Source organism: Haemaphysalis longicornis, unplaced genomic scaffold, assembly GCF_048455015.1.
Source record: "Haemaphysalis longicornis isolate Haplotype H1 unplaced genomic scaffold, Haemaphysalis longicornis Haplotype H1 scaffold_8, whole genome shotgun sequence".
Lineage (NCBI taxonomy): Eukaryota > Metazoa > Arthropoda > Arachnida > Ixodida > Ixodidae > Haemaphysalis > Haemaphysalis longicornis.
In genome coordinates, this window is record NW_027526445.1 from 69,813,237 (window position 1) to 69,885,325 (window position 72,089).

Below are 72,089 nucleotides of genomic sequence, written 5' to 3' on the forward strand. Positions count from 1 at the left end.
TGCATAGTCATCATCAACAACCACAGCTCAGTCGGTCCACTGCCGAAAGGAGGCCTCTCCCAATGACCTCGAACCACTTCTGTATGGCGCTCTTCGAGTCCATTCTTAGCCAGCGATTTTTTTGTTCTGTTCATCAAGTTATTGGCCTTCCCCTTCTCTTAGGCCCGTCTTTCGGTGTCAACTATTACCCGGGTGGTCCAGGGGTTCTAATTTCGCATAAAGACAAGGTCAGCATGAGTCGAATTCTTTCTTTTTTATTTGAGCTATGGATTTAGCTAGTCTAGTTTTTGTTCTCTGGTACGGCAAGCGAGTTTTCTCTCCCTTAAAGGGCACTGAAGCGAATTTGTTAAATTCCTGTGTCTGTTTGCATTGCATAGAGTGGCTCGAATAAACACACTTTTCCATGTTTACACGGTCGATAAAGCAATATTTAATTGATAAAGCTTGAAAGAAGAAAAAATACCAGTCAACTATACGCCTTCTGGTTGGCGATTGCTGCGCCACCTGCCGCCGCGTCACCGCAGCGTTTACGGTATGAGGGCTGCGTGGTCGATATGGGCTGATGCAGTGTTTCCTTTTTATTTCACGTCTTTTTGCCTTACCGCGCCATCAACAACTGGCAATGGCGTTGTCTGTAAGCAAATAGCACGTTTAGAGAATTTCAAAAAACAGCTGCGGCTTGGTGGAGTGCTCGCACGCCAACAAAAGCTATCCAGCTGTTCCTTGTGTCCCAGATCCAGCAAGTAGTCCACTTCGTTCCGTTTCTCAAGCACCGGAAACGGCCACTTCCAGCGGAGCAGCAGTTTGTTGTGGCTTGTAGGCACAAGTAAGAGCGCCTTGTCACAAACCTTGAGCTGCTGACTTGAAGATCGCATGTCATAGTGCCTCTTTTAATCCTTCTATGCTTCCCTCAGTCTTTCATGGGTGAGCTTCGTCGTCGCTTCCAGGCGTTCTCGCAACTCGAGGATGTACTGGTAGGTTGTCTTGACTTCACTGCTGCTTTCTGCCTTTGTCCAGAGCTCTTTCATCAGCGTGAGTGGTCCTCGTACGGGCCTACCACATATAAGCTCGAACGGTGAAAATCCCAGACTTTACTGCGGGCCTTCACGATAGGCGAACAGGGGAACCAGATAGGCGTCCCAGTACTTAGCCTTCTCTTGGCACATCTTCTGCAGCATCTGCCTTAAATTTTCATTGAAGCGCTCTGCGAACCCATTGCACATCATGTGGTAAGGTGTTGTATGTAGCTCTAACCGGCAGCAGATGGTTCCCATCCCTCATGAGGTCCGATGTAAGTGCTGAGCTTCGGTCCCAGAGAATCTCTCTTTGGAATCCGACCCTTGAAAACATCTCCAAGAGCCCTTCCGCAAGAGATGCCCAGTCAATTGTTTTTAATGAGACAGCGTCAGGGTATCGGGTGGCGAAGTCTACCAATGTCAGAATGACAGAATGTACCGCTTGATGGAAGTGGACGGGGGTGACAGATGACCTACGAGGTCGACTGCGACCCGTTCGAATGTTTCGTCTGTAATAGGCATCGTGCCCATGGCGAGCCGCTGTGTCCACCCCTTCGGTATGGTACGTTGGCATTTGTCGCACGAACTTACGTACCGACGAACGTCTGCCTGAATACCAGGCCAATAAAAGGATTCAAGAATTGTATCAGTGATTCTCTTCGTGCCCTGATGTCCCGATAGCAGTCGTTCGTGTGCGGAGCTTAAAATTCTTGGAGTCAGGGGAGCCGGGGCAACCACTTGCTTATATTCTCTTCCAGACGCCCAAACGTATCGCCTGCACAGTATTTCCTTGGACAGGTAGAATCCCCACGTCTTACCCTTGCTATGGAATTCTTGACCGATTTTCTTGGAACATCGTTTAAGCGTCGGGTATTCGACTTGAGGGTTATTCAGAGTTTCTTTGCTCATTTCGAGTTTTCTTGTGCCTTTGGGAGCGGATTCATTCTGGCGCACGGATTTCACGACTGCAACAATCTCCGTTTTATGCGGGTCAAACGTCTTGGAGGCATCTGTATTTTCCCTGTGAAAGTATGGAGGGTTTGGGTCTCGTACTCCCAAAACCTGTCCGAGAAGAGCCTCGTGTATGGGTGAGCCCATGCATTTGGCCAAAATCGTTCCCGACAAATACTGTGATGAGATGGTAACAGCGCCTCCAGGAGAGTAAATGAACCACCATTGAGCAGAGTAATGGTACTCTGCCCTCCTGTGTGCCAGGTGTAGAAGAAGGTCCCTTCGCACGACTGTGTTGCACAGAGTATCCCGAAGTACATTGACCACTTCTCCATTCAGAATGCGGGTCACGATATTCATGTTAATGTTTGTACTAAGCCCGCGAGTGGCTTCGTTCATGGCGCTGATCACATGGCTCTCTATTGCCTCGGGGTCTGTGGACGGTTCGAGAGTTGACTCTCCTTACCTGTCGGGCTCTCCGCGTAGACAAGACACCTGACCGGCAGATGGAATTCTCCTTAAGCACGACTTCGTGCCATGTCCGTTTGAACGGAATTTCTGGTAAAAAATTGGCTTAGTTCTTGTTCGGAAATCAGATGTAATGTTCCCTTCTCGCCCACCCACGTAGCATTTGTTTCCAGTAGCAGGAGTGGATTCCTTCTTCAAGCTGAGCTTAGATATTGTGGATGCGGTAGCCTCCTTAGGGTATTCTCGGACCCTTAACAGAATAGCCTGGTTCTGGCCTCCATAAAGTTAACCGCTGCCGTAGTGGTCGCCGAAAGCGTCTTGCACTGTCGTGCTCGGATAAAAATAGCCACCTTCTTGTGGCAATTGGCAATTCCCAGCGACGACCAAGTCTGGGAGATCCTCAAAGGTCCTCTTTATGGTTGCAAGCTCGATCCACCTTTCGAAGTACCTTTTAAACCGGTGGCGTACTGCTTTGCCGTCTCTTCGTTGTCGGTCTTCGATACGCGAAAGCGCTCTCTGTAGGGCAGCTCTGGCTCTGCGCTACACATTCGAACCATTCAAGGTTCGCGTCCAGGTCGTCGCGAGCATCATCAAACGGGGGCAAAATTTGTGAGCGCTGTAGCTTTGCGGGGTGGCAGCCTGAACTTGACCAGCCGTTTCCTTTTCACCATCCGTTCTTGGCCTTGTTCTTCGCGCGAAACTAAGTTCCGCCGAGCGAATCCGTAGCTGTAAATTGCGTTATTCTGTTTCTCTGCGCGCCCTCTCTTGCTCGGCCTTCATCCTGTCTTGCTGGGCTCTCACCCGCTCTTGCTCGGCTCGCTCAGCTAAGCTTTCGGCTTGCGCGCATTCTCTTCGCGGTGTAGCTCTCTTTCGTCGCGCAAATGTGTCTGCTCCACGTGGACCTACTTCCTCAATTCCTAGCCACTCAAGCCCAAGCACTCGCCCATGGGTATGAGCTCCCGTGTGTCCAATGTGGGTTTTATGGGTATTATAAAACGAACTGGTTTTGTGCAGCCCTGGAGGCCAATTATTGTCAGGTTCTTAGACAAAGCAATATAATTGCGAGAAACACTATGGATAAGACACTTAGTTTATCTACCGTTAAACCCACTACAGATACACGGAACAAAAACACGTATAACAAAATGCGGATAGCTTAGCAATCCGGTAAAGACTACGACAAAAGTTCGACTACCCGAGATAACACAGCGCTGGGCTTACATTTTCACGAGTCGCGTCACACCTTCAGGTCGTTTAAGGCGTGGCGGCATAGGAATGGGCCAGTCGCGCCATGGCTTCGTTGCTGGGGGCCCGATCAAGCATAAAAATCCCCCGTGGTGCACCGTGTTCCGGGCTCTCGCAGTTGCAGGAAACGCGAACCTCGCGGACGCACGGTCGACCCCTCCGGATGCTTACGTTGATCGCCTGCTGACGGTACGTGCGGATGTTATCCGTAGATGACCGCTGCTACATGCTCCGGTCCGAACGCTCGATGGATATGTGTCACCGCAGCATTCTACACACGCCCCGTTATCGCATCCCTCCGTCATTGCTGGCATCTTTCCACTGGACGCTTGGCTCGTGAGAGTGGGGTAGCTAATCTCGCAAGATGACGATGATGATGGTGCCTTCGCGGTGTTCGGAGCATACCCTTTCGAGCGCGTCTTAGTTTTCGTTTTTATTTCACCTGATGACAGCTGAACACATGGAGCGCAGGACATACTCGGATAACGGCCTTAGTCACGCCGAAAAGGAAGTTCCTAATCAAGTCTGTGCCATGGGATCTCCGTAAGCCGCTTCAGCAGTAATATTCCACGTGAAACATGAGAATACAACAAAGACAAGGCCGTCTTTATGCACAGCACACGCACGACACAAGTGTTATCTTTAGCCCAACATCACGGCATATGAACGAAGTTTTCATGTTTCGCAAAGAGCACTCAAACAACTTTTGTTGCGATTCGTCCTGGCGTTCTTGGCGTCCCTTTCTCAAGACCGTAAGGTCCGAGACAGGTCAGGCCAGAAACCTCCCGCTACATGAGACGGGCATCGGCCTCACCGTGCGGAAGAGGAAGCAGCGGTCATGGATGAAACTGGCAGCGGTGACCGTTTTCGCGCATGCGCGCCACCAGTAGCGTCGTGATGAAGCGGAGAGAAAAGAATGAGACGACTGTTTCCCAGGGCCGCTACCTCTACAAGCGCAGTAATAGAACCGGAACTACAAAAAGTAACATTAGCCTGGCCAAATAAAGTCTCCCGATGCGTTCTCATTGTTCGTGCGGTCAGCTCCTGAGTAGGTAAATTGGAGCAAAAGTCCAAGCTTTCTGCAAAAGCTACGCCGGGCGTAGTTACATGAGGGGCATTTCCAAGTAAGCTCCTGTAATAACAGTCCGCAGTTCGTGAAGGTATCAAATAATTCATGTTCAGTGCGATGTAACAGCCACGCTGTCACACCTAGGTATGCAGGATATACCTGCGACACTGGTTCTGAATGTGAAGCTTGCATTGCCCATCGCGACCAGCGCTCTTTCTGTCTACTGTGCGGCGTTTCGCTTCACGTTGTCAGGCATAGATGTTTTGTATTGGTTATATCGTGGTAAATACCTTTTGGTAGATGTATCGGGTAATACGTTTAATGACCCTGCAACATTTGTTAATTATTCTTGTGTCTTTGTGCGATCATGCTAAACTAGATTTTAACAGTCGGCAACCTGTGCACCATTTTTTTTTCTCAGAAGCACTAACGAAGCCGGAACTGAGCCGTGACGATTGATTTCATTTCGAAAGCCGGATTTCTAATGCGCGATAGCCTCTTTAACTAGGAAATGCGGAAGATAAAAGGATTTTATTATTAAACCTCATAGGTTATCGCCGTGACAAGAGCCGTAGGTTTGTGTGGCAATGACAGTTGTAGGTGGCACCCGTCATGCTTGTTGAATTTAAATAGCGTCGCTTCGCCAAGCCCTCATTCACCCATTTTTGTAAGCTTGCATTCAGTTTTAATTACCTGGGACTAAACTAAATATAAATAAATCTAAAGTTGTGAATAATAACCATGGCGAAATCGCCCTATTCGGCGTATGTAACGGAACGCTTCAACAAGTAAAAGAATATAACTAAATCGTAGAGGTGCTCAGTGCAGACCCGACTACGAAAGAAGTCCGTCGCAAAATAGCTATGGGCTGGGGTGCACGCGGGAAGCACTCCAACATAGAAAAGTGCCCTAGCTGAATCACTCAAAAGAAGAACATAAAGCGAAAGCATTCTCCCGATGTTGACATATAGAGATGAAAATTGGCGGTTTACTAAACAACGTTAAAGCAAACTTAAGTCGGCTAAGCGGGCCGTGGAAACAACAATGAGAGGAGTAACGTCGAGGGAGAGGAAGCGAGCTCCTTGGATCGGAGAACAAGCCAAAGCAGATGATTTTGTAGCTGGAATAAATAAAAGTTTACGGACTTGGGCCGGTTATGTAGACAGAAGAAATGTAAACCGGTGGGCGACCACAACAACAGAGTAGATACCAAGAAACGAGTATAGATTAAGGGAAACGAGAATTGCGCGATGAAGGGATGAAACAATAAAATTCAGGGGCAAAGAATGGACTCGAGCAGCACAGGACAGGAGCAGGTAGATGTCAATGAGACAGCCCTTCGTTGTGCAGGGAACTCGAGTAGGCTGCTGGTGACGGTGATGATGATTATTTTATGCTCTATCTATCTGGTTATGCGTGGGCAAGCTACGTGTTTTTACCAGTTATACGAGCACCGTCCTACAGCGACGCACTGCCAATCGACCACGGCACAGCGGAGCAAATGACCAGTATGCGGCTTCAGCGGCTTAGATTATGCGTAATAGTTTTAATGACCATAACGCTCTCCGGGCGGTAATCAATGAGCGTACCTGTCTGTTCTCAGCGGAACTGAAACGCCAGTTGGGCCGATGTGGGGCAGCAGTTCGTGCGCGCTTTTTAGTGTTGCGTGCGCAAATTACAGACACGACTTAATTTTATTGTGTTTTGAACTAGCAAGTGGCCGTTGTTTTCTTTTTTTGTGAAAGGGCAAGTTTTCTGTTCCAGAACTGCGCGGTTTTAACTTTTAAATGAACAAGGGCACAGCGTTGTGCACCTTAATGAGCGTTTTTTTATCAGAATGTTTTTTGGCCAGACTTATTGTATTATTTGCACTAAATTGTGCCTCCAAATAGCCGAGGTACAATTTTAAGTTACGGTGGCGTTAAGACGAGCGCCAAAGAAATGTTTTCTACCCAGTTCTTTATTTGGAATGTTCTATTTTGTGTGCGTTATTGTGTGCTGCACTTCTTCACCTTACTTTTTCTCTAAAAAATGTTTGATTAGCACGAGTTTCAGCTTTATTTTCGAATGCATGCAGCAAACCAACTGCATTCCAATACGAAATTAGAAGCTTCACTTCAGTTTCCTTCGGAAAGGAGGCAGAACGAAAAAAAAACCAAACCTTGTAAAAAGCTTTCTTCACAAGCCTATCTTTAGACCAGAAGGTTGCTGACATCTTCTTACCATTTATAATAAGAAACATAAAGCCGTACTACCCTACTTATACGACTCCTGTAATATCCCACCTTCAGACAGTAGTTTGGAACACGCTTTTGAAAGGGTGAATAACTTTTCTAGAAATGTTAGCACACGCTGGACATTAGGCACGATGTAAAACCTATCTCAAAACGCTCGGGTCAGTAATACAAATGCCGGTGTTGTTTACAAGTCGTTGCTCTCGTCCTGAAAAGTCAGAACGAGACGTTTTGGGCTAGCTGGGAGATAGGTTCGGCCAGTGGCATTCGCAATAGGTCACACTACAGCGCCTGCTTCTGTGGCAGGCCATTTTGTGGTCGCATTCATTGAACTTTATAAAGACATCAAAGTGGCTGTTCAAGGTGTTTTTTGTGACCAAGCACATCAAATGTAAGCCCCAATTATGCGTGTCCGCTAAAAAGTCTTTCTTTGAGCTCCGCAGCAAGGTTAAATTTTATCTTTGACGTACTTAATCTAATCAAAACCACAATAAACAATGTCGCGGATCTGAAATTGTGCATTGGAGACAACGCATTCGTTTGGGAACACATTAGTAAACTACAAATCTCCTGATAAATTATGGCTCTCATTGGCTCTAAAATTGACAGAGTGGCACGTCTTCCAAAACATCTTCTGACAATGAAGGTTAGTATGAGTCACATGCGTACCTAGTGCCTGAGTTTGCGTGGTAGAAATGACAATTTCCTTAGTAAATGAGCTTCCTGCTGATGCGACCGTAAGAGCGAATTGCTGTTATTGAATGAGTACGTGCTCCGATGCCCTGAAGGGCTCAATCCTTAACTCAAACTTCACAGTAGTGTCCACGTGCACTTTGATAACTTTAGCCCGAATTTGTTGTTTCTTTACGATTTGGTTCCATGAACCAAGTATTTTAAGTCTGATGGCTGACAACCGTTGCAAACCATTGCTGCATGAGAGATAATTGTTCGAGCCATTCTTGAAATCGTAGAATATATCAGCACAAACTACACATATTCTCGTTGCTAATGTGCTGGCTGCAAGCAGGATTCTCTCGAGGATGAATTCGGCCATGATAGGCCGAGCAATGCCTGTAACGCAAACTTTAATGTCACTTAGTATTTCACGACTAAAAGACACCAGTGTTTGAAAATTGTTCAAGCGGTCACAAAACAGTGTAATGTAACAATACCAGGCCCGAGCTACTCCAGGGATTGCCACCATTCTCCCGAAATACCTCTTATCTGACCGACATTTTAGACCGTGAAGAGCCTGACGAAATTATATTTTTATATGACAATCCCGTTCTGTTTCGAGACGCGCTCGCCCAACATTTATGTGTCAGCTTGCTGCCATATGCAGGTGACGTTTAAAACTGGTTCTAGTAAGGACTGTGACAAACGTATGGCGTTCCGGTATGCTAAAAATTCAAAAGTGACCTTTCTCAGTTGTTCGCAATGCTAAAAGCACATTATGTGCCAAAAAAGCTGTATGGAAATTTACGTGGGTCATCGGAAAAGGATATCGTTTTCTCAAAGCACTTGAGGTACGCATTCCTGCTATTATTGAACCCAGCGCGGGTTTTGCCCGGGCAGGTGATGTCTTATTCTGTTACCTTTTGCATTTGTTCTTTGAAGTACTGTACGTTGAAGGACGGCAGAGGCTTGTCCAGATGCTTTGCCGGGAGAGTTTGGGCTGACATGTGCGTGTTACCAAGGTAAACATATTTAAAATTTAGTTTCAGTCCATACGGGACATTTATCGTGACAAATTTAAAGGTTACAAGTGGAAAGCTTGGCTTAGTGCTGCCAGAAAGTAGAATGCACGAGTTCTTGAATTGTAATCCTGCCAAAAATATTTGCTTTTGTCTGAAGGGCGTAAACATGAGTAAATATTTTTTTCATTTTAGATTACTTAACACTGGTCAAATAGAGCCCCGTGTTTCATTTAACCTAAAAGGTTTATTACGCGAACAGGTTTGGACTGGCCAGAAATGGCTGAAAACTGCTGTGCACAGCAATATAAAAGAGACAATCGATTTCACTGCCATGTTGCATTTCCTTAGCCCTATACGTATAGGCTGTTCCTTAGGTGGAGAAAACCCTGGTCGTTGTTGCTCGTCCTACATAAGCCTCGTGCAAAAGCTGATTGTTGCTGCCCAGATTCGGCAGGAAAGAGTTGGTGATGGGTCTTCAAGAGTGCTTACGTAGTTCTAGCATTATTGTACTTTGCTAAGTGAGGCGTTTACAACATCCGGGCATTTCTTGCAGTTTTTTATGTCCATTGCTAATGCCTTGAAACAGAATTTGACGCCCGTTTTGAAAAATAAGCGTGTTTTCCTGTGGACAAATTTTAGCGGGTATAGTGCCGGCTGGTACAGCACTGTTGTACAGGGAGCCATACTTAGAATGGATGATGATTCTTTAGAAATTTGCAGAAGGAAGCACAATGATGCGGGCTTCTGTTCACTTGCCAGTTTATAAATCGCTTGCGTGTAGCATGCTTCACTTATACAGTTACTTGTATCAGCTTCTGTACTGCGCTATTTGTTATGCACACTACTCGGGTTGTTCAGCACATGTACTGGCGCCCTTATTTTTTCCGGGCTTGCATCTGTCCTGCACAGTGTGTCTACTTCAACAGGGTGCTCTAGCTTCGGTAATAGGGCGTGGTCCGTGAGCATTATTCAAACATCTCACAGCACATTTTATCTTTTTCGCGGTATAAAATGGCGGTTTTGCCGAATGCAACCACACAACTATACGTGGCACAGCGTGAGGCAATATTTCCTACTTGTATTACCTGTGGGCAAGCATGACTGTGGGGCTGTGGGCAGGTATACAACGGCCTGATTGTCGTATGTAACGACGGTCGCAGGACGAACGTATATTGTGCAAGACTTCGTGAACGTAATGCACACATTTCGCAAGGGCCGCAGATTGCTCGTTGCTTTAGAGGCGCCCTTTTCGTCTCTTGTCTCTTTAGCCTCGCAAAGCCAATGGAATTTTAAAGGTGCGGTAAAAACAGCGTGTAGGTTATGTTTGCCCCGACTTTCTTTATTCTGTGGGAGATGGCACGAACATAATGAAATACGACGGTCACCGGCTTTCGTTTGTTTTTTTCTTCTCCTGCAACACTTCGTCTGGCAATTGTGTAAGGACTTTTTCCGCAACCGATACTAACAAACAACCATGGTGACCCATTTTATTTCGTCGTTTGACCCGGACGCTCAGGCTTTCTGTGATACGGTGGGGTCACGTTTTCGTGACCGCGTGCGAAAGACATGAATACACAGTGCCACGCTTGGTTAACTTGGAATTGGCAGAATCGAAAGAGAGTAAGTCCTTCGCCTACGTGGTACGCTAACACGAGCAAGTGTGTCCAGAGTTTCTCTTGATGCTGAGGTCTAAAAATTACAACGAATTGTTCACAGGCGCTTAAAAATGTAAACGGAAGACCACAGTTGGCCATCTTAAACATTTCCAAGATACATTTAAAAGTGACATCCATGTTACTATGGAAAGAAGGCACGCTAAAAAATCGTCGGAATATAGAAAGCGTTTGGACACCTAAAACGCTTCCAAATTTCTTGCAGTGTACTTGCACCTTTTTGGCTCATTTGCCCTGATTTCGAGGCGTGAGGAAAAATGTGTGACCACTCCATCTATGACTCTCACCAAGCGTGAAATTCCGTTTTTAGAAAAATCTTTCAAGCTACAGCACATGAACGGGCGTTCGCCACCGCTATGTTCACATTTATTCTTTCTAACTCCCCATTCCCCTCCCTTGAGGCTGTTGTTTCGTTGTGGTTCCAGTATACCTTTTCCCCTCGTTTAGAAAAAAATCAGTTGTGTGTGCGCCGCCTCCACGCGAAAGACTACCTTTTTTCCGTCGGTCTGTGTGAGCAATACCCAGCGACTGTTCCCTTCAAAAGCTCTTCTAGGTATTGTAGAGCAGGTACCTTCACCGCGGATGGGTCGGCGATTTTTCATAACCAGGGGAATAGAAATATTATCCTATTGCAATTTTTTATTTCAAAGTATGCAAGATCACAAATTGTCCATCTGATAAGGAAAGCCTAGTTATTTCTTAGTCAGTATTGGTGAACGCTTTACCTGTTAAGCATTGTTAATGAGATCGGTACATGGGTCTGAACCTCGCGGGCCTTTGCTATCCCAGCTCTATCCTTCTCTACGACAACGCTCTGGACACGCAGTGTAAATTGTTTAGGAACTTCTTCCGCTCCGCAGTCGAAGCTTTGGCGTTTGGTGTTTCTTGCGGTGGCAGTGCGAAGATCTAGAATTTCTCTATTGCGCATGGCAGTTCGCAGTACTCGTGGCATAGATCAGCTAAATGAAGAACTCCCTAAAGTGCTTCTTTGTGCCTTATATATCCTCCTGCTGTCGAGATGGTGAGGTCGTCCTCCTGATGTGTGCATAAAATATATCCCATCTCTTTAATATTGCCTAGCACCGGGACGTTCAATGTAACACTCACGTATTATCAAAAATGCAACTGAAACACTGCGGTTAGTGAAAAACGGTATTTAACTCCTCATTTAAAAGGCCAGTAAAGCAACTGAAAATATCCACGCTCACAGATATACCCACGAATCACTCACTGGTTCGAGTGACTGTAAAACTGCGCGGCATATCCACCACAAGCCGTTACCAAGTAGGATACAGAATTGGAAGTCGTGCTTAAAGGCCCGTAGTTGGGGACCTTGTGATTGTTTGACCTTTAGCGGTAATTACTTGTAGGAGGGCTTAATGTGGAAAAGCGTCATGTTGTGATTACGTTGTCAAGTGCTCTCATTACATCCTCAGCAACGATGGCTGTCGGCCGCGTCATAGAAGCTCGTTGGTACCTGGTGTAACAGTACTCCAAAAAGCAAAATCTTTGGCGTGTTTTGCAAAAGCTATGCACACATTGCGGTAAATAAATGCACCTATAGAAAATGCAGTGTATGCTCGATGTGCTTTATGGTGCTTGTTTCCTTTTCTCTAAATTTTTCGTAACGAATCCCAGTTAATAAAAAACAAAATACGACTCTTAAAAACAAAATGCACTGTAATTATCAATCATATTTAACTTATATAGAAACTATATTACAATGTTATATGCACATGAGCTCCGTAATCCATAAGAGGGAATGAACATTTTCAGTTTTACTGTGGCACGGGGTGTGATGTTGAACTACGCTGTAGCAATTGCTGGATGTTACGTGTTTGCGCTATAATGTCAGTATGCATCAATGCGCGCTTCAATGTGGGCTCAAATGTGTGTTCCAAAATGTAAAATTATGGCTTGTGGCCCTGAAACGTCTGCGGTAGTTTGTGCGAATATATAGTTTGCGCCATTTTCTTATACACAAAAACATCAACTGCAAACCTGTTCTTAGCAAGTAGAGGGCTGGGGAAGGCATGTATCTTTGTGGAAGGTATGTTTTTGTGGTGCTTCTCACCCACCTGTTAAAGGTAGGTACATTAGAATCTCCCGCCCTCGCCCTTCTACTTTACAGGAAATACTGCGTTCTTGGAAGTTAACCCTGTTAAATGGAGAATTGTACCCATGCCAGGGGCCGATTTCAAATTGACCATTTTTAATTGTCCAATTTTAGTTGAACAATGGTCAATTAAAATTGACCATTGACCAACGGTGCTGCTGTTACTCCTCCGCACAAATGTAATTTGTGTTCAGCAATTAGCACTACAGATTAGTAGTTGCATAAGGACATTTCCACTCATCGAAAGCCTTATTAGGCCCGACTTTTTATATGGAAGCCTGTTTGGTAAAAAAAAGACGCGTCACTTTGTTCTTTCGCACGTGAACTGCAGAAATTGTCAGAATAAACAAATGTCTACCTCAAAAACCCCGGTCATAAGTCCTGACGATTACTTGTTTATTGGCGTTTAGCCTAATCAGCTCTTAAGTATATATTTCCTTTGAAACATTTCTTTCTGTGTGTTTTTCTTTATTATTTGGATCCTTTAAATTACAAACAAAAATTAAGCTTGTGGTGCAAGTAATTAGCGATTTACAAGGATGACATTGAATTAAGTAACCATGCAATTATGTTAATTTTACAGCACAAAATTCTTTTGCTTGGTTTCATAAATTTTGGAAAGCACTGAGCCAACGTACAAAAATAAAGATGGTAGTGCAAGTATTTTTAGATTTACACTGTTTTCATCAAACTAGAATTTCGTTCACTAGGGTTACCCTGACGTCAGTTTGGTCCTCACTTAAATGCCTTCCTCTTTATTCAGCTTCAGCGAAAAACGAACAACGGTGATATCTATGGAAAGAGGCATCCTTGAAGAGCTCTTTGAAGAACTCCTAAAAACTACCTGTAGTCTCAACTAGAAAAATTTTTGGGAAATGCCCTAATGCACCAGGACCGAAATGGTTAAATATTTTGTATGACCACAGCTGTCTATACAGTGTTAAGATGCTCTTGGTTCGAATACCACTAAAGATAACTGATTATTTCAGATTATCTCCTTTCCGTTCACTACGGCGAAAAAGTTTGTTATGTGGTTATAGCAGCATTGCGCCTGGCCACATGTGCTTTTCCTCTGAGTATTATGTATTGTGATGCGTTGCTGGTGGGTTATAGTTGTCAGTGTTCGTGCTCTTGTAGCGTGCAATGGATGGGTTAATGTGACTTTGTTGTTGCATTGTATACTGGGAAACAATTTTTTTCTTTGTTGATGACGAGTCTCTTAATTTAACGGACAATAAAATCGCAAGTCCTTCGTCACCTACAACCGTATCGGAAAAGCAATGTGAGCTGTAAAAAAAAACCTTTTGTAGTCCTTAAAAGGGTGCTTTCAACTCACTGGGAATATGCATTGGAATGCAGGCTATAACAAATGCATACTAAATGAAATACCCTTTCGATGCCTGTGGTAGCACGCAACGTATTCTTGCCATTCAAACTGCCGGCGCAAACCGGTATCGACGACGTCAAGACCGGAACTTCGGAGTTCGTGCTACACCCACTTCGGCAACTGTGTTTTTTGGGAGCGTTTTCTTTACCTGTACGCAGACTTTATCTGTACGCTGATGCGGTATGAAGCAGTCCATAAGCTTGCTGTTTTGAAATTCGGCGGGTGCCTACACTCTAGAGGTGCCTCCACTTCATATATAAATTGCGCTTAAACTGTGGTCCAGCCGAAAAGGTAATCCTTCAAAAGTGTGTGTCCCTCTGAAAAAAGACCTAGGAGGCCAAGGACGCGCTTTTCAAATAATACACGAGGTTGGGTGAACCCAACATTATTACGTTGTTTCGTTGCCTATTTTTTCACACCACAAAGTCCCATAATTCCCTGTGTGTAGCATATTCATCTATTTTTCGAGCACGTGTAGACCCTAAACGCGTTAACGAAAACTTTAAGCGAGAAAAGATATAGCACAGAAAGCGGTTGAGGCATGGAGCGAAATTCGTTTAAAAAAAATAAATACCGGTACCCCAGTTTTGAAGAAACTGCGGAATTTATGCTAAAGAAACAGCAGCGCTGAAGTATATTAGTCTGCAGAGAGGTGGACAGAACGATCCCGCGCCGTTTGTTCACACGTAGTCCCGGAGGACATATAGGCGGTTTTGCCTTCCTTAGCTTCTAACCTTTTCAGAGGCGGAAATTTATTCAATAGCCAACCTCAGAATGTCACTACTGATGTGGTTGTACATTGACCAATTTCTCGTCATGCAATGGCCTTCCTCTACAGCAAACTGTTCTTTTTTGTGTTAAGGTCCCTCGTAGCCACCTTTGGTTTGTAATTTCCATTTTTGTCGTTCCATTCAGCAGTATGACGCTACACATGGTGCATTTACAAGAGTACTGGAGAAAATGCTACACGCATGAGACATATGAGAGAGATTTGGCCAACAATCGCTGAAACTGATCATGACCCTAAAACAGTGATTTATGGTTAAATAGGCTGTAGTTGGAACATGCCGTTTCAAACAGGGCCTTTAAATGACCTAAGAACAAAAATTTAGTGTCTCTTTATGCACTTGCTGTTGGCATTATCTCTTCCGGTGCTACAAGTAGTTTAAAAATTACTGCAGTATAATTAGGTGCTTTCCACTTGTAATGTAACGAGATAGCGTGATGATAAATGTATTTTAACGGCAGTGTTTTCGAGACCACAGTGATGCATAATGTTTCAACAGGAATGCCGTTTTAACATAACAAGAAACGAAAAGCGAGTACTGCGGCGCATATTGTAATCCCCATTGTGTTCTGGTTCCCCAATATTTTTCCTTATTGTAGTTTTCATACGTTGTCCAGCTTGTGGGCACAGAGACAAAATAAGTCTCACGATTACTCTGTGGTCAAAATGACGTCCTTTTTTCACGAAATCTCAAGATAAAGGTTTGTAAAAAATATATTTGTGAGCTGCTCGGGCAGTGTGAATATATCGATGTGGCATATACAGTGCTGTTCGCAAACCCGAGGTTTTTCCTGGGTGCGTCGAACTAGGCCTTGCATTGTTTCCACGGAGCGCTCTTTCGAAGGTACGATTTAGGATCCATTTTCGCTGTTTAAATATTTGTTTTTGCATAAATAGAATTTAGTAAAGAAACAAAAAATTGGCTAAGCTCGTACTAAGTCGCACAAGGCTCCAACCATCTCGAAGCTGGATCATTTTCTTCTATAGAAGCACTAAAAGACACACCACCATGCATTACATTAGGTTTGAAATTGCTGATCTACATGTTCCGTCGTCGATTTTAACTGTGGTAATAGTAGTCATTACCATATCTGCCTGTACCGTCATCTTCCTCATGCATGACTGGCGGGCCAGGGTTGTTTCGCCCCCAGGCTTCGGAATTTCTCTCAAAGTGAAATGCCTCAGCACGCGCTAGAAGCAGTAGCAACCGGCTTCGTGAATTGGGCGTCTGTCGAGCGAGCTGTATTGTGCTCCAGCCTTGAGGCGCGGACGCGCGTGAACTGCTTGCTTGGTATTTTTGTATTTTTTCAAGCGTCACTTGCATGCCTGGACGAAACCGGCTGCTCCTCGTGAGGCGCGTGCTCACGTAGTCAAACGCGTGGTAAACGGCGGGAGTAACTATTACCTCATGCTTTCTAGGGACGCCCCAGACATTGAGCCCAGCCACAACAACTCCGCTGTCAAAAAGCGTTTAACTAAAGCTTCCGCCTTAACGGAACGCACACGGCGGCAGATGCAAAGTATTTTGTTACCAGATATTAGTAAATGAGCCGGTATTCAACCAAACCTTCCTCTCAGTTCTCTAGGTTCCAAATGCGGTTCATATTCTCCACTGTTATCTCCTGATTCTAACGGAAATGGAACGAAAAAGGCGTAGAAACCACTTTTTAAAGTAAAGCTGCCCGTGGTTAAGAGCAGCAGATTGCTTCAGGCGACGGACCGAGCTAGACGAGCGATTTTTAGCGCATGGAAAAAACTCGTAAAAATAGGGGCCCTGGCGCCTCTATATTTTATTATGACAGCTTAAATTCCGCCTGGAAAAGTGACTTCCCAGGAATAAACGTGCGTGTAGAGTTGAACCTGTCTTTAAGAAATTAGTGTAGGTATAAATAATATTCAAGGACTTCAAACATTCCGGAAGAAGACTCTCCGTGCTATTTGTAACGTTAAATATGATGCTTCGACTGCTCTTTATACAAACAACGTAAAAGTATCCTCTCAAACAACATGCTTGACTGCAAGCTGGCAAATTCTTCAAACAAAACAATAGAAAGAAGAGATCAGTTTCTTAATAAAATTACTTTGCTTGTCCCCTACAAAACACCGTATGCGATCAGGCGACCACTACTTTTAGCCTTCCGCAATTCAGAACGAACAACGGCCTTGCTATGTTACAATACATTTTGCCGAAACCCCTTAATAGTCCATTACACGAGTACGAGGAACCTAATCTTATTTCTTTCGCTGCCCTCTGAAAAAAAATTTAATTTAGGCTCTTGTGTGTATATCTTTTTGTGTACCTTTTGTAGATGTATGCTTTGTATATGAACGTTTTCCCCTGTATATAAATTTTCTATTGTGCCACATCATTTTCAATTGTACATAGGAGTGTCGCTTTTCATTTATGTGAGTAAATTGCTGTTATTTTGTTTTCCTGCTTGTTGTACAGTGCCACTGGCTTGTGCGTTGCAGGGGTGGCGAGGCTAGTCAAGCGGTCGTTTGGACTTCTTTTTTCTTGTCACGCTCAGTTATTTTAACCTGTACCAAAACAACTGGAATCAAGGATGATTGACTTATTGATTCATCGCATTTGTATGCTGGCTTTGTAAGCTGTCAGGTATTTGTAAGCTCGCTTTCCCACATTGTCTTCCTCACAGTGCAAAATTTCCATCTACGAAGAAAGTATGGCTACAGTTACACTTTATGCTCCTTTCTACCACTGCGGCCTCTTTTCCAAGTCGTGTACACTCCTGGCAATACGCGGCGACTCTCTCTTCCCTTACATTGCTCAATGCCACGCGCTCTTCGCTCTTCGGCAGCCACCTGTGCGACGCTTTAGAGACGTCATTGCCTGTACCCTCCAATTGTGCGACCGCGCAACTCTGTGACTTAGCGACCACGCCACTTTCTCCATAATTCAAAATACAAGACGCCCAATATAGGTTAACCCCGACATAGCGAACTCTCCCAGAGCGACAGCTTCGCTAGGCTTCTTCACGGTAGCAGGGCTCTGATTTTTTATATTTTTTGTTCTCTTGAGTGACCGTTTAGTTTATAAAATGAACCAAAGTCTGTGATATAAGCTAAAACATGGAGCACGAATAATGAACCCACATGGAGCATGAAAACCTGGCCTGTATTCCCTCTTGCTGTCAACAGCCTTCTGGCCGGCTACGTGCTTACCGTCTTCAAAGGTTTTGCGGGGAAAATCTAAAACCCCCACCAATTGCAGCTCCACGTAGAAACTGGCGTTTTATTTAGAAAGGGCCGATGTTGATCCAAAGGAGTCCTACGGCATTAGGCCAGCTTTTCTTATCTCAGTTATGACATATAAACGTGTTCTGCTCGAGTTAGTGTGCGAAGGTTATGACATCATTCTTTACTGGCTTCCTCGTCACTCCGGCATACAAGGCAATATTAAATCCGACGCAGCCGCCAGCGCAGGCCACTTGCTGAAAAACAGGACATAGCTTCTTTTCTCCCGAGAGGTCAGCAACGCCCTCATCCTCGCAAGTGGAAGGACAGCAGAGATGTCGGAGTGGTGGGTAGGACCCTCACTGCACGTATCCACCATTGCAGGCTACTGATCGGCACTGTGACTTAATCTTTCCACGCGCCCTCAACAAGCGGTGCGAAGGAGTGCTACACCGACTGCGCCTGAACGTATCATTTACTCGGAGTTTTAGGTTTAAAATAGGATGGGACGATTCCCCTTGTGCCGGATTTGCGCCGTGCGCGAGGCTGCATATCACTTGTTGTGCGCCTGCCCTCGATTCGCTGCTTGTCTTGTGTACGTCTTAGAGGAAGGCTCGAACTTTGTCATTTTCTTGGACCATGGGCTAATAGGGCTGGTAGTACATTGGACAGAGAAGTTCTGCTCCAGTTCCTGCAAGTCTGAACTGGACAAATCTCTCTAGATCACGGATAGCGCAAGTGTCTCTCTCTCCCTCTCCAGTTAGGACGTAAGCTTGGTTCTCTTTTTTTTTACGGGCGAAGCCCCTTAGGGTATAGGGCTGTTGGCGTCACTTGTAGTCGTCGTCGTCGTAATCATCGTCTCATGTAGTCATGGTACTAAAACACCGGGAATCTCGTTTACACCTGTAGCTAGAACGGAACGCGTACAAAAAAAACACCAGGACGCGCTGGAGCTCTTCGTAACGCGTATTAAAAAACACATGGAAACTCGTTTATGCCTCGCGCTACAGAGCTTCGTGCTTCAAAGACAAGATACTTCTACTGAAAAGCTGATACCTCGGCCCCCAACGGTTTCATCTCCGCTGGCAAAAATGCCAAGGCGCTAAGAATGCACTTGTACACTATGATTCGCTCCTCCCAAGGCTTCACGTTACTGGAGATGGCCCGGAATTTTTTCGGTGACCCGCATGGCTCGTCATTCTCAATCGGGCCCTAGCAGGGCAAAGGGTTCGGTGGGCCAACAAGGAAGCCTCGCGAACCGAGTAGAGTGTACTCAATGATTGAAGGTGTCCCGTATTCTCTGTAGTGGTGATACAGCAGAGGACGATGGCAGGTTCTGTTAATGTCCTGTGGCCGGGTGTTGTTGTACTGGATTTAAGGAGCTGCCTTTACCGCAACCACGGAAGAATGTGCGCGTCCAGTGTTCCTACGTTCGTCAAGGTGACCACAATTTACTAAACTATAAAACTCGGCCACGTCTACAGTCGAGATTCAGATGCTTAAAAAACCACATGGAGCTGGTGGTTCTCCTAAGCTTCAATTTAACTTTTCTTAGACCTGCCGCTTGTGGATAACAAACATGGTTAAAAAGGGCAGATTTTTCCGTGCTAACTGGGTTAAACGAAAGTTCCCAATTTACTGCCTAAAGTCAGAAACCTAACTTGGAAAGCAGCGAAACTCAAAAGACACCGCCCGAGCGACGAACACAAGAGAAATGCTGTGGGCCCCGAATGCGACGATAGCACGTTCGGATACACGCTGGTATATCGTGAGAGTCCGCTTCGATTCCGATTATGGGACCACATATATGAAGACGTGTTCGCGTTTATCCGGTTTCTTATTTCACTATCCGCCCTGCCTTTGAATTGCTAACGGATTTATTACAGCCTCGTTGCTAGAACTTTTCATACCTTTGCCGTACACTTCAAATATCACGCTGTTAAGCACTTCTATCGGCCTTTCAGCACATATATATATATATATATATATATATATATATATATATATATATATATATATATATATATATATATATATATATATATATATATATATTTATATATATATATATATATATATATATATATATATATATATATATATATATATATATATATATATTTATATATATATATATATATATATATATATATATATATATATATATATATATATATATATATATATATATATATATATATATATATATATATAAATATATATATATATATATATATATATATATATATATATATATATATATATATATATATATATATATATAAGGTTTGGAAATGAGGGGCTCGTTAGGAAATACAGAAAGAAATGCCGGCAGTCTACAAGGCCAAAGAAGGCATAGGGGAATGGTTACACAATTTTTTACCGTTAGTGACGTTACATTAATATTTTTTTAATACGTGAGAAAGAAAGAAAGAAAAACACGCGCCCAGAGCGGGGACCGAACCCACGCCTTTCGATTAGATTAGGTAAATATAAATACCCCAGAAAGTGACGGAGAACACAGTCGCCCAGATAGCCGAATTGGTAAGGCATTCGAGATCTAATCGAAAGGCGTGGGTTCGGTCCCCACTCTGGGCGCGTGTTTTTCTTTCTTTCTTTCTCACGTATTAAAAAAATAATATTAATGTAACGTCACTAACGGTAAAAAATTGTCTAACCATTCCCCTATGCCTTCTTTGGCCTTGTAGAGTGCCGGCATTTCTTTCTGTATGTATATATATATAGCAGTTCGGATATGCCAATTGCTAACCCCGACCTCCAACCACGTTCTACGTGGCGGCCGCTGGGAAAGAAGACGTTCTACGTCTCCCGCGGTAGTCGAGGGGCGGCGCTAGTTGACCAGCCTCAGAGCTCTTGTAAATATAAACCCCCGCTTTAAAGTCGAGAGAGAAGCCGCTGTGGGGATAGCGTAATGGTGAACGCACCGCACCGGTTATGCGGAGATGTGGGTTCGAGTCCCGCTCCCGGAAAACGGCGGATTTTTTCTCGACTTATATTTTCGCTTATTTATCAATGAATCAAAGAAACGTGACAAGCACACGTCATTCGGCCCTATTAAATATTTCGAAAAAAAGCCGAATAGCACTGGCAATGACGACTGCAACATTGATATATATATATATATATATATATATATATATATATATATATATATATATATATATATATATATATATATATATATATATATATATATATATATATATATGTAGGCAAAGGGAAAGAGAGAGAGAGAGAGAGCAGCTTTTGTCGTAGCAACCATATATATTACTAATGCGTTGCTCGCACGCTACCACGGGTATCGTACAATTAGGGCTTGTCTGGCCGCCAGTAGCCGGATATTTGCCGCCTCGTGGCGATAACGACTAAGCGCACAGCTTCCTTCGCGAACGACGTTGAGGAAATTGGCTGGAAACGCTCGTAGCTTGTATATTGTTCCGCATTGTGCATAGAGGACGTGCTACTGCCGCCATTTTGGTGCTCAAAGGGAGGTGAGTGGCTTAAAAAAAATATTTTGCTTTCTGGCATTGTAAATTTTACTTAAGCAGAATCATCAAAGTCAGTTATCGAAGTAAACGATGGAATGAAACTGTCAATTACATCCAGGGGCATTCCTTTTTGATATTGAGGTGATTATAGGGGATATAGAAAGTACATCGCCCGGGAAATTTGAAAAATTATAACTTTTTTGCATGGCATCTAAATGGGCAGTGATACAAAAATTTTGCATCTTGTTTTTTTTGTTTTGTTGCAATAAGTAGCTAATGACCTATTTATCACGTGCAGAGAGCTCATTTGCTTCAGCGCGCGACGGTTGTTTAAGTAAATACGTTTTTATGTGGCCAGTCGCAATTTCAGTTTCAGCGGGTGCCGCGAAAGGCTGGATGTGGTATAAACAAAACTATATGATATCCGTCCGGTCACGTGACTGCCGGACGGATGTCACAGAGTAGAGCTGCCGCAGCACTGTTAGGGTTGCACCTGCCTGGTTTTGGACCGGCCCGACCGGTTTTTTAAACAGAGGGCCGGTTGCCGGTCCATACTTGAAACCGGCCGTCATTGGCCGGTTTTTTGGCATTTGTGTCTTGATTATGTCTGTTTTGGCGTTTTATAAGCGTCAATTCAACAGCTATGACGACAAATATGTGTCGACAAGCTGCGCAAAGGCAAGCCAGCTGAGAAAATACGCGGGCGAGTAAGCTGTCTGAGGAGGAGGGTGACCTAAGGGAAGAACAAAACGAAATGCTGCCGCCGCGGTCAGCAATTGCGATTACTTTGCACATACAGAGCCATAACCTAGCTCTCAATCACTTTCAGCACAAACGTTATGTTGATTTCTTTCTAAGGAAACGCTACAATAAATGACACTGCATGTGAAAAACGTGGCGTCTTTTTTCAACACAAATTAAACACCCCCCCCCTCCCCTCTCCTGAAGGGCCGGTTTTTTTTTCGGAAAAAGGCGGCAATTCTAAGCACTGTAGATTCCGCGTCAGCGGTAGTTTCTACTAGTTTGTATGCGTACTGATCTCGTCAGACGCTTAATTAAAAAGCGAACGTAGACGGGATACAAGCGCCGCGAGTTGAGACTGCTGCCTCGGGTAGAAAACGACGCGCGACGCTGGAGATAGGGGGTGGGGAGACGCGTGCGCGGGAGCACCTGGTTGGTGTGCCTACAGGTCTGCCTACAGATATGTTATTTTTTATTTATTTATTTATTTATTTATTTATTTATTTATAATACCCTCAGGGCCAAAGGCATTACAGAGGGGTGTGGTGTGAGAGCAAAAATTAAAAAAAAAAACAGCAATAAGACGTTACGATACAACATACGTTACACTCATTAAATCATTGTAATTAAAAATTGCAACTGCGACTCATGCAAAACAAACATGAGAAGAACTCCTGATTATACAATGTTATCTAGAACATTTCAATACTGGTGGACGTCCTTAATGGATGCCAGAAAGAAGGCGATTTCAGTCGCGACTTGACCGGGGAGAGAAGGAATGAAAACAATGCATTTTGCACATATCTATTCCAACTTTGCGCTCATGGTCAAAGCGACGGGATTGATAATGTGGCCTAGGTATCACCCCCCCGTACTGCTCGTCACGCAGTACGGGGTGGTGATACAGCTTATGAAAAATAGTTAACCGCGAAATTTGACTTTTTTGACTAACTTTTGAAAAGTTAGGCTTGACACGGCTACGGATATTCGATTGCCCCTCTCGTAACCGGTGCAGATGACTATTTTTAATGAAATCCGCCATCGCATCATTAACAACGTTCTCGTATGGGTTGCCCTTTTTTGGACTGGACTCGCATTTTGTGCAGCGGTAACAAGCTATCTCTCGAGCTACCTGCGCCGGCCTGCGCCACTTCGCGGCCGTGGTCGCCGCCTGCGCAGCGACTTTGCGACTCGCTAAGAGCGCTTTTCGTGTCACCGGCGTGTTTTCGCGTCCCCTGTAATAACAAGCAATAAAGTTGCCAGATTTCGGGTTTTTTGGTGAATAGGCTCAGCATTTCTTCTTTTACCCTCTGCGCACCATCGCCAATCGAACCACAGGGTGAAAGCGTGCAAACAGTTCCCTTGTAGCATTCGGTACAAGAAACCACGGCTTTGTTAGGAGAGGAGACCCTTTTGCGAAGGAAGCTGTACTTCATACTTTTCGCGTGAAGCTACGTTGTCAGGCATTCATGAAATTTGTGGCCCCGTGGTGGCGAATTTCCATCTCTTTATTTTTTCTTGAAATGCTTAGATTCGTGCTCGCATTTCAGAAGCGAATTAACGCGATAATTTTGGTGATACGTTCATAGCACTCCCCGTAAAAAAAACGCCTGATTTTTTATGCTTTCTCTGTAACCCTACTTAGTGTGAGCAGGTGATAAGCCACTGCTGTTTTTCGATACAACATGTAAGCAAGGCAGTGGAATCTTCCAGATAGTATTAGTAAGGCGAAACGGGAACGCAACATCTGTGATGTCAAGCGGGAAACACTAGACACCGCTTTCTTCCCCTTCACCTGTTTTCGCTCCCGCAAAAGCATATCGGTAGAAAAATTGCAAGACGTAAATGTTGCTCTCGCATTTCCCTGAACCAATCAGTTTTTGTACACATATAGTACCTCAACCGTTCCTTTAACAAATAAATGACGTTAAACTACGTTCGCCTACCTGCTATCCGAAAACCAAGGCGTCGACAACTGAACGCGCGAGCATACATTTTTCTGGATTCAAAGCTCGAGTTTGTCGATGCGCGCGCCCGTATGGAGCCGCTCCTGTGCAAGACAGAAATTACGAGCTGCGGTCGTCTCGAGTGTTCAGACGGACGCTGTAGGCGTATGTTACAGGAACATGAATTAAACATATTACAATATAACCAATTGATTGCCTTGTAGGAATAACATTTATGTCCGTTTCAGAGCAAACTCGTGCCAAATAAGTTACGTACTAAAAATACAGGAAAATGGGGATGACGCACGCGGCTTATTTTCATTACATGACTTGTGCATTTAGACGTCCAACATAAATATATTGGCTAATCCTGACCAAACGATTCTTCATATTGCATTATTTGGTAGCATTAAACACGCATAGTTCTTCCAATGCAGGAGATGAGGTGATTAGCAGCTGCCTACAATGCAGCAACGAAATGGAAATCAACAGGAATTGTTGTCGCACGCTGGGCCATCTTTTGTGCGTTGCCGGAACAGGGGGCTAGCTTTTCAAGATAAATAATTACTAAGAAATGGTTTCAGCTACTTTCCCAGCAGGGACCGTGGGTTCAGAAGCGCTGCCATCATTCCGCGTTCTAAGTAGTCGAATGGTGGTGGTTAAGTTCGTCAGCTATGCGACTAGCTGCATCAGAAACTCAACTTGGCCTGACGGAAGTTGTGCCAAAAACATGTCAGTTTTGTGTGAAAGCATGCTACGTTGCTTCGAAATTCGAGAAGACGCGCCCAAATTTCTTATGGTGCAGCCACGTCTATTTCGAATAGCTTGTAAGGAACTGTAAGAAGACGCCTCCATCTTCAGAGCCTGTCGAAGCTATGAGAGGACACCTTGTCTAGATACGAACTGAATATCTATTCGTACGCCTTGCCAAAAAGCTAGTAACTATAATTCTCACCCCGGGGGGGACGAAGGTGCGAATTCTTTTCTGAATCCCGGAAGACGGGTAGTGGTGTGGACTAAAGTATCTACGCCCTAAAAATGTCCGAATTAGAAGTGCACGGGTGTTGATGCAGTTTTATAATACTGTGTTATTATCTTCAGAAACTACGGGAATAATCACCACCCCAATAATTTTGTCGGTAGTGGTTCTTCATTGAGTAAGTGCGAGAAAGATACATTCTCCCTTATACATCAGGAACAAAGCAACCACTTAATTAATAATATTAGTAATAATGCAATCATAGTGCCCGAATTAATAACTCAAAATGTTGGGAGATCGAGGAGAAGGTAAAGAAACTTCTGTTCTATATACCAATGATGACAGGAGCAATAGTTCAGAAAAAAATATGTGGTTTAGAAAAAGCCCCATGTGGACAGAATAATTCTGAACGAACTGCTATCCCCATCAAGAGCTACAGGCGAAATCGCCATAGCACGAATTTTGACAGGACGGAGTTCTTTATAGTCTGTAAATGAACAAAGACACGTGTGTGCACCAGTATTCCGTCCACGTCTATCAGTAGCACTTCAACTTCAAGCAATAAACGGTGATACAAATGCCAAAAGTTTATTTGTCGCCATCTGTGAAGTGACAACCGGGCTGCCAAATGAAGAGTGGGTTGACAAATCTGTAGCTCGTCGCCACGGCTGCCAGTTCTGCGGCCGCAGCGTCGCGAAACAGACAATCGTGCTATAACTTCATAACTGGCGTTTCGCATGTATATAGTGTAACTTCAGCAGATGTAGTGAAGGCTCTGTCTGAGGAATTATGTCAGCCATCAGTGCACTAGGCGGTTTATCCCAGCTCAGCGTTTCCTCTGCGTCAGCATTTTCTCTTATGTGCTCTTACTGCTCAACGCTGTGCTTCTGAGAATTCACTTTGCTCTCCTCGGTAATTGATTACTCTAAAGGAATATGAATAAGATTTGAATATGAATAGGAGACCTGCGCGTCACAATTCCGTGATCATGCAGTGGCGTAAACGCGCAATCTTTCGCGTGTAAATGAAGCATTGTTGGTGACTCCCAGTTAGCATGGCCGTCAATTGGACCCATCGTGGGATAATCCGAGTTCATATACTAAAGAAGAAATTTTATGAAAGGTAAGAAAGCTAGCATGAAGTCAGGCAGATTAAGGAGAAGAAATCTTAAATCACCCTTAAGTACAAATTCGCCATTCTAAAACATGGCAACGATGGTAGTGAAAATATTCAAAATGGTAATCTAAAAACACCAATAAGAAATTCAGCTGCAGCTGTAGAAGAAACACCACGTAGAAACCACATAAATCTAACTAAGAAGACGAAGGAGTTAATTGTGAAACCGAAAAACATGAACGTTCCCACTACAGCAAATCAAACCGCACTTGCTGCGCTGTCCACCCTGATTGACAAACCTAAAACAAACGACATTCAGGCGCACAGCATGGCGCATGATTTGGAGAAAATGCTGCAGATAGGAGACAGATTAACAGGAGCAACAAGAAAGCTAGCTGTCGGCAAAGACAAAATGTACGCACGCAGAGACGAGTAGTGAAACATGACGCAGATCGTGTACAAGATATTAAGACTAGCAGAAGGATTCTACACCTGGCTATAGTCTAGCGAAGTTGAAACAAGAGAAAGTGCAGAAGGTACAAGCCTAACTACCGATGGCCCATTCGTAAATAAATCGGAAATACGAGAAGCTTTCAAATGTATATAAAGGGGAAAAGCTGCAAGCGGCTACCCTATAACCGTGTATCTTTTAAAGGAGGGAGAAGGTAATGTCCTCGAAATGATTGCTCTACTATTGTCAAAATGTTTCTAGACTCTAAAAGTGTCCATAGCATAGTGAAATGCCTACACAATTGTCATTCACAATGAGGGGGACATGAAATACCTTGCGAATTAGAGACCCATCAGCTTATCCTCAGTTGTATACAGGCTGTTTACCAAAGTAACAGTTAACCGAATAAGCGACAGCCCGGATTCCGAACGATCCAAATAGCAGGCTTGTTTTAGAAAAGGATACTTAATAATAGACCACATCTCTGTGTCAAGTAATAGAAGAATTCATGAATTCTAATAGGGACGTTTACATGACATTTGCAGACTACACTCTTAGCCAAAATGGGAGAAAATAAGACTAACTGCAGCAATTACGCCTCGCGAGGAACATTTAGTCCCCAAAAGACCAAACGCGCCAAGATTAGGGCCGTGTGCAAAATGAAGGGACCAAACGTTGGTCCCTCGACGCGAATGGGACCAACGGAAAGACTAACAGCGCCCTTTGCTCCCGCAACGTTGCTGTTGCTCCCCCTGGCGGGGGCCCTCCGATTTGTTTCTACTTGTTCGGCGGCCAGCGGGGACGGACGTGCGAAAGGTGAGCTGCGGCGGCGACCGCTTTTCCCCATTCGCCCTTTTTTTGAAGTTCGTGAGCTTGCATCGTTGCGTCAGAGTGCCAGCTATTTTTTAAAACCAACGCCAGTCGATTCGCTGTGCGTTACTGCCGACGGCGACCTAATTTTTATTTGTGTCGGTCAATATTTACCCAATTTTTTGCTTAACCCTAAAATAGTAAAAATGCAATTTCTCTTTAAACAAGTGGCCCAACCGCATAAATAACCGTCCCAGCAGGAGCAGCGTACAAAAAGGAAGCTCACCGCTAACTTCTTTTCTGTTGAAATTGCAGTTTTAATACATTTATAGCCAGAAATGTCAAAGCGTGGTTAACACGTGGCCGAGAATCTTGAAGGGCTCTAACTTTTTAGGCAAACATATGAACACTAAAATAACAGCATGGTGCTGTTAGGACACAAGAATTACTCGCAGACATATTAAATTTTAAATGAAAACGTGATATTTTAAGCAGAAAAATTACAAGAAGTCTGGCACAACGCCGGAACTGCAACGGACGCGTACACTCTGAGGCTGAGTAGGGCAAAAATAGTTGCACCCCCGTAACCGCAACTACGTCCAGAATAAAACTAGACAAAAACGGTTAAAATGTGTTGTAAATTGGCTGAGTAAGGCATTTTTTTTTTCATAATTTGCGGAACCCGAACTTGTAATCTGCCGGACCACAGCAGAACGGCAAAATGAAGTCTTCCTCGAAGGCGCGGTCTGACCGCCGTAATAAAAATCCTCTAACAAAATCGTAAAATCTTTATGTATCTCACGGCAAGTTTTTTTTTTTTTTTTTTTAGAATACAGTGTCATCTAAAGGCCCCTTTTCCAGTACCGGCCCTCCTTGTGGCCGCCACAGCGAACCTAACTGGCAGTAACGCGCCCCCCCAAAATTGTTTGGCTTTCGGGGAACTCGTTCACGAAACATTCTCGTCCTGCAGTCCTTCCCGCACCCACCCGTCACCCGTGCCTTTCACGTGAATTTCACAGTAGCAGGCGCACCCTCGCGTGACTCATCTAACGTGGCCGAAAGCTTCCTTCACTTTTTTCATTTTCGTTCCTCCCTCACTGGTAGTCAAGCGCTCGCAGCGTGGTCAGCCTCAAACATTTTTGCCCCTTTTCTTTGAAAGCCTTTTTTTTGTGTGCACGTACGAATTTACTGTGAACTGTCCGCAAAGAGGAAATAAAAACGTGCAGCCATAGCCACTCCCCATGCAGAAAGCTGAGAGGACGCCGTTTTGTTTGTTTCGCCCGAGGCTATTTCTTAAACATTGTTAAATTTACTAAACATTGAGAAAATTTGGCTCCTAATACATTTTCGAAATAAAAACGCATTCTTCGACACCGACATCACAGCCAGAAATCAACAATGACCTTGTTCTATACAAACCCGCACCATCAGCGCAGGAAAGCAGGTTTTCTTCCAATAAATAAATATTCCTTCCTGTTTTCTTTTTATTTTTGATTGCAGTCAAACCATTTTGATTTAGAGCTGGTGCTGACAGGAAGCGTCTCTTTCCCTACATGTCTTGTGAAAGAGAGGGAAGAGGCCCTTGTTTCGTGCTACGTAAGCCTCTGAGAATGATAGCGAACCTGCATGCGAGAAATGAGCAATCTTTCTATTTTCTGTTGCCCTTATACAGTGGTTCAATGCGTTCAGTGAGGGAGCATGAGTCCCCAGGTTCTATTGCTGGTTTGAGTGGCGTCTTTTCTGCTGGAGTCGGAAAAACAACAATGTCTGAGTTTCGCTTGTTAACTACCGTGGCCATGGTCTTAATCCGTAGTCTTATACTCAGTGCAATTCACAGGCCACATTTGGCTGCACTACATAAAGCGTTGATTTTGCTTCTTTTTGCTTTTTGAGGTACTTTTTACGGATGCTTGTTAGGGCTGCTGGAAACTGCGTTTTTCTCAATTTTGCGTCCCACCATGAATAACACTTGTTTTGTTGCCCTATTTATTTCCTGCAGGAGCGTGACGACATACGCCCATTGCCGACAGCGTCACGGAGGATGGCTGTCTCCTCTCAACGGACAAGTACCTCAAGACAAGTGGAGCACGCTTGCGCCAAGGACAGCAGCCATGTATACCCGGAATAGCCCAATACTGGGCGCATCGCCTCAATAAGGTGTGCCGTACAGGCCTTCGAAATAGAGACTCCAACGTCAAGAGTAGAGTACGGTTTACTTTTGTTGTGTATGTTGCTCACACAGTGTTGCAATAAAAAGCTTGAAAGTAACATTTTCTTTGTCGTGAGTACTTTGTCGTGAACAAGTGGCCAAGAAATACTGCTTCTGGTCTCTTGTGTTTACTCCTGTCTTCTGAATTGTCGGTCTAATGGAACGACAGTCACTCATGGAGTACTTGCACAAGCCAGCACATCGTCTTTTAGTATGCACGGTTAATCCAGAGGGGAGCATTTGCAGGGATGAACATTTAGTCTTGAAAGCATCAATTGGTCTAGGGAGAGTAATGGGAAAGATTAACGATTGATACTCAGAGGACCAACGGTTGGTCTCCACTCGACTAACAGGGGTGACTAACAGTTGATCTGCAAGGGACCAACAGTTAGTCTTTATGGCGGACCAACAGTTGAACCATCAAGGGACTAAGTGTAGAGGGACTAACAGTTGGTACCCTTGCCGTTAGTCCCAAAAAGGACTAATTCTAGTGGCAATGCAGTTAGTCCCCAAAAGGACTAACGCCGATGCCCCGTTAGTCCTTTTTGGCTAAGAGTGTAGGAAAAGTGTTTCATTCACTAAGCACCCCAGCTGGGCTTGGACGATGGAAAGATAAGGGAAGACAGAGGACCTACATAGTACTGATTGATGTTGATTGTAGGGTTTAACGCGCCGACGCAACGCAGGCGATGAGGCGCGCCGTAGTGGAGGGCTCCGGATTAATTTTGACCACCTGGGGATCTTTATCGTGCGCCGAAATCTCGTACACACGGGCGTTTTTAGCTTTTCGCCCCCATCAGAAAAGCGGCCGCCTACATAGTACTCCTAGACGACATATATAACGTATGTACGGGAAGCTTAACCCTTGACAGCAAATCTGAAATGTTTCCGATCAGGAAGAGAGCATGAGAGGGAGATACCATTTCTCCAAAACTGCCCACTGCGTGTCTACAAGGGTTATTTAGGAAGCGTGACTTGAGCAACGCAGGATTAAGGAAAAGGGGGGAATATGTGAACCACTTAATTTTTGTAAACGGCATAGTACTGCTGAGTGAGTCGGCAGAGCACCTGCAAATATTGCTTGAGGAACTATAATTCGAAGTCTTCGCAGTGCGGGTACAAACAGATGTGAATGACTCTAATTTAAAGTTAAATAAATATGGCGAAAGCAGTTCCTCCAGCTTAGGAAACGCAATGCTAGAACAAGAAAAAAAGTATAACTACTTCGGACACGCGGTCACAGCTGACCCCAACGTGAGAGGCAAATCTAGCATAGAATAGGTATTGGGCTGGGAGCAGTCACAAGCTCTCCCAAATTATGTAAGGTAAGCTACCTCTATCAGTGAAACGAAAAATATGGGACTAGCGCATACTTCGGCAATACGATATGGAGAGTAAACTTGTCGCTTAACTAAATACTAAGTGGACAGCAAACTTATATCGGCTCATCGGCTTGTGTAACAAAAAGTGATAGGAGTAACACTGAAGGCAAGGAAGCGAGCTTCGTAGATCAGGGAATGAAGTCGAGCAAGTTATATTATATTCAAACTAAAAAAGGACACGAACTTGGGCTGGTCATGTAGTTTAATGAAAATGACAACCCGAGAACTACAGAGTGGATACTCAGAGGCGGTCCTAGAAGAAGGGGAAGGCCAATAAATATATGAGTGGACGAAATAAGTAATGTTCGAGGTGAATGGGAGAGGCCTTCGCCCAGCAACTGACCTTATTAGGGTGTTGACCATGATCATGCTGCGGGCATTTTCCTAGCTGAAACTAGTTGTAAAACGCTTTTTAACAGAACAAATTGCTGATATAAACACCGCATTGCGAAGTGTTTGGTCTGTACTTCATTGATGACTCATTTGCATCGCCTACCACACGCAGCGCCATCACTTGTTTTGATTAGTTCTCTAAATAAAGGCGCTCTGCAATTCCAGACATTCAACGCTTGGATCGATGAGTATCACAACGGGGACACTCCTCTGCATACTGGGAATGACCATTGCCGTCGCAGCCTTTACTCCAGCGGACTACACAGGTTGGTTCAAAGTTCGTGTGTTCTGACATTGTGAAAATGGGGTACAATAAAAGTGCGACAGGAATAGTAATTTTACCTTGTACTGCTCCAATGGCTGCGCCATTAGCAAAGTCACCGAAGTTTTATGCAATGCATTGTGAACAAAGAAGGGACAAAAATAAACAAAAACAAAAATTACAAGAAAAAACAACACAGTGAATATATATGTACGCAAACCTTATTTTCAAAGGACAGGAAAACATTTACTGATAAGATAAAATTTTGCTTTCTATAAATATTATTAATAAATAGTCGTATACCTACGCACAGAATTATTTATTTTTATTTAGGTAGAACCAAAAACGCAACGAAGTACTTAAGCTATTAGTTCCTTGTTTACAAATTCTGTTGAGCGGTTTAATGTACGTCGAACATATGTCAGCTGGATACACCTACGTGTATTGGTAGCATTAGTATTGCCATGTTATAAGCAATCTTTTTTTTTTGCAGCAGAACGATGCAGCAATTCCCCTGATAACGAGAGCACGGAGACGGCGGTTGAAACGTACCTGCGCAGGATTCCGAAGATATACGACTTTAGCCGCCCTTATCCTGCTCTCAAGTTTGGTGGCATCACCTTTACTGCACTCAACATAACCGGTCTGGGTGACTTGTGGCCTTACAGGCCACTCCGAATCTACTGCACTCGCAGTAGAAGTGTTGTGGAAGCCAGCCTTTCCACAGCTGAACCGTTGCGACTAATATTGAGCATGAGATCCTGCTCTGGAGTCAGCGCAAATCTGACATTATTCGCCGCGTCGGCAAGACTCACGGCCATGTTCAACGTCTATCAAGCGCATGGCCAATTATCTCTCAAGCTCGATAACGTGTACCCAGAAGACGTAGAAAACGTTGCGCTTTACATTGATGGACTGGGCGGCTCTATACGGGGCATAGTAAGAGTCATTAATCTTATTTTATACCCACATATTGAGGCACTGTGGCGCTGGATTTTGCGTTCCGACATTCAGTTCATCATGGAAGAGCAAGAACGAGAGTAAAAAACCCCGAAAAGCGTTACTCTCTATTTCTTTAAACATACTGGGACAAAGATAAGTTAGAAATTCCATTGCTCTGTTTGCTGGTAGGTTTCCTTGCGTAAAATCACATTTAAATACAGATACCTGACCGGTTAGGTGCCATACCTTTGTGTACGTTATTCAATTTTGTGTTCGTCACATCGCAGACGAAATGATGGATATACTAAGGGAAGGGATCCGATCTGTTGGCAGATAACCCGCGAGATTTCTCGTTGAGCACTATTCTATAATAAACCCTTGCACTTTTGACAATCACGAGGTGCTGGTTCCCAGAATCACTATCACCGTAAGGTGCTCACGAAAGACTGAGCTTAGCTTTCTACCTTAATAACAGCTTTGTGATCGCCCTCCAATGTAGGAGGGTCATTCTGCTTTACTTGTTACTTTCACCCTATCCAGATATCGCAGCGATGATGCTGCAGGCATAATGATGTGTATGTCGTTTTCCCTTCCCATCCAATCTTACGTTAGCGTAAAGGTGTTTCGCGAGCTTCTAGTTGGAAGAAAAATTATCGTTTATGCACAGTAATTTTTATATTTGTCTATAAAAGGGACGTTTTTGAAGTCAGCATTTGCGAGAAACATTTTGCCTCGCGCAGAATTTTTCACTCACTGTAGTAACCGGTATAGTCACCGGTATTCTTAGATATGGGATATCTTTGTTCTACCATTGTTATTTTACCTGGCGCTGCAAAGTAAACGAATTATTAAAAAGCACTGTATTCAGCGTTGCCTACTACGTAGATATCCCCGTTAACATTGATTCCTTGCCTTACGTCGGTCTGCCTACATTTTATGCTTTGTTTTTTTCAAACGCTATATCAAAAACCTTCAGGTGCAGCCTTTTTCTTTGTCCCCCCCATGTGCCGGTGGGAGCGTTCAGACTGAATTCCCGATTTGTTTTACCGCATTGCTACACACGTTTTGATTCCTGTGCTAGACATCAGTATGTCCCAGAAATGTTGAACTGCTTATCGAAAGAGATATTTTCGGTTCCCTCTATACGTAGCCTAAAAACGTATCTGCGTAAAAACTTTTCTATTTTGTCTCACTCTCACTAGCACCATTTATTGCCTCTGCTGAGTGTCGGGTACGGCCCAACAAGCCTTGCATGGCTTGTGCTGACCAGATTGTATATTTGTATATATGAAGAGACGAAATAAACCATTACTATAACTATCCCTATTTGGTAATTTCTCAGTCATTGCGCGGTTAAGTGCGAAATCTTGATATTACAAATCGGTTTACGCACCTGTATAGTTAGGCACATTGTCTTAGCAAAAAAGCTCTGGTACAAAACGTAGTGAATTTCTAGAGAATAATGGTATGCAGTTATTCTAATAACGGTGAGAAAAGGTGAGACAGCCTGAAATTTAATTCTCCACAGAAGGGTTCGCCCTCCTTCCAGTTTGTTGCCCGTCTTCCACTTTTTTCCACGTGGCAACTTGCTCACACTAAGAGCTCTCATCGACCTGCTTCTTTTCTACGCACGTACCGTCCCGCTCACCTGTCAGGGACCGACCATCCGGCTGATTCTTCCACTCTAGCTCACTACCGGATTAGCGGGGTATTGCAGTGTTTAGCTCTTTTGGCTGCAGCTCTGGCACCTCTTTAGAGAGATGGGGGCGCGAGAAAAACCCGACATGTGTTTTATTTAGTTTTTTTTTACCATTCCGGTTGACGCCACCGACAACAACGACGGTCATGTTTCGTGTTGATGAGACACCTAAGCCTTTCGTTTGAAATACTCGCCTGTACAGGAAACAGTCAGTCGTTTGGTGATTATATCGAAGCTAATAACGCAAAACAATCTGGTGCACGTCGCTCCCAACCTCAAAAAACATCCGCCCACAACACTTCGACAAACACGTATGAATTAGCGGCAGTCACGCGTGCGTCGGCGTGGAGTGTGCGACATCACAGGATATTGCCAATTTAGTCACTGACCTTCGTCGATTGTACGGACAACGCTCTTCTTGCTGCGCGAAGCGGCAACAAAACCTTTGGTATAAGTTCCAGCGTAGGGATAGCCGTCCTCTACTCAGAGGCGAGGCACTCAAAACTTCGCGTTTCTGCAGCGGGATTTGGCTGGTACCAACGTTTTCAATTGCACATTTAGGCAATATTCTCTTACCCCGGCTTGGGTCGACGGACAAATAACGGTAAGCTGAGATTCATTTTTTCATATGTGACAGGAAGCTGCATTTGATTACAAACAGACAAGCCCAACCAGCGAATTTCTCTAACCTCTAGTGTACACGACGTCTTTTTAATAGCAATTCATCATTTTTTCTTCACGTTTTCCTGTCGTACGTCAGGGTATCATAAAAGTGTTTGGAGCGCTATAAGATAATAAATGTATGTTTAAATAAAATCCGAACATCCGCAAAGTAAAAGAAAGGTGTCCCTAAGCAACCTTTGGCCATTTACCACGCCTTCCAATCTTGACATTTTGGACCAAGCTCAGTATCCAAGCATACAGCCATTCCACGTGTTTTTATGTTCACGATTTCTGTTCTTGAACTTCGTATTCTCTCTTGAGCATTTTTTTCATTTAAAACCTAGTTAAAGCTTTCGCCCACAAAATGTCTTTTGCATCTGCGCGCCTGGTTTTCACGTCGACAGGTTCCGGTGAAGATTTCAAACTGCAATAATGGCATCGCTAACCAAGCTCTTAACTCTACTCATAGCGGTGAAAATTGCGGGCGCTGCAAACGACTACTCTTCGATCATCATAGCAGGTAAGTAAAACGGTTCATTACCTTTAATGATGCGAAAATATGCCGTTACAAACCGGGAAACCTGGTTCAGCGGCACGCAAGAGCTTGGGATCGTCTATCGTGAGTAGCGAATGGGGGTGAAAGGGGCGCAACCTGTGGTTGCATTAAAAAAGCGTGCCAGGTAAGCGATCTTGGAGTTGGGTAGCGGCGGGGGAGGAAATGGTGGTCCGGAGTGCTGATAATGCGTCCAGAATATCTTCAATGACACGCAGCTTACCTCTAAGTTCCTCCGACACCAGCCATGTGATGGTGTATCGAGGGCTCAACAATGACGTAAGCTGCAGCGCTAAAGGGCCGGTCGAGCGAATTTTAAAATATGTGTTATGGGTTACTAGAATGGTAGGAGCCTTCCTAAACATAATGCCCGGGCGAGCCGCCTTGCGGCAGCTCATAGTTAACACTGGCTCGTAAGAAAATGCTGTCGGGTGCGGATAAAAGATGTCTTGCAAAATCCAAATGCAATCCACATATTTCCTCTAATACACATACTATCAGAGTTTCCGTTATACCGCGCAAGTAGAGAATTTGTTTCTTAAACAACCAAAGCTACTTGTTAAACCTTCAACGTGCAAGTTCTTCTGTTAATGAGAAGTCCAAGCCCCAAGAACAAAGCGAGTACCTTAGGGAGAATAATTTCGCACAAGCCAATAGGGGTGCATTTCGCTTTGAATAGCCGACACCTGTGGGTTTCTTTCGTTGCTGGCGTCACAACAAGGATTACATGAAAACAATTTCAGATACTTTATTGTGGGAAAGTACAGTAAACAGCAGCTACTCAGAATAACGTTAATTCATATAAAATGAAGCGGTCATTTATAATACAAAATACCAAGTTTGTTGTTCCCGGCAATGTGCACAATCAGTGTTCTGGAAGAGTTGAAAATCACGAGCAAATATTGAGTATGGCTGAAGGTTTACAGTACCAAGGATCTTGAAATGTCCTTTATACCTTCCATGTTAGAAGCATATGTTAAGTATTTATATGCTTATGATTCACAGACATCATCATAACGGTTGCGAGCCATTCCGTCAAGTGGCTCGGGAGAACAATGTAATTGTATTTTCAAACAAAAATCATGTTAGTTCAATCACTTCTTTTAAGTGGATGACAAAAGAGCACCCCTACATCAGTTGAGACCATAAAAACTATGAAAGCATTCCCCCACCGTATAATTGGCCCAACGATGTCCATCACTCCTGCTTCATCTCTTCGTAGTGTTGCGATTACCTACATGGAAAGATTTGTTGACGGCCACTGCCACTTTGAGGTACTCTGATGAAACCTCTTGAAGGATGGCGGAGAAATTGTACTTGAAAAACTGGCAAACCTGTATACGCAATGCCTAATGACCGCAATGGTACCGGAATCTTGGAAGAACGCGAACATCATCCTAATCCATAAGAAAGGCGACATGAAGGACTTGAAAAATTACAGGCCGATCAGCTTACTGTCAGTCGTCTACAAGGTATTTACCAAGGTAATCGCTAACCGAATCTCTGCAACCTTAGATTTCAGTCAACCTAAAGAACAAGCAGGGTTCCGTAAAGGTTATTCAACAATGGACCATATTCACACGATCAATCAAGTGATAGAGAAGTGCGCTGAGTATACTGAACCCCTATATATAGCCTTCATAGATTATGAGAAAGCATTTGACTCGGTCGAAACCCTAGCAGTCATTCAGGCATTACGGAACCAGGGGGTAGATGAGCATTATGTAAGAATACTAGAGGATATCTACAGTGGGTCTACAGCTACCATCATCCTCCATAGGGAGAGCAGTAAAATACCTATAAGAAAGGGTGTCAGACTAGGAGACACAATCTCTCCAATGTTATTCACAGCATGCTTACAAGAAGTATTCAGAACGTTGGATTGGGAACAGGTGGGAGTAAGGGTTAATGGAGAATACCTCAGTAACCTCAGACTTGCTGATGACATTGCCTTGCTAAGTAACGGGGGGGACGAATTGCAAAGCATGCTTTCCGCACTGGGCGAACAGAGTAGAACCGTGGGCCTGAAAATTAATATGCAGAAAACTAAAGTAATGATCAATAACCTCGGGACAGAACAGCAGTTTGAATTAGGTGGCGAAGCAGTGGAAGTGGTAAGCGAATATATCTACTTAGGCCAAGTTGTGACCCCAGATCCCAACCATGAGGCAGAGATAATTAGAAGGATCAGAATGGGGTGGGGTGCATATGGCAGACATTCTCAGATAATGAATAGCAGCCTACCATTGTCGCTGAAGAAGAAAGTGTATGACAGCTGCATCTTACCGGTACTCACCTACGGGGCAGAAACTTGGAGGCTTACTAAGAGGGTTCAACTTAAATTGAGAACGACTCAGCGGGCAATGGCGCGGAAAATGATAGGTGTAACATTAAGGAACAAGAAGAGAGCGGAGTGGGTCAGAGAGCAAACTGGTGTTAAAGACATATTAGTAGAAATTAAGAAGAAGAAATGGACGTGGGCAGGGCATGTAATGCGAAGGCAAGATAACCGCTGGTCATTATGGGTAACAGAGTGGATCCCTAGAGAAGGCAAGCGTTGCAGGGGGCGGCAGAAAGTTAGATGGGCAGATGAGATCAAGAAGTTTGCGGGGATAAATTGGTCACAGTTGGCACAGGACCGAGGTAATTGGAGAATAATGGGAGAGGCCTTTGCCCTGCAGTGGGCGTAGATAGGCTGGTGATGATGATGATGATGATGAAACCTATCCACGTGGCGGTAAGGCGGACATACAGATCGGGGAGTGTTTGTGGGCCCACTCTTGTTGAGGTAGAACAGCAATGCAGGTAGCTTCGCTGTAAAACCATGCGCCTACCAATAGGTTGGAACGGGGAGACAACGCGCAACGCAAAATATCTCTTGCTAGATCCCCGACAGTAGCGAAAATTCTACCCCGAATCTTTTCTTTGGATTCCTAGCTGCTTTTAACCGGACGCACTGCAACCGGCAACGGAAGGCAAGGTAGGCGCTGTATTTGGGAGTCTTCTCGCAACATATTCTGCAATTCTGCAGTAGCGAAATCATTGTATGTGTACGTCAATATTTTTTGGCTATCACATGCTTTACGTCGACGCCAATGCAAGGCAAGACTCAACTTTATCAAGTTGCCCATATAACCCTCCAACGTTTTCCCTGGTTTCTGGAGTCGTACGTGTCATTTTCAAAAAAAGGCTTTTCCCAGGGTATGTTCCGCATTTTCTTTTTTTATAAAGCTTCCGTTCTTGACACGGGCGCGCATACCTCAAGCATATTCTGAAGTCTCTTCTGAATGAACTCAATTTCATGATGTGCCGTACTGGCTGACCCGACAACAAACTTTTAAACAATTCCTTTCTAGTAAGATTGCTAGTGTCTAGAGAGGCCAAAAGGCTTCTTTGAAGAGTTAAATTTTGTTTATAACTTAGGTAGCATGCTTTTGTGAAAACGTGTTATTTGGCTTCATTCGGGGCACAACTTTCAATTATTGTAATGAGCGCGTATTCGTGAATGATTGCCTAGAAGATACTTTGGGCATGTTTAGCTTGGCCTTGTCTCGAGCCCCGTGTCATAGAGGTAATAAAAATACCTCACTTAGCATTTGCGCAAGGTATGTAGAGAGTAATGTACAATAGTGAAGAGCCAGCCGGTGTGTGCGAAATAAATCTGGTCTTCCCTCCGTGCTCTATCGACTGTCATCCTAGCTTTGTCCTCAAAGGCTGGATCTATAAACAAACGTCTATCTAGGATGTGGCCGTTTCTGTCACAAATATTATTGCATAAAACGTTTGCGCAGTATTTTGGCGTCGACGCTAACCAGGTGATTGTCACAAGCGCAATGTAACTATAAATATGCTGCTGCATAATGCAACACATGTTCAATTGAAATGCGTATTCTCCATACCACTTACTTCGGACATTTATTTACATAATATTTTGAAACGCATGCAACTGGATAACTGATTTTGTTAATTTATTTTATTGCCGCTGCAGATCGGTGCCCGAACGCCCCAGATTTTGACTGGACAAGAAGTGTAAACGCCTACCTACGTCAAATTCCAGAAACTTTCACACTCCCGGGCCCCGCTACGTCTTCGATTCCGGGAATAAAGCTAGGCTTTCTGAAAGTGACAGGCCTTGGAGCCTTGTGGACCTCAAGCCATACAGAAGCTTCTGCGTAGACAACCAGACATATATCGAGACTCATGTGTTCGCCGACAAACCTATACGTCTTTCTGTGGACTGGAAGACTTGCTCTGGACACCATGGGGTGTTTGGCACAAGGGTATGACGTGCTTAATGATTGTTCACAGCCTATCACGCACGGTTTTGCTGCATTATTTTTTGGTGGTATATTTATTCGGATTTGTCGTGTACAACTTCTAGGAATTGTAATATTGTCGCAGAATCGTCAGCATATGGGAATATTAGCGCCTTTTTGCCCACCCAGCGGTGCAATAGGCTATAGAATGAGCATACGCATGAAATCCTGTGGAGTCTGAGCATTGTGTGCACTTTTTTCTTCGAGCGAAATGCTTCCAGCCCGGTTACCCGTATAAATATTTTTATTCAATGAAGAAAAACACTGTTTTTCGGATATACATGTTACCAATTCTTTTGCGTCGCTTGCTTCGGCATTTGCAATCAAACAAAAAGAACAAGTCATCTGATTTACTTGCTTGTTGTATGCTGTACAAAAGCGCGATTACCACAAAGTACTCGTCACCGCGCGATACATGGAAGAAGATCACGTTGTCACTGTAACAAAGAAAAGCATGGGCTTTGAATTGTGCCTAGGTTTTAATGAAATGTTTATTATTTCTACAATACTGTACCGGTCCGCAATGTAACTTCAGGCAGAATCATCATGACTAACACTAAATAATGGAACATGGGCTTCCGAACGCAGTATCAAAAACAGGCGTAGCATAGAGCACTCGATGGCAGTGAAGCAAAGCGTAAGCGTATGCTATCGCACGTGTTAACGAACAGATGTTTGTGCACAAGCCTCCGAAAAAAGCTATAAATGCGAGTATCCGTTGCAATGAATTTCGCCGGACACCATAAAAAGTTGCTTAGGAAAATGCGGTTACATCAAATAGAGATATCGGTCAATCCTGAGGCCTTCTTGGAAAAAAGTTATTGCGCAGGAATTTTTAGAAGAGGTACTGCACTTTCAGTATAACCAACTAAGAACTCTGGGAACACGAAAAATCGTAAAACGGGACACAATGACGTGACAGCGGGCACAGATTACCATACTGCGAATCCCAAAGAAATCACAGTGCATTAGAAGAGATTTATTCCTCTCCCCAGCAAATATATTAACTTGATTGGGATCTGCCACGCGCGTTTTCTGCCTCTCTCAGATAGTGTAAAAGCATCCAGGACCACTGTCTAGCAAAACACCAAGCGGGAGTTCTACAGACAGAATCCTTACGAGGCCACGGGATTAACGACATCGCTCGATCAAAATGTGCACAGGGGGTGTGAAGGGAGGGGGCTCAGTTAATAAAATAATAATTAGTAAATTTAGAAACATGACGAATAATGAATCGGAAAATCCGTGATGAGGCGTTCAGCCCCGCATGGAGCCCCCCCGTTTTTGCCCCGCATTCAAGAACATCCGGGCTTTGTTAAACTTATTTCCCGATTTCTACAGCTGAATATGGAAAACAAGCGCACCTTGCAGTCAGCGTTGAAAACGTTACTGCTCCAACATACCAACAGCCTGGCCTCTAGGTTACAGTCGATCTGCCATATTGAAAAATGTATATTTTGTGGCAAAAAAATATCTCCATAAACGTTTCGTCCCATGACACTTAAATCACACAGCACGAACTGTCCCTGAGAGACCCGCTTAATATTCTTGATATTCAAAAACCTGAAAGGTGGAAAAAGGTTAGATTTGCTTATAACTCATACGTACCACAAACGTTTTCCTCAAAAGCAGATTGCCAACAATTCAGCGCTGCAACCAAATGTCATTAAATATTTTTTTTTCATTTCATAAATTGGCAACATGATAAGAACGGGACATATACCGGTTACGTGACGAAACAGGAACGATATCTTTATAGCAGCGCTACGCTCGCGTATAAGCTGCTTCGAATGCATGCCGTTAGTGAAATCCTGGAACTGAAGAATCTAAATTCTGAAGAATTCCCGTCATATTTTGAAGATTCGCTGCTACAATCATTGCCCACAGGTTTGTAACTGATTTGCTTTTGTTAGTTTGCCACTTACTATTGTTGCTTATTTATATGGACCACCCTTGCCAGGATGTTATAAGATATCGCAGCCTCACAAAATGTTGTAATCAGCACGTGGGTAGCTCGACTCGCATTGGTGTCCTGAACCTCAAATATCAGTTCATTATTACAATAATACAAATACGCAAATATAGTTGCAACTGAGCCTACAACTAGTGAGGCAGTTTGCTCATCACATCCAAAATACAATTCTTTCTCCGGATACTTTGACACCATTTACTTAGACACAATTCATTCGTTTGAGTCATGCTACGTTTTAACCGTTACCGTACACAATTTTTGTGTTGCACCGAGGGTGCACAATGTAAAAAATTATGCTCCATGAATTTTTACCCAGATGCGTAGTCTTAAGTGCACGCTTCAGTGGTACACAATATATATATATATATTTTTGTTTATGTTTTAAGAATTGTATGATGCGAATGCAGGTTGCAAGCAACAGTCTCCGGCTCATTTTTGTTTCGGGATCTGGTGAAGACAACAACGTGGGCATATCGCTCTTCAAGCTGTTCCCGGAGAGTCTTGAAGACCCAGCGCTATTCGTAGAAGGAGACAGCCAATGGCTTAGGACAGCGGCTTCAATAGCTAACCTTGTCACCATGCCACACCTCGACCTTATGTGGCGGAAGTTCCTTGGCAGAGATGTTCAATATTATATCGATGCAAATGTAAGGACTTAAGAGCTACCTATTAGCATTTTGCCATATGGGACAAACATCAGCACCCAACATTCCTTGATACTGATACGAACTCACTCCAAACACCTCAGGCCGAAAATGTGGGAAATGTGATAAGAAATGCCCAAAATTTTTGCTATGCCATTCTATACTACACCTACTTTTAAGTGCAGCCTGAAGCTATAAATGACAAAGAGAACGCTATGTTTAGGTGCCGAATTCCTCTCCAAGGAAGACGCACCCACGTCTTCAGAATATTTTCCCCCTTGCCATCCCTGACGTATATTTCTACGTTCAAAACAAAGACTTGTGGGTTGTATTTTTGCACGCCCCAAATGTTAAGTTCCTTATTAAAAATAACAATGCTGGTTTGGGAAGATTATTAGCAAAAGAAATGGTGACATAGCGATGCTCAATGAATAATAATGAATCTCCTTCAATGCCGAATCAACTCGCTTTTTCGAAGATTCTTGCCTTCAATAGGCAGCCGGCATAGTTACGGCGCACAATTATGGCAACACGTTAGTGAATTGACCTACCAACCCGGTGCCGTTTAAACAAACTGTACTTAGGACAAACAAGCTACTTTGCACCAGATGACGAGTAAAACAGCGGCAGCTAGTCAAGACACCATTGCGTTTGCAATGATTTTCAGGGCATTTAGGGTGGTTTATTGCATAGTTGTGGGCTTAATAAAGCTCCCAGGACGCTTATGCTTTTTGTGTGTTGGGGTGCTAAAGCATGGCAGTGCAACTGACAACCTGAATAGCATTGATAATGTGTTGCATTGTCGCATGCCTTCTTCCTCTTGCATCTGGAGGGATTTTGCTTTGCAGTCCGCTTCCAAATGGCTTCGATCAGTCTCTTACCCGTTGCGCATCTGCTCGTTCCTGCAACCCTGTAATGTACTACTGGCAGCCACAGAGAATTTTGCAGCCTCTTTTTTCACAAGTTTGGTTTCGGTTTACGTTCCTTTATTTTTAAAGCGAAGATTTCTGTGGCTCACCTATGGCGACCGTCCCGTAACTGCAACGCTGTGCAGGAAAGCAAACTTCAGACAACAGCTCTTACAAAACGATGATTACGATAAGCGAAGGCATATGAAACTTCTAAAGAAAAAAATGCTTCCCGTGGTCGGAATAGTGCCGGGGTGCCTGGTGTTATGAAGTCGACGCCTGTCCGAGTGCGTCATTCCGACACGGACAGAGCAGCTTGGATCTTAAGCGAATGTTTTGTGGTCTCAGTGATGGCGACCATCCATCACCAAAACTCTGTGAACACATACAATTCATCATCATCATCATCAACAGCCTATTTACGTCCACTGCTGGACGAAGGGCTCTACCATTGACCTCAACGACAGAAAATGAATAACTAACGAGAAAGCTGAAAGCTTCTACCATCGTTGCCCTTAGCGAAGGGGCGTTTGTGTTACCCTTCTGCCTACTGGTGAGAACGGATAACTTTTCCACACTGCAAGCTGCCCCTATGGAACGCTTTGTACTATGGTTCGCTTCACAGATACGTCCGCTGAAAGCCGCTCCACGGCTTTCAATGCCGCCACTAATTTCTGCGCAAATATTTATTTCTTGATTTTACATGGAATTCGACAAAAAGCGCACCGTCGGCTATTATGCATTGGCCGCGGGGACACGAACCTGCAGATGTACCCGCCGCAGTGGCTGACTGTGTAATGCCTAGGTCTATAAGCCCAAGCATGCGGTCGAACTTGCGGTCATGCTGGCCATTTTCAGGGGGAGGGCCATAAAAAATTCATGCGTGTCAAGTAGAACACGACAAAGAAGGGAGCCTAAATTATTTTACAGCCTTCCCTAAAGCTAGCCTCGTAGTACAGGAGGACCTTCAGAGCGTAAAACCCTCAATGTTTGAAAGAAAACTTCGGTGTGTACTACTGATGTACTGGCTTGGCAGTTTTTGGTCAATGCCACGTCTCTATTTGTGTAATGTGGTACGCGCATATGGATACGGCCACGAGTTTGGAGCGGCAACGTAATGTATTCCTAATTTTCTTTATTCAAGCCCGCGGAAAGCAACGAGTAATACAATATTTTACATCTCATTAGTGGGACCAATTCAGCCAAGAAAATTGCAATACACAGGAATTGCTTTGAAATCATTCTGCCCGAGGGCTTCTTAATAAGTTCGAGTGTTCATGCATAAAAAAGGCTAGTGGACTAGTGGCTGTGAATCCAGCCTTGGAAGCAGATGAAGAAAGGTTAAATCGCCAAAGCTTGTATACGCCGAAATATTTTTTTTATTCCCTGCTCAGCGGCGAATGCGCTTTTACACCGGCGATGGTCACACGGCAGACACACACCGTGCAAGCATTCGTCAAAGGAAGGTACCCCTATATATGCGCGCCATGCAATGTTCTAGATAACCGCTATCACTCTACAAAAAAAGCGTGAAATAACAACTGCATCCACATAGCAACGTCCGAACATTCCTACCGAAGTCTCCTTTTGCTTGTTACACGCGACAACCCTGCTGATCAATTACCTGGTGTGGGCACGTGCTCACTGTTGGGGTACCTTGATCCCGCAGCCGGTAATATTTGTAAATCAGAAATGAGCTTCTGATGAGAGTTGGTATTGCCAGTAGACAATCCCACTAAATGCGTATGTGAGAATAGTGAGTGGGCTGGTTGTCCTCTCAGCCAAATGGGAATGGGTGAATCTGCGGTGAATTTCTAATGGCAGCGCTCAACAGCACTGGCACATCCATTCAAGTGGGTGTGGTGATCACTCTATCAGAGTGGACGTTAAGTATACCTTAACAATGACCCTAACCATGTTACAAGCAACTTCGAATTGGTCGTACGTTAACGTGCGGGTAGAGGGCTGGCCGTTACACACACGCGTTCGCAGCCACGTGGTGATTCGCTGAGAAACAGAGCGCCAGGCGGGCGTTCACGCGCGTCTATAGGAAATGCATATCCGAGTTTATGGCCACATGGAACGTTCGATCTAAGAGGCATTAGGCCTCGCATGCATTTTTCCTGTGAAGCACGATCATATGTTTTCGCAGCCAATGCGGCTAGAATTGTGGGTGGGCATGATGATCTTTCAGTCACTAGTGTTTTCGGCGCCATCGTAGTCGCACCGCCAACGTTGATGCCAATTACGGCTGTTTTTCGAAATACCAGCAACGTACGGTTATTGCCGTATGAACGCCGCAACAGAGAAACCTTCCCTAAGTGGCAGCTCACAAAGTGTGAGCTTTGTGAGCTACCGGGAAAAATATACCAGGCTGGTAACTAATAGGGAAACAGAAAACTGTGCCAAAAACATGAGTTGGTTCTAACGGAGGTCAAATTAGAAAATGTGGATAGTCTCAGAAGTTGGACGAGCTGCTCGAGAGGGCACAGGTTGGCTGGTGCTTGGCTAGGCTTTGTTAGTGCGCCGGCGGAACATTCTTTAACGTAGTCGGGTTGTTGGGCGCCGGTCCCTGCATTCGTTTCCCTGTCCTTCGTCATCTATGCCATCCCGGGGAGAACCACGGTCGCGGACACGGTAGTGGGAACAGCGGCGTCCGGTCGGTAGGCCCGCTCCATCACGACCACCGCAGGGCGAAGCCACAACACCCCATCTGTTTTTCCCGGCCGGAATCCTTTCTCCACTCGTCTTCTCCCTCTTTTCCGTACCCTCGCCATGGTGACTGTCCGTGTTGTGTAAGACTGTATTTTCTGAACAAAAACTGAAAATTGCCGATACTTCATCACACCGACAATACAATTTGTTTGATGCAGTCAAGATATTGACCTCAGAAAGAAAAAAGAGTCATTTCCTCGGTGACCCACTACACGTGTAAGGAGGTTCTCTCGTTAGGTTTAAAGGGGTATTCGATACCTACTGGCACGCACCCATTATATGTAAACAGGTTACGGCACAATGTCTTACTTTTAAAATGCTGACTTTCTTGCGCACTCCTACGCACCCCCGTCTAGGGGAGAACCTGCTGATCAGTAGCCACCGAAACGTCGAGTAATTACTGGTCTCATCTACTGGGTTTTTGAAACAGAGACTTACTACCAATGCATATTATTCTTGGCGCCCTTTGGAGAATGTGTCGTCAGTTCAGTGATAATTCACAGTGACGGGGCTGAAGAAAGAAACCACCGTTGTTGCAACTTCGTGAACTCTTTTCTGGTGCAATTGAGCCAGCCTTGCGTACATCATTTCCAGCAACTTAACGGATTTCCCAGCTGGCAGGTACATTCCTTACGTGTTGTAGCAGTACACCGCAGGGCTATTTGTTTATTTCTGATGAAAATTCTGAAGTGCTGTAAGCACTTCTTGTGCGAAATAAAATTGTTTTTTGCCCTCAACGCTTTATTCGGTAAGGATCTCTGCATTGTTGCATTCACGAGTACTTTCATGGCCAACACCAACGCCTTCTTTTGTCAACGTAAAGAAAATTCGTCTCTGCTTCTTTGTTCTTTCATTTGTCTTCATCAAATTTCAGGTCTCCAAAATGATATAATTGTTTGTAAATGCTACGCCCGAACTTTACTTTCTCGTTTCCTAGGAGAACAGCTTCATCCAAATCCCAACGTAATGGGTCGAATGCCAATGTTTAGATTTTTTATTCAGAGGCCCATCAAAAACCATGCTCTAGTCTAAAGCTGGTTGAGTGCGGGTACTCTAAGTTGAAGATTTGCATTAAATATTTTCATGGTGACGTGGTGACTGGGAGGTAATCTCTGTCTTGTGTGCTTTTTCGTTGTGTATTCAGCATTTCTTGTCGATTACAGGCTGTTAGTCTGCTTGACGGTGCAGGGGCCGGATGTGGTGCCTCTCTACGACCACCTCTGCGATTTTAGTGCTGATGTGTGGTATACGTTTCTCAGATAAGGCGCGAGAGATAAACATGGTGAGGGAACAAATAACCCGAGCAAGGTATCACAATATTGAAATGAATACAGCACTTTGACGTCCCCATGCTCATGAGAATCGTTACAGAGACGGGAAAATGTCAGGAGAAAGGCGGAACAGTACCAGGAGGAAGGCGGCGTTCGAGCTGTAGATGGCTGCTTGGCGGGCTCCAGCTTCGCAGCGATCCCCTTACAGTGCTCAGGCCTGTTCACAGCATGGCAGCCCTGATGAACTGTGGATGTCGTAGGACGATCAGACTCCACGTCGTTACCAGCAACGGTATGGAGAGGAGACGTGGCGCAATGGCGATGTTCCGCCGTTGTGGGTACCCCCAGGCGCTACGAAGCCGTTTCCAACGGCGTGTAGTGGCCATGTCCTCTGCCGTTACCACTCACATTCCATCGATGTCTTATTCAGCGCAAAAGGACCCAGCTGCCCTCTTATTCATCGCGGTTGCGTGATCGATACGCCCTTACTATTCGCCCTTCAGCACTTGACAACGTCCTCGCATCACGGACGGCCGATCCACGCAACCTCTGAAACTGTTGCTACTGCAGTAGCTGGTGCGGACAAGTATTGGAATGTATTTATTTTGATCTTTTCTTTCGGTCTACTCCGCTCTCTATTTCGAGTTTCCAGCACGTTTTCCCTGGTTCATTTCCACTGCATTCCGTCTTTCAGAACAAGCGTACCTAGAACACCGTCAGTGTTCCGGGGATCACCCGCCGATCATTGCGAAGAGTATTTGCCGTACAGAAACTTCAAGGTATAGGTACCTGAAACGGAACAACTTCCGTCGCAGTAGGACAGCACAAGATTGCGGCGGCACTAGATTGTGTCACGGCACGCACCTCGATAAGCTACAACCACTTTCCCTTTCTTGAACTCTACGGAATAATTTGTTCTCTAAGAGAGAACGCAAATAGGAAGCTCTATTATCCCTATTAAGACGCCTAGGGAGAGAAATCGGTGAAAACCAACAACTTTGTGACGCGTCATAAACTGAATGCTCCTCGTCGACCATGCACTTGTCAGGGAGCAATTCTCAGAATTTAACCGCTTGGCACATACTACCTCTTACTACCTCTTCAGTGCCCGCTAATATACGCCCAATAATTATCCTCTCTGGATATCGCCTTTTATCCTGTAGATGGAGATCCAACGCTAAGATCGTCGTTCTGGCAAAGCTGCGGAAATGAAGTCCGCATTGCGAGATTTGCCTGATACGCTCAGAGGACAGAATTACGAGACAGCAATGTATAGCGGAGGCGGGACCGCAAGTAGCGCTGTATTGCTGTCCAAGGATAATATTTCGTACTTGGTAGTGTGGAAACATAAACGAATAAAGCAATTCGTAAACAATGCTTCTCTTGACGCTATAAACAAATTGTATGACTCTATGATCTATGACTGCACATAGGATAAGCAATGTTTGCATTACTTGTCAGGAATTTGCCACCAGTGTTAGCAACCAGGCAAGTAGTACAGTTGAAACCCGATTTTACTAAACCCGATTTAACGAATTTCCCGATTTAACAAACAAATTCGGATTCCCCACGCAGTTGCCCTAAAGAATAATGCTTTTACGAACTCGAAATAACGAAATAAACGTCGCCGCCAAACCCGATTTACCGTAGCATTCCGAAAAAAAAAAGATGCAAACCAGAGCTTTTTTTTTCAAAATATATACCATCTAGAATGTCTGGCAGTGTGCTGGCAGCGTAGGAGCGGTAACACACTGCCTCCACAGTTCCAAAGGAGCTTCCACACTTTACTTCCGAGGCTGTCTCGGGCTCCACAAACACGCAACACGAGCAGGAAGAGGCGTCGCCCAGTTGTGAAGAGCTTCGTCGGCGTGACCAGGTGGCCGCGGATGAGAACTTCGACGACTTCGTGAACGCCGATGCAGACACGGACACTGGCACAACAGAAGTTCTAGGCGACGAGGAGACAGTGCAGCTTGTTTACGGCGAATAAAAGGAGTCTGAAGATGCAATCGATCCGGACACTGCCGAAGCGCCCATGCCCACACCTAGCCAGGTGATGGACCCCGTCGGCCTTCTGATGCGGCTTGCTGGGGCTCACGAGGGTGCCGAGGACGTTTTGATTTCACTGGCCAGCTACAAGAAGTGTGTGCTCCCGCTCTTCACAAAGTGTGCAGACGAAAATCACAAGATTTTCCACAAGGCAATATATTTGTCGTTCTCTCGATGAAGTTTATCGTTCCCTCAAGTTTAGGAAATTCTCTATTCAACGAAATAATTCGCTGCTCCGGGGGGACTTCGTTAAATTGAGGTTCAACAGTATATACCAAATATTGACTCCCAATGGAGAGAAGAAACAGTGTTGACGGTGAGAAAGATGCCCATTTGCTGCCAACGCGGACATAGCCGGCCTCACATCATCATTGGTGGCGAAGCTTCAAGTGGCGCAAAAGAAATTACGTCATCGTTAATATATTCGCGTCACACTGTGTCGACAGTGTACCGATTCGTTCTGTCGAAACTGTTTTGGGGGGCTGTCGGTTTCCCGTTCAACTGCGCTAGCCTAGCCCGTCAGCCAGCCGTTATAGTCGCAAAAACGTGGCGGTAACGTGGCTGTTTCGTGCAAACGTTCTACTTCCATATCACACAGTGCCGGCACCGCACCGTGACCTCGCACCTTGCCTTTGCCTGCGGTCACCTTTTGGAGTTGTTGGAGTCGCCTCTGCGAACTCCTGTGGCAATGCTGCAGCGGTTGGGGTAGGCTGGCGTATGAACTTCACTTTAAATTTGCCTTCATTTCGAACATAGAACATATGAACCCGGCGACCATGACTATTTCGGAATCTATTCACTGTAGGTTTCTGTGTAAAACTATCACTAAAAATAACGATACAGCACAGGATAAATTTACTTAAGAAAATTATTCATATCGGAGTTCACACCGCCGTAAAAACGTCAATAACAAGTACTCTTAAGAATTATTTGACTTGCGATAGCAACACACACAACTGTCCCGTTTACGCTGTGCTGTGCGTGTTTCAGCGCTCTATAAGGCAAAAATACGTAAGGATCAATTAATTTCTTATGCGGAAGAAGAATCCTACGGGCGCTGTGATTTCCTCATTCGAGACCATATAAAGAGATTTTGAGCATTAACAGCTGGAGGACTGTTCTACCTTTTGGAATTTCACGCAAAGGGCATGATGTCGTCGATATATTTCACCGTGTATGGAGGCAGCGAAGTCTAATGGCTTCCTGTTGTATCTCGAAAAATAAAACACATGGTGTGCACTGTGTGCGAAAGGGTATATATACGAATCTCTAGAACTCAAAAGCAGCCACCTGTTTCGAGATTGTGCCACCACCTTCGAAGATATATGTGTCTCCACAACAGTCCGGCCGATTAGCGGCCGTGACGCGTTCGTTGACACGAGTGTGCGAGATCATAGGAGGTTGCTGCTTTGCATAGTCGGTGCCGTAGGCGGTCCGTGCTACGTTCTGCTTTCTGCGACTAGCTCAACCAGCTGAAGCAGTAAGAACAGCATAGGGCCGGCATCATAGGCCCAACACATAGGTGTACAGGCAGTCAGGGCTTTGCGTTGGTGCGCGGAATTTGGCAGATAAACGGTGTTTAAAGTCCTACGTTGGGCAGCATTCGGCTGCCTCTGCCTGGTTCAGGCGAAAAGCGCCCAGGGTGGGCCATTTTTTTCTTCATATGTTACAATAACCTCCATGCTGTAACAGAGAAACATCAGTAACCTGAGAGGCTTTTTTTTCAGTCATCATACCTTAACGCTTTTTGGCGCTTGTTTTGTTGCTGTAATAATGGACCTTAACAGTTATTAGAATAATACCAATTAATAAAGGTTTCTCCAAACGATATGGGGAATCATGACTATATAATCAAGAATATTTCACAACACGTATTTAAACGGATGTATCTCTTGGGGAAATTTGAGACTACCTTTCTACCTCTTGGTTTCGGTATCAGCTCCACAATTTATTTGGTAACCCCTCCAGATTTTAAATGCGAATGCACTTCTTAAGCGAGCCTGAAGCGTCCGCCGCCGTCCGCATAGCAACAGCTGCGGGTGCGCGCGCTCCTCGTCTTCCTTGGCAACGGGGGGAGATGGGCGCGCGCTGCCTGGCCGCTGACATGGCACATACCCACGTGGGGGATTGTCCAGGAATCTCCTCGTCTTCCTTGGAAACGGGGGGAGATGGGCGCGCGCTGCCTGGCCGCTGACATGGCACATACCCACGTGGGGGATTGGCCAAGAATCGGGCGTGAGAAGGGCTAATGCACCCGCTTAAAGGAGTACTGACACAAAATTTCAAAGCTCAGATCCGCTCTAGCAATCAAGTACAACGACAACACAAATAGGTGTCTGTGAATAAATGCATCTTTCTTTCTTTGTAGTTGTGTGTGTGTGTGTGATCTCTCTTTCGCGAACATTACCGAAACGCGCAAATTCAACTCGTGCATTCGCACTTTCACATTCTTCCCCTCGGGGAAATGCGGCGAATTTTTTTTGTACAGGTTAATTCTTAAAATTTCTTTTTACTATCATTGCTGCTTTTGTTCGACGCTGCGACTGAATATGAGCTGAAGCACGTTCCTTTCAGGTGTACTAGTTCCGGGAACATCTTTTAATGGCAATAATGATCACTCACGGCAGTGACCATGACCAGTTTTGGTACTACCTACTCGTCTGTCACGATATCAGGTAAGTAAAAGTGATGTTTACCTCACAGGGTCTGTGAATTTGCCATGAAAAAATATGAGAAGCCCGTGTCAGTGGAGCGTACGAGCAGGGGTTCCAATTGCAGGATGTTGGAAAACGAGTTCAGCTAAGAAGTTCAGCGAAGACAAAGAAGCCGGTGGCCACTTGGTACTGATCATACTTTAATTCAACTCTTTCACGTTACAAAGATTTCCTGGGTATTTAGACTTGCTCTGAGGAGGAGGTCAGTTGGTAATGACTTAAGTTTGACTGCGCCGAGTCTTTACAAAAACCAAAGACGAACGACAGGAAACGTTTCGCTCGTCGTGTGTGTGTTCCCCGTCGTTCGTGTTTGGCTGCAGTACACCATTTGCGCGGAGAAACATTACTCACCTAACATCTGTGCACATGTTCTAACCGAACGACTCGAAGCCTGCAATACAGCGGTTCAGGAAAGAAAAACGGTGTAGGTATTTTTGGGACTGGGGATCACAGCTCAGTCACAAATGTTGTGACGCGCATCCTAGCTTGTCACCGATGTTGGGAGTCATCCATCCCGACGCTGCCATCGGTGTTGCGACAGGGCCCTCTCACCGCAGCCACCCCTGTTTCGACTGGCCATCCGTGCGCAGCCACCGGTGTAGCGCCGTTACCTTGCTCCGTCCGCTATCGACGCAGCGTAGAGGAGAGCGATCAAGTTCTCGAGCAGACGAAAAGTTGAAGTAACATAAATATACAGTATGTACAAGAGTAAAAAACGTTATATGACTCGCACAATGGCGGCAGCACCTCTCCACTCGGTGCTTCCGAACAGTTCCGCTGGAGAATGCCGGTGATAAGTGCCTCCAAACGAGTTCTTATACCCACGGAAGTTCGCTGGAGCCCAATGAAGTTTGAACCGCTCCAGTCAGGACTCTCGCTGGCTGAAGTTTGAAATCCGACGAATGGTAGCGAAGCGGTTGAGTCAGCCGAGTCGTCCCGATGGGGAAAGGAAAGGCCATGCGCACGCCGTCTCCGCGAGCTCTCCTCCAGGCGAGTGGCGACATGTCTGGCGCCGGTCGTGCACCCTATGCAGGATTCGGCCGAGCCGCCGCGACGCAAAAGGAGAGGCGAGTCTGCGGCGGGACAAGTCTGGGCAAGTCGGCCACGGGCGGTTTGGTCTGGTTTGGACGATGCGTGAATCTCCCCCGCTGTTGGCGCGCCGCCCCATGCAGCGAATTTGGTCTGGACGCTCTGGCACAACAGTATTCTTTTCTTTCAACCTAGCTGTGTATTTAGCAGTCAGGTAATGAATTACACAGAAATGAAAAATTCGACACAAAACTTACTTATGAACGTATTACCACTGGTAGTACTTTGTAATAATTAACTGCGGGTAAGTTACTAAACAATATCATTCCGAAGAAAAAAAACTCGTCTTTGTTTTCTTGGCGCCACAATGATGTTTGCAGTAAAAAAATTTAAGCTTTCACTTTGCTAATATACTCGTGTACAACTTACCATAGGCAAAGGAATGCTTCCGATGTGCCTCGGCACCGCCGCCGGTTAGGTCGTCTACCCGGCGCAAGAAGTGGATTACTGCGAGTATTTCGAACGAGGCGAGAGTCGTTTCTGCGATTTTTGGGTATCGTCTGCTCAAAAACTAGTGCAGCGACAACAACCTGCGCGACAAAAAGCAGATGATGTCACACATGAGGCGAAATCTCCTTCCGAAGCGTGCCTGTGCGCTGATGAACTGTGCGCTGATGAACCCTGCATGAACTATTGCCATTCCGAATTTGTACCCGAGTACAGTGCATCGTACCAATCAGCCAAGGACACTGCCTATGCGAGCTAGGCCGCCTTCTTCGAGCTATTTTGCGAGCATGATTTAAAAAACCCGCAAAGGCGCTCACCCCCGGCCTGCGACAGGCGTTAAGGTGGTGGTTCGTTGAGGATGCGAAACCAGGCAAAGGGTCGACCGCAGCTGTTTTACCTCTTGAATGAGTTGCTATAGCCGATTTACCAACGCTTTAGCATGGAGAATGTAGGGAGCATCTTGTCCCGCCACTTTGTGTTCACGCAAACGCAAAACTGCTTCGTAAAACATTTTCGCCCACCTCTTCGACAGGGACGTCTGTGGAGTCATCGTCATAAGCGTAGTGGCAAATTTGGTGGCAATCGCATGTGCTAATACTTCTGAATTATAATGCTTCTTGTATATGCCCCTGCTGGATTGGGCATTCTTCCTCATGATTGAAGCTTTTTTTTATATTTTCTCTATCTTCGCTGCCATAACGCCCCAAATTTTCACTGGACCAGGAGCGTCAATGCGTACCTCCGCAAAATTCCCTAGAACATCGCAATAAAAAGCACCACTGAGTCCTTGATTGCCGGAATGAAGTTCTACCTCTTGCAAAGTGACAGGCCTGGAGGACCTGTATGCTTACAAGCCGCATACAAGGTACTGTATTAAAAACACGACATACATCGAAGCTCACGTTTTCGCTGACAAACCTCTACGTCTGTCTTTTGAATGTAAGGTTTGATCCGGGCATCATGTGGAGTTTGGCACAACGGTATGATGGTCTCGATTATTATTCACGCGGCATTTTTGGGCACAGTAATGCTTTTTACCCTGGAAAACTCAACCACAGTCTCGTTTTGTGAAGCACAACTTTCTGGGATTGTAATAGTGGCAAAGCGTCGGGCCGTCGGTGAAGGCCACATCAACTTGCCGTGGCAGCGGTACATTCCTAAGCGCGCCATCTCGAGCGAGATCTCCCTAACTTTTGAGACAAAAAGTACTCTGTTGGAGATGGCCCGTGCTCGATAAAGCGGCGCTGGGGTAGCGGGAATACGTTTGCGCGACACGTCACCAGCGCGTCGTCACACCCACCCTCCCTCATTCCCCTGTGCGCTGAGCGGAGCGGCAAAAATGGTTCTAGATTCTGTTCGCTCTGCGGCAAAGAAAACACGCCGTTCTCGGCGAAAACAGGTTCCCAACTGCTGCCTACACTGACAAGCGGAGGGCGGCGGTTGCAAGCACGCACAGACAAGAGAATAAGACGACAAACCAACGAACTCGGAATTTCAGATTATTTCTCTTCCGGTAGCAGCTCACAATCTCTTGTATGCATATAAGATGTTGCATAATTACCAAAGTACTCCAAAAATACTTTACATAATACCCCGCACAGCTCTGCGGCAGATCAATGACGCAGTTTCTGCTGTCGTGGCTAGTGAACATTTGCTCTTGACGGTGCCTCAAAGAATCGGCAGCTAAAGTCAGCGCCAGCAGCCTCCCTCTCTTCTCCCTCCTTTTAGCGTGGGGAAGAGGAACCCACAATTGCGAGACCAATCCTCACTGTGTGGATCTGGGGCCTGGTTTCTGCGACGTTACAACCGGCGAGACCACGAGCCCTCTTTCTGTGGGTATGAAAACCTGATCCGGCCCCGCGTGACGAACGACCAACAGCATACTTCCGAAAATGCTCCACACAAAACAGCGCCGACGTTAAACCTTACCTTATGTCGGTTTAACCATGAACGCCGTATATGTTACGCTTGGAGATGGAATGGGTTTACGTGCGTACGCATTCTCTCCACTGACTTGCTGACTGAAATCGTGATAGGACGCTGTGTATATCATGAGGTACATAGTGTTATTAAACGTTTAAAGTGTGTCTGCAATGGTGTACGTCGCCATTTATTCAGTTTTGCATTATTCATTTACTGGCCCCACTTGAGGATCTATAGCCCAGAATTTTTTCTGATGTCACCATACACCGCCTTAGTATTTTAAGCTTCCATCTTGAGCTGCGAGATTATTCATACGTACATATTATGTTAAAGGTATTCTATCATAAACAGGCCCACTTAACCACGCAATTCGTAAGTACAGTAGCCGACCGTTTTTTCTGACTTCAAAAATTCAGACGTGCAGGATGTTCCGGACTTTCCTGAGAAAACCGCTAGTTGTCACATTGGAGTAATAAATACGAACAACGAATAATTCGGACAAAATAAAGCCGAAATTCCGTTTTCCGGGCAAAATTTTAGTTACAGAGCCATGGTGCCAGTCCTGGGCGCCGGCATTTTGAATCGTAAGCCATTTTGCTAGCTTCGAATTGGATGAGGATTGGCTTCAGTAACTTTGACCTTGAATGCCATAATTTTACATGAAGAAATTACGAAAGTCGGAAACGGGTCACAGGTGGCCAGTTTTTTCAGAAACACTATTGGTTATGAACCAGGTCACACTTACTTATGATCAACATCATCATCAGGTTGGCCCTCAATAATTCACGACTTCTTCAGTCCTTTGGAAATGAAATAAAGTTTGTTTTTGCGACTCGCGGATTTTTCAGACTGCTCTGATATTCGTTCTGATATTCTGATATTCCCCCCAGGCCCAAAAAATCCGTCGGCTACTACATAATTGAAGTGTCTTATATTTGCATAATTTACCTTGTCCCACTTTTTGCGATTTTGAGCAAGTCTTAGGCTCATTTTCACTGGAGGAGAACAAAACAACCTGGGCGTGTGGCTCTATAAAGTGTTCCCGGAAAGTTTGGAAAACCCAGCGCTTTTCGTCTACAGAGGCAGCGGGTGGCTCAGGACAGCAACCTCAATAGCTAACGTAATCATAATGCCACACCTAGAGCTCTTATGGATCACGTTTCTTCACAGCGGAGCTTTACATTTGATAAAAAATGTGCTAATTGGAATGTTGATAACGTTGGTCATTTTGCCTGGATAAACATTCGAAAGCGCCGCATGGTTGTTTCCACTGATGCCAGGGGACTGTGTTGCTACGAGGCTGAATGTGCCGGAAGAGTGCGCAAAATGGGTTCCATGTTCTGGTTGCGCAAGTCTGTACTAAACTCACCTCTACATGGTGACCGAAGCTAGTAATCGTGTAAAAAGAGCGGCAGCTTTAGCTTTAGAATCCAAAGCCGATTCTATGGTAAATTCATGTTCGTCCTTCCTACAATTTACCCTGTATGCCATCCCTACGTTCAAGAAGACGCTTTTAAACCTGCATCGATGAAGTATGGTTTCTCATACCTGAAAAGTGTTTGACCTATATTTCGATGCCCCTTTCGCGAACAATAGTAGACCAAAAATGGTAACACACAATCTCCTGGTCGCGCATGCTATACGGCGAATTTGAAGGCACACAGAACTCGTTTTAAATATACCGTCTCAATTCATTCCGCACTAGCTTGAAAAAGTGTAGCGTTTCAGTACAATTCATGGCTTTTCAATGCGCCTGCTTAGGATCGCGATTACGTAGAATGCCGCCTATGCGATAGCCAACTTATCCAGGAACCAGCTGCAGCATTTTCGAAGGACTTGTTGTTGCTGGGCAGGTTGGTCCATCTTTAACGTACAGGTCCGCGTAGAAGAACCGGAGCACTGGAGCGGTGGCTGAAATGCATCGCGGCGCCGCGTGTTGGTGATGACGGGAACCAAGGAGCCCCGGTCGTGGCCTCCACGATCGGCTACCGGCGGCGCGCCGTTGCAAATCGCGGAGGCCACGCCTTGGGCTAAGAGAGTGTTCGCACTCGCCCCGCAACGCTGACAGATATGTCTAATCGCCGCTCTGCTGGCGTGTCATGCGGGGCGTGGTGGCAGTTTTCAAAAGACAGCGCTGGGCTACAGAGGGGCGCTGGTTGCACTGCAGCTCGCAGGCATCAGCGGCGACCGAATCCGCCGCTGTTGAGCTGGACGAAGCTGCGCGCGCTCGGAAACGGCTTGTTGCGTGCTTGAAAGTGCGGCATAAAATTGTGGGTCACTGCGGTTTTCCATAGCATGATGATGATGATGGCTGGATGTTTATGGCGCAAGGTCAACTAGGGCAAAGAGCGCTAAAACAATGGTTAAGTATGATGGATGAAGATGTAAACCCAAAATTGCTCAACAAAAGCAAAAATTAAATCAGTAATGTTAGTAAAATACAAGGAAGATGGGTGGTGTAAAAGGCGAGGGTGTGATAGTGCATGGCATGAAATTAGGTGCAAAAACTACGTGTGATATGAAATGAGGTGTAAAAATTTGATTTCACTAAGAAACTTAAAAGTGTGCTGTAGAGAAATCATTGCGTCTTCTGCTAAAAATAGTGGTGGGTGTATTGGAATGTGTTGTCTGTATAGTGCGATATGTTTGCGTGTTGTTCTGCGGAGCGCTTTGCACGTAATGAGAATGTGAATTACGGATAGGGCCTCCCCACACCAGCTAAACAAGGGTCTTGAAGATCCAGTGAGCAGGTGGGAGTATGTCGTGTGTGTGTGGTTTATCCGTAATCTAGCTAGGGCAACTTCGATGAATCTGTTGTGTGAGTCAGTAGTGTATTGTGTTATGTGTGGTATTATTGTGTAACTTGTCTGTCTGTGTATCCCAGTTGGCTTGCCATGTTTTGCGAAGGGGTTGTCTTATGTGTGGCTTGAGGTCGGTGTAGGGTATTGTTGTTATGTCTACTGTGTTTGTAGGTGCATCAGCGGCGGCCATTCGATCAGCGGTCTCATTCCCAGCGATTCCAGCATGATATCGAAGCCAGCACAGGATTAGTTGAAAATTATTAGCATACACAGGCATTATGGCATTAAAACTAAATTGTCAATGTAGTTTTTTTCTGGGTCTGTGTGACGACAATGCATACACAACGCTCAAAGAGTCTGCAAAGATGACGGACTTAGGAATTTTTTTTTCAAGAATGTGCTGAACGGTTATTAAAATTTCATAGACTTCTGCTCAGAAGATAGTGGTGTGTGCACTCATGGTTCTGTAAGAAATAAAGTTAGGACCATGAGAGGCGCGAGACACCATAGTTGAAGTTTTCGAGGCATCACTATAAAATTCGGCACATTTATATTTATCCTGCAGAGACAAGAAGTGCTGCGCAATCGCAGCACTAAGAAGCCTGCTTTTATACATTTTCATAAAAGAAACATCACAACAAACAGGCTGCAGTTGCCATGGTGGTATAATATCAGAAAATGATGATGTGCATACATCTAAAAACCCAGCGGAAAGACCTGAAGCTTCCTCTCTCACCCTCAGTGAGTAGGGCAAACAAACAGATGGACGATTTGAGAATAGCTGGGTTGTAGATGAATCGTTGAGGAAAGGTTTAAAAGGATGGTTATTCAGTTTTGAGACCTTAAAACTATATAATAAATCTATGTACATTCGTTGATGTTCCAGGCACCATTGGTTACTTTCAACGTGCAGACTGTGCGCCGGGCTAAAGCGGAACGCACCAGACGCAAGGCGCAGGCCCAACTGGAGCACTGGATCAATCATCTTTAGTGCTGTTTTAATGCCGACCCATAAACGACACTACCGTAGTCTCCGACACCCGATTAAAGTGGTAAAAACACGGAGAAGGAATTCTTTGTCTGTACCATAGGATTGGTTGAGAGGACTTTGAGAATGCATAGTATTTTCAGGCATTTATGTTTAAGTTGTTTGATGTGTAGAATGAACGTGAGTTTTCCATCAAATATGACACCTAAAAGCTTGTGCTCCTTTTTTTACAGGAATAGATGCACCATGAAAGGTAATCTAGTGGTTTGCATTAATCACGCGCTTTAGGGAGAACACAACACAAGTACTCTTTCCAGGGTTCAGTTTAAAACCGTTTGTGTCCGCCAAGCCAGCAAGTTTGTTCAGACCAACCTGGACTTGGCGTTCACAAATTGAGAAGTTACAAGTCTTAAAGGATATCGGAACGTCATCTACATATATAGAACAGGAAATGGTTGGTTGCAATGCCTTCCGGAGAGAGGTCATCTTTACAATAAATAGAGTACAGCTCAAGACACCGCCTTGAGGGGCGCCATTTTCCTGCACGTCTACATTTGAAAGAGCACTGCCAACCCTCACTCGAAAGGTCCTTTCCGACATGTAGTTAGCGAGGGTGTTCAGCATGTTGCCGGAGACACCAAACGACTTGAGGTCACTCAAGATGCCGTACCGCCACCATGTGTCATAGGCCTTTTCCATATCGAAGAAGACTGGAACACACTACTGGCTATGGATGAAGGCATCTTACAGATATGATTCCAATGCAACCAGTTTATCGTTGGTGGATGTCCCGCCCTGAAGCCAGCCTGGCAGCTTTCGACAAGACCATTGTACTCTAAGAAGTACACGAGTCTCATATTGGTCATCTTCTCTGGAAGCTTGCACAGGCAGCTAGTAAGGGCAATAGGTCGGTAGCTAGAGGAGAGGATGAGTCCTTCCCTCCTTTCAAGAACGCTACAACTATGGCTTCCCTCCCAGACTTTGAAATGTGCACCGAAAGCCATATCTTGTTGTAAAGGTGAAGGAACGTTACAGGAGTGTCTGAGGGTAAGTGCTGTATTATTGTATATTTGATGTTGTCTGGGCCTGGAGCTGAGGATTTACACGTACTCAGAGCAGCCCTAAGCTCATGTAGTGAAAAGAGGGAGTTATAAGAAGTCTGTGATTTGTTGTCACGTAGGGACTTCTTTTCACAACAGGATTCATGTTTCAGCAAAGTGTCTGTGTAGTATGCAGAGCTGGGGCCGAATTCTCTAAAAAACGGGCGTCGTTTTGAAACGACGGGGTAGCGCCATGCAAATGCATGTGTTCTGGGGTTGGGGCCGTCGCTTTGGGGCGACCCGCAGGGGCAATCACCGCAGAAAAGCGCTGTGGCAAGGGCGCGAAGCGACAAGTGAAGCGACGGGGGGCAGTGGGTGTCACTTCGAGCCCTTGCCACAGCGCTTTTCTGCGATGATTGCCCCTGCGGGTCGCCCCAAAGCGACGGCCCCAACCCCAGAACACATGCATTTGCATGGCGCTACCCCGTCGTTTCAAAACGACGCCTCGTCGTTTTAGAGAATTCGGCCCCTGGACACGTGTTGAAAGTGTTGTGCAAGTGCGTTAGCCTAATCTTCCAGTGTGTTCCCAGTTGTGCTGACCAAGGGCAGGGTATGTGTATGTTGTCCGTTAAGTTTACGTATTCGTGTCCATACCTTGCGTGTGTCTGTGTATGAATTTATGGATGTTATGAAGGAACGCCAACCATCTCGTTTCGCCTCCCGGCGCATGCGCTTTCCCAAACCCTTTGCCCTTTTGAAAATTAGGTTAGCCGACGTGGGGTACCTGCGAAGGACACCACACGCCTTGTTCTGGGCCTGTCGCGCTCGCATGCAGTCCTTATTTCAACATGGCCTGGGGAATGGCCTTTTCGGCGGCGTGGATGATGTGTGGCGTGAGTAGTTGGGTAGCTTCTTCAATGTGTAGATGTGTTATTGATGTGTGGTGTAGTTTGAATTATCCTGTAAATGTACTCCAGTTTGCTGTAGCTTCATTGAACCTGTTATGGGAAGGTGAACTGTTCGGGCTTTTACCTATGTATGTTAATGTGTTTGGGAAGTGGTCACTACCATATGGGTTAGTGCCAACATCTCATTCAAGAGATGGAAATAGTACTGCAGAGCCAATAGCCAAGTCGAGGTGTGAATAAGTGTTGTGTCGTATATTGTGGTATGTAGGCTTGTCTTTATTGAATATGCATGCTCCCGAAGATGTTAGATATTTTTTGATAAGGCGACCTCGGGCATCTGTGCGTGCAATGCCCCAAAGAGAGTTATGTGCGTTTAGGTCGCCTAAAAGAGTAAAAGCTGCGGGTAGCTGATCTACAAGGCCCTCCAAATCCGAGCTCGAGAGTTCGAAATCAGAGGGGGGTGTAAACGGAGCATAGTGTTATTTGCCTATTGAAAATTATGGTACGAATGGCGACAGCTTCAAGGACGGTCTGAAAGTGAATAGTGTGACACGCCAAGGACTTTCGGGCAATGATGGCCGCACTCTTTGAAGATGTACCACCACCATTCCTCTCCTTCCTAAATACCAGGTAACTATTCAAAAAATTTGTATGCTTGAAATTTAAATGTGTTTCTTGTAGACATAGGACACTTGGCTGATTGGAGTGCAGTATCTCATACGCATCATCAAGATTTTTCAGAAGGCTGCTACAGTTCCATTAAACTATGTTTTCTCTTCCCATTATTTAGTGTGCGAGCTACTGGAGTTGTATGTTTATGTGTCGTGTTTCGGGGCTGTGACTCGTCTTTCTGGGCTTGTCAGGAGGCTTTGGCGTCGGGACACGTTCCTTGCGGTGCACCGCAGGCAAGTCCGACATCCATTTCACTGTCGGATGTCCTGGGAGTGCCTGCGTTATCAGGCTCTTTGGACCACACGCTTTGCGTCACCCGCAACCGCCGAGGGCTTCAAGAACGCCTCGGATGGTTCACGCAGTGCAGCGAGGGTAGGAGCTGCCGCTGGTGCCTCCGTCTCCATCTCCTCCGAGCCGTCGAATATGCTTTGGGCCGGTAGAGAGGAAACTGTGGATGCAGCAGCATCCCCAACTAACGTGGTTGCCGCCACAGCCGCTGCTGGCTCAACGAGCGGTGCGGAGGCGGGAGCTGGACCAAGTCCGACTCACGGTACTTGTTTCCCGCCGAAACAAGACGCCGCTTCGCCCCCCGGCGAGCTGCGTCGGCTTACCTCCCCAGAGAAAAAGAGGCGAACCACTTCCGCGCCTCTGGGAAGGTGATGTTCTCTGTTACATTGACATAATTATTTGCTTCTCCTGCTTAAACTTTTCACATTTTCGCGAGTACGCTGCATAGGGTCCCTGCAGTTGGCACAGGTGAAGGTTTCAGATTCACTGTTTTCTGAGAGATGGTCATGCTGGCCGCACAAACGCAGGTAAGTATGCCACGGCAAGAATTTGTGCCATGCCCGAACCATTGGCACTTGAAGCAGCGCCGTGGGTTAGGGATGTACGGGCCGACACAAGAACGTATATAACAGGCATTTATAGATTCTCGATGAGTGGATTCATCGAAGGTAAGGATAATGTGTTTTATTGCTTTCTGTTTGTCATCGCGGCGTATAAATATGCGCTTTCCAGCCATGAAGCCCTGATCCCTTAAGCCTTCGGAAAGGTCGGCATCGCTTTCGGAAATCAGATCTGCCTCAGAGATCACACTGTGAGAGCTGTTGAGTGTGCGGTGGAGTGTGACCCTGATCTCCAGATCTTCCTTGCGGGTTTGTTTCAGGAGGATTGTGGATTGCTGCTGAGTTTTTACTTCAACTAGCACTTTGCCTGTTCGTAGTTTTTTTGCCTCGAAAGATTTGCCAATGACTCCTTCAAGGAACTTCGAGACAAGAAATACAGACTGGAAGGAGACGGGTTTCGATTTGTCTACTGATTCAAGCACTACAAAATGGGGATAGTTGTTAGGTTTCGGAATGTTGATGGTTGGTAGGGATGGAAAGGAAACTTCGGTGCGGCCCCTTTTCAGGGACCGTACACGTTTTGAGGGGGGTTGTGATTTATCCATATGGCATAGGAAAAAGCAGGGCACAAAGGTACTTCCTTCGCTCGGGTTACCCTTATACCGAGAGAGTTCCCGGAACTCCCTGCCTGGTAAACAGACCGGGAGCCCATCCACCGGAGCTTCACCTGGGCTCCGACGGCCACCGTGTGAGGTTGATACCCTTCACTTTACAACTCATTACAACGGTCGGTTACCGCGTGAGTGTGGGGCTCGGGGTCCGCGGTGTCGCCAATACCGTCACCAATATTGCTCAAGGTGCCCCGTGGGGGGTCATTTCAACTCACATCGCGGCGCCGGCCGTTTGATGTAAACATTCGGCAGGGCTCAAAGATGATCGTTGCACGCGGGGTTTTATGGCATTGAAATAACGTATATTTTGACGGTCACGCTGGTTTTGTCGTTATGAGCGAAAGTTCGTTTTAAGTGGGGCCGTTCTATGTGTTCTCGACTGTAGTAGTAGTAGAGGTAGTAGCAGTAGTAGTGGAAGTAGTAGTAGTAATAGTACTAGTAGGGGTAGTAGTAGTTGTAGTAGTATTAGTATTAGTATTGCCAGAAGCATCAGTAGCAGCAGCAGTAGTAGTAGTAATAGAAGTATTAGTAGTTGCAGCAGTAGTAGTTGTAGTAGTAGCAGTAGTATAGTTAAGTTGATAAAACGGGAGGGGAAGAGGAAGAGATGGGGGAGGCTTTACCCTGTGGTAAGTGACGATGATGAAGCTGATTGCAAGACGCTGGCGTTGCTGTTTGAGACGATTTACCGTTATCGTAATGTGTGAAGTCGAATATGCACATGAACATGCCTTTGTTGCAGAATAAGCTGCTGTTGTTCGTTTTTTTGCGGCTTTCCCCTTCTCGGCTGTTCAAAGTGGCTGTAAAATTAGTTACACCAAAATTTAAACTCCTCTGGCTCAGACGCGAGAGGAAGGACATGCGTGGCTGCCTGTTTGCCACTTGTCGTTCTCTGTTTTCCTGCGCAGTTATTGCTTCACGGGCTGTTTGTGACGTCGCCGAGCATTGGCCGGGTGGGGTTAACGTACTGTGCGCTTTCCGACTCCTCCGTTCCCCCCTCTCACCCTCTCTGCCAGAATTCAACAAATTGGACTCGAGCACTTTGCACAAACCGTTCACAATGTTTCCGAACTTTTCCGAGCGTCACTACCCTGCGATATTCAGTTCTAAGTTGAGTACACGCCCGGCACTTCCGCGGCCATGCAAAACGTCAATTAAACATTCTCTTACCTCCAACTCCACATCTAAACCGACCTAAAAGATACGAAACCACTTTTATTTACTAACAAAAGGAGCAGATATCAGTCAACGGACCATTCTATAATAGAAATGCACGGGTCCAGGTAAATAAATTGGCTTTGCAGGGGTTTGAACTGGGGGGGGGGGGGGGTGCTTTGTTGGAGAATCTTCGATTCGACGTGTAGGCTACTGAAGCACTATATTGCAGATATTTTAGCAGCTGCATAAAAGAATAAGAGTTCTGCAAGTAAAGCAATGGGTGGCGCTGGAAGGTGCGCACAGGAAGTGGCGGTGTTGTGCGCACAAGACAACGGAATCTTGCCACTCACTTACGCTCCGTCATCGCTGCAATCTTTCCTCGACCTTCCTCTGCTCTTTTCAAAGTTTGCTTATGTGAACCCGAAAACGCTGAGCGATAACAAAAGACTCGAGGCTCGGTGCAAACTGAAGGGGTGTACCACAGAACATGTCGCCCTAGATACTCGGTCGAGAATATGGTGGTGTGGAAGCTTTGTCTAGCCTAACTGGGGAGGCGAAGGCAATACTTTGTGATGAAAGAGCTGTACAGAAAAGGATTAAGGCTAAGGAAAAGAACAGGACTTGGGCAGGCTACGTTGTCTGAAGTATCGACAACCCGTAAACCACCATGGTTACAGAGTGAATACCGACAGATGAGTCTAGAAGAAGGGGAACGCTCGTAACTGGATGGAGTGACGAAATAAGAAAAGGAGGGGAAAAGAATGGATTGGAGAATTGCAGAGGAGGAGTTGTTGAAGGTAAATGGGCGAGGCCTCCATCCTGCAGTGGACATAATAGACTATTGTTAATGATGATGAATATGAAGATGATGATAATGGTTACCCCCTCGTACGCAGTGTACAGTCGGGACTCAGCGCCGTGTCCATTGATTGTGAACGAATAGTTTTGGCCCTTTACAAATAGGTTTACTTGAATATCATAATTTTTCCAGTAGAGCAACTAGAATAATGAAAGATCTTCAATGAATGTGGCATTTATAGCTCGTTTGACGCTTCAGCGCGAATGATTCAGCTGTGGGACAGCAACAATTTTTTCAACAAGTCACACACTATGCATCCATGTCCTATGGAGCTCCTCAACCTTATGACGGGCTGTGAGTTCGCTAGCTAAATGTGTTCGGCAGAAAATCCGATTCGCTCTAAATACTTACTGCATCGAGGTTCATACTGGCAGAAAACGAAAAGTGTTCCAAGCACCCCCAAAAGAGCAATCTTTTTCTGAGAGGTATATGCGGTTTGTGAGGTTCCTGGGACAAAAAATGGAGTGAAATGTATGTAGCCAGTTTTTCTAAGCCTTTCCAGCAACACCCGTAAAGCTGTTGCAGCTTGGCTTCATAAGCGCGCCGCAAAGGTTTGCGCCTGTTTCCCAGCCATTATTCTAATAGGCTGAGTGTGAAGGGACCAATACGTAAAAAAATGTAGGCTCGTAACATCTACTTTTGGGCTACACAGGAATTCCCGATTTGACAAGAATGGAAAAAAAAATTCTATCACCCGGTACAATCCATGAAAACGAAACGAAACCATTTTCAAACTCTCAGCCTTAAGACGGAGGAAGGCGAAAGACGGGCTACTTCATTTGATTCGTGAGATGTGTTTTGAAGGGTAAACACCTTAGACGATCTCCCTCCCTTAGCCGTGAGCCGATATTCCTTGGAATCTAGATGCGCCATCGCTCATCGCGAAAGCTGCGAGTAAAACCGCTTCCCATGTTCTCCTATTTTAAAATTGTACTTTATGAGTGTGTTTACATCTTCATTGAGGTCATTGCCAGTTGAACAGTTTAGCAGCTCATGGCAAGACAAAACCTTCTTGAAGCAGGTCTCCTTTCCTGCTCCACGTAGTGCTCCATGAGTGCACGCACTGTTTTCTTTGTCTTCACAAGCTTCCCCATGGCGTTCCATTAAACATAGAAATCGATGGTCGCTCCTTTCCCCGTGGACGCTTGAGTGTTCGTTTTGGGGGTCGATGGATCCCACAAGTATATTTGTGGTTCGCCGCCGCGGAACTGCGCAGACAACGCTGTCCAGAGTACTGCAAGGCGGACTTGGGCCCCGCATTTGTATCGTAACCATCGTTATCTTAGCGAACTAAATCTCAACCCGCACAGTTGTGACATGATTACGGTGTTGAATGCTTAAAGGGGCCCTGAAAGGCATTTTGAGCACAATAAATGAACTAGCGAACACGTTAGATTTGGTCGTCAGCGTCATCTGTGCCAAGTACTGCTCTTCTACGCGCAGCGGAAAGCTCGCACTTTTGTTGCAAAGTTTGTTGGTCTTTTCTAACCCTTCCCTGCGTGATTTTCGACGCCACCATCTTCACACGTCCATTTGATAGATTCCTATGTGTGCGTCATGAGGTAGACATCGGGCTATTGGGCGGATTTTCCATGCACTTCCAGCAAAAAGATGTGCCGTCTGCTCAGCGTCGGCTCGCCGGCTGATGTGCCAGCGGAGTGTCGGAGTGCTTGGACATTTTACGACTATTAAAACAAGCGTAAACAAACGCTTAACCGTTTGATAGGAATGCAACACGGCCATAACACGACACGGATATTTTCTTGCCTGAGTACGTTCCATAAAGAAAGCGTTGAAGCCCCGTGGCACATCTTTCTTGCAAATGCAGAGAACGCCCTGAGCGGAATGCCCGGGTTTGACGCATACATTTTATTCACCTTCAAAACAATCTACAGATGCGTTTCGAACGAACACAACGTTACAACATGCGCTGCAAGTCTGAACCGCGATTTACAGGCGATCGGTTGCCGCCTCCTGCCCGTCGTAAATTCAGCACTCACCTCGCACGCGGTTTGCGTGGACGAACAGCAAGTCACTTAACTCTGGCGCGCAAGCCGAGAAGGGCTTTAGCCACGCACACAAATCCTCCGTGTTCTGTGCGCACACTGCACATACCCCATGCGAGGTTGAGTCGTACGTCGCTCCAGAAAGGTAATCCAGGCGATGGGAAGCACTATCCACCCGCAGAAGCACAACGTCGCATTTCTTCGCAAAACAAATGCGTCCACAACACACACACCACCGCCTTTTGTATGCCAAACCCATCGCGAACTTCCCAATGGGAGTGAGTGGTACGCCTGCAGTGCCCACATGTCGCGACGTGGGGCCTCGAGCTGAACCGGGATCACGCAACCGTAACTCACTTCGAGAGCGGTTTGTGCCTTGTTGCCAAGGAAACCGATGTTTGAGATTGTCAAAGAAGTGGCGCTAGCGCCAGCGCTAGAAACACAGGTAGAAAGCTCAGTGCCGCGGCGGAGCATGTTTTGCCAACGTTACCGCTCTCCAGCACGCGTCGCCTCAAGCTGAACTGGTCACGTGATTGAAGTGCTGGGAAGGCTACCAATTGGGGGAGAGTGGCCAGAGTAGAAGGAGAGGACTTGGTTGGCCAGTCCAGGCAGATGCGTTTGGCGTTGTAAGAATACAGTCCGCGATGCACACACGCCCACACAGCTTCGGTCGCTGGCTTGGCTTAGCTGCAAGCTTCGTTCGGGCAGTCAGCGTTGTTACGACGATACAGATCTGCGTGAGGACGACGTGTTAACCACTCTACCTATTTAAAAACACAGGGGCAAAGAACATGGTTCATATGAAGCAAATTACTATACACACAAGAGCGCAACCATGGATGGTTGTCACGCTACTTGCCGCCATGTTGGAAACGCAAGCGGCCTCGTGTACGCACGCTATTTTGCTGAAATAGCGTCCGCTATTCTTCTGTCCGCTAAACGCAGAAGTGTCTTAACGTAAATCGCATGCGCAGTGCGAACGAGGCAAAAAATAGCACTCGCTAACTGTTTGCGTACGGCTGCGCACGTTATTCTAGAACTCTAATACTATCGTTCACAAGACAGGGGAGCAGCTTGTCAGAACACGAGTGCACGCTGCTCGAGTGCGACGCTGGTTTGCTCTGCGCCTTCCCGTTCAGCGTCACTGATAAAGTGATTGATCAGAACCAGCGCATTTTGTGCGCGGGTTCTGTATCGATTTAAAATGTCTTTTTCACATGCCGCCGGTAGGAATTACCACCGCTGCATAATAAGACCCGGCACCAGCGGGGCCACATCGAAGACGGCGGTTTTTGGCTAAACAGTGCGCGGTGCATCAAAGGCAACGAGCGCACGATCCCCCGTACGGCTGCCAGTTCGCCGCCTATAAAAAGTCACGTGCTGCCGATAGCAACTGCAGCAACGTACACCGCGAAAGGGAAAGGTCAGGCTGCCCACATGCGGCCAGGTCTTTCGTTTGCTTTTCCAGCCTTGAGCGGAGTGCGGGATCCATGGTGTCAACAAAGATTACGAGGCAAAAGAGCGTGCCCGTAGCAGACGGTGCTCTGAAGAGTGCAATAGCGGAAGTACGTCACCGCTGCGGAGCGCAGCAGCACTGGAGGAAACGCTCGCGCGCCGTCAACCGCGAAGAAAAAATTTAAATGAGGAGGAAATGCGGCGCGATCATAATGCGCGGTTTTTGATTTACGATTTCTCAGCCAATACTCAACGCTTTAACAAAACTCTTGCGGGAGGAGATTGCTAATACAGTGCCTAATTTGGTTACATGTACATCCACATATCGGCGCAAGGTATTTCAGGACGCCTTGAATATACTCGATAACGAGCGCAGTAAATATTATACGACCCGGTTTTCAGTACACAATTAAGCCTGAATGTAACGAACATCGATGTAACGAATTCCTGCATTTAAAAAAGTTTTTCAATTCCCCGTTGCCAGCCCCATTGAAACCCATGTGTTTGCGACCTCTATGTAACGAAAGGTCGCGGCCGTTAACCTTGATATAACGAACTCGGCCAGCTGATCAGTTATTGTTTTTTGCATGTTTACTCAAAAATCGCCCGGAGAAATGAGCTAATTTAGTGAATACTAGCACAACCCTAAGCAGCCAGCAGCAACGAAAACGTCTGGAATAACGTTAACAGAAAATTCGCCATGATGATGATGATGATAATGAACGGATGGGTTAGCACCATCCCGTGGCTAACATTTCAGTCACTTCTGGTTCTGCTTGTGTGGTGAGAACCACACACGCTAGAAAGAGTAACTACCCGTCACGATTTTGTTTTTTTCTTCTCGCCCGCACTGGAAACTACCGTGCGTTCCCAGGTGTGCGTGCGATTTTGGTTCTAGACTTACGTTTTGAGGTGCTAGGCCCTCCTGCGGGCGTTTAGCCGCGCGTCTCTACTTCTATCTGCGGTATTGGTTCGTCGGTGATGAATGCTGCTGCTAGCAACCGAACAGTTGTGTTTTTTCAAGAAGAGCACACAATTTTAAATGCGGTCTCCGCTGGCACGAAAGAAGAGCGTTGCTGCCTGGTATAGTATCCCATCTCGCACCCCTTCAACAATCTTGAGTGCGCTAAAGAGCATCAAGTTCGCAAAAAGGCACTCTTTGAGCATAAGTTTGGTTCTTGTCACGGTTAAGGCGCCGAAACGCGCCAAAAGGCAATAGTGATACTTATGTTACGTTCGTTGATGCGGGGTTAACGGACTTCGCTTCTTTGGAGCGCCGTGCAGTGCCTAAGCTCCTGCGAAAGCACAGGCGCAAATCTCGCAGTCTTTCGCGGTGAAATAAATCCGTGAAGGGTGGGTTCAACACTGACTCCTTGCATTTTGGCTTCTTTTCTGCTTCATTCCGGCGAGCCTTAACTTGAAACTTGCCTGTAACAAAAACTCGGATGTAAAGAAAAATTGCGACCTTTTATCAACTTAGTTACATCCAGGTTATAACTGTGCCAAGAATGGAAACGGATGAATATGTCCAAGCATGAATATGTCTTTCACGGTTTTCCAGCACCTACAGGCGTAAAGAACAAATCCTGGTCTACTCAGGATGGCGTTCCATAAATTGAAGAAAACCACTCTTACTATCTTGTCCTGGACTGAGGAGCCCACCCACTACGCAGCTCGATTTTATTGTTAAATAAACTTTTCTCCCGGTCCTCCTCTTGAGTGCAGTTTTACTATAGCGCGTATCTGAATACTGGGAAGATATAGCAGTGGAAAACGTACAAAAATATACGTTCGGGTCTGAACAAAAATATTGTTACTGTATTTGTACCGTACGCGTGACTGGTTTTGTTAATAAGCTTCCGTACTGGTTAGAAGACTGGTATAAAACCTGCACAAGCTAATACACAGTAGGTTATTCGGAACTAAACCTACATTTTTAGATGCAAAATATCTCTTACTCGGGGTATGTCCTTCGGCGTCCGTCCGCCCCTCCCCCATCTCCCCACCAGCTGTGCGGTAGCGCGCGCGCTGCTCCTCCTCTGATCCTCTCCGCGCGCCGCTCCCTCAGTTGCTGCTTGTCGGATGAACTGAATGGACGCCAACAATTCCGTCAGCGAACTGGCTGGCACACCTTCAACCAGCGCCAGCCAGCTCACTCCCAGAACCGCGAGCACCTCTGTAGACAAGGCTGCGCAGAGGAGAGCTGGAGATGCAGAACGCAAAAGTCGACGCCGAAAAGCGGATCCAGATGGCGTTCGGCGACGACTTCAAGCATCGGATGCCAAACTTCGAGAAAGTGAAGCCGCTTCGAAACGCCAGCGTCGAGAAGGGCATCCCACACTTTGAGAAAGCGAAGCCTCTTCGGCACGCTTTGCATCACCACATAGTTCCCTTCTGGGAGATGGTGTAATTTTTTTCCAGTACGTAGTGCATAGATAATAACCCATAGCCTACTTTCATGCCGTAACAACGTAATGTGATGAGATAGAATACTTCAGAGCGTTCGGCAAGGTTGAAAAAAACTGTTTTACCTTACTTATGATTACTGGGATCGGAATGCCTTCTACCAAAGCCGATAGCCCCGAAGCCTTGGAATTTGTTTTCGTTTTGCATTTTTGTTGTCGGTTATTAAACTCCGGCAGTTCTCTTTGTTCGAAGATCGCTGAATACAGGAGCTGACGCCTACCTCCGACTCTTGACGCTCCACACAGGACCGGCTTCGCAGGAATGGGGTGATGCCGGTAATGTTTCTTCCGGAGCGGTATTAAAAACTATAATTTAAACCACGCTTTGAGCTAGTGTATGCGATTTTATGCGTCCTATTATGGTAAAAGGTGGCGAACAGGCAACATTTGGTGCGGACAAGATTCAAAATTCAACCGTGCGCAAAGAACAGCAGGGAGCGTGAGCCCGACTGAAGCAGACGCAAATGCGAGAATCCCTAATCCTACGCCACATAGACGCACTTCGCAGCGCCGCCCATGGTCGTGCTCACCGTCAATAGGTAAGCGGCAAAAGCGCAAAGAATCACGGGTACATTGCCTGCTCGATTACACTTCCTGTTCGAGAGCTCTCCTGGCCTCTCTGTCCGTTGCCGCCTGAACACGTACCTGTGTGAGTGTTGTTTATTTTTCACAGAGTCCTT

The 72,089-nt window shown here is 45.5% G+C and overlaps 1 protein-coding gene and 2 long non-coding RNA genes across 4 annotated transcripts; all 3 read left to right on the forward strand.

Moving 5' to 3' along the window:
* The first annotated feature begins 21,227 nt into the window (after positions 1-21,227).
* On the forward strand, positions 21,228-33,918 carry LOC144149020 (uncharacterized). 2 transcript variants are annotated; one of them, XM_077680563.1, is made up of 3 exons: positions 21,228-21,350; positions 31,540-31,640; positions 32,133-33,918. In XM_077680563.1, exons 2-3 carry the CDS (start codon positions 31,559-31,561, stop codon positions 32,678-32,680), a joined length of 630 nt encoding a protein of 209 aa, XP_077536689.1. In that variant the 5' UTR covers positions 21,228-21,350; positions 31,540-31,558; the 3' UTR covers positions 32,681-33,918. The 2 variants fall into 2 exon arrangements, with proteins under 2 accessions (XP_077536689.1, XP_077536688.1); XM_077680562.1 differs by having other exon boundaries at positions 32,130-33,917.
* Positions 26,899-29,658, forward strand: LOC144149126 (uncharacterized). Its single transcript, XR_013318193.1, has 2 exons — positions 26,899-27,396; positions 29,390-29,658. It is a non-coding gene; the product is annotated as an uncharacterized LOC144149126 (long non-coding RNA).
* Positions 33,919-34,716: 798 nt separating the features above from the next.
* LOC144148953 (uncharacterized) lies at positions 34,717-46,931 on the forward strand. The gene is made up of 4 exons (XR_013318120.1): positions 34,717-34,881; positions 35,345-35,460; positions 39,482-39,773; positions 42,189-46,931. It is a non-coding gene; the product is annotated as an uncharacterized LOC144148953 (long non-coding RNA).
* The last annotated feature ends 25,158 nt before the right edge of the window (positions 46,932-72,089 follow it).

Coding starts and splice junctions, on each gene's coding strand:
- LOC144149020 (XM_077680562.1), top strand. CDS start 31,559: ATGAGTATCACAACGGGGACACTCCTCTGCATACTGGGAATGACCATT. Junction 31,641..32,129: donor TACTCCAGCGGACTACACAG/GTTGGTTCAAAG, acceptor TTTTTTTTGCAG/CAGAACGATGCAGCAATTCC.